Source organism: Sceloporus occidentalis, unplaced genomic scaffold (genome assembly GCF_023333645.1).
Source record: "Sceloporus occidentalis isolate IW3139 unplaced genomic scaffold, rSceOcc1.0.p SCAF_221, whole genome shotgun sequence".
NCBI lineage: Eukaryota > Metazoa > Chordata > Lepidosauria > Squamata > Phrynosomatidae > Sceloporus > Sceloporus occidentalis.
Window position 1 is genome coordinate 622,214 of NW_028317201.1, and position 72,089 is coordinate 694,302.

General features: G+C 43.1%; 1 protein-coding gene across 2 annotated transcripts; it reads right to left on the reverse strand.

Moving 5' to 3' along the window:
• Nucleotides 1-2,732: 2,732 nt before the first annotated feature.
• On the reverse strand, nucleotides 2,733-55,677 carry LOC149277030 (RNA binding protein fox-1 homolog 3-like). 2 transcript variants are annotated; one of them, XM_089503175.1, is made up of 13 exons: nucleotides 55,576-55,677; nucleotides 22,966-23,214; nucleotides 16,915-16,917; nucleotides 16,710-16,847; nucleotides 13,725-13,778; nucleotides 12,868-12,960; nucleotides 9,205-9,265; nucleotides 8,408-8,461; nucleotides 8,014-8,146; nucleotides 7,267-7,306; nucleotides 6,114-6,172; nucleotides 5,630-5,708; nucleotides 2,733-2,777 (listed from the first exon to the last, which is right to left on the reverse strand). In XM_089503175.1, the coding sequence occupies exons 1-13, from the start codon at nucleotides 55,675-55,677 to the stop codon at nucleotides 2,733-2,735; spliced, it is 1,110 nt and encodes a 369-aa protein (XP_089359301.1). The 2 variants fall into 2 exon arrangements, with proteins under 2 accessions (XP_089359301.1, XP_089359302.1); XM_089503176.1 differs by lacking the exons at nucleotides 16,915-16,917; nucleotides 55,576-55,677 and having other exon boundaries at nucleotides 22,966-23,181.
• Between the last annotated feature and the right edge of the window lie 16,412 nt (nucleotides 55,678-72,089).

The following is a 72,089-nucleotide window of genomic DNA, read 5'->3' on the forward strand; positions in this document are numbered from 1 at the left end:
AAACACACAAGAAGCAAAAAATACACAGAGTGCCACCATTAGCTATATATATATAAACATATAAATTGCACATATAGAAATATGTTTTATATACACATATAGGATAAGTAGCGAAAGAGAGAAAACTCATGTTAATGCCTTAGGCTCACTTCAAAGAAATAGTACAAGGCCAGAATTACAGCGTAGGGACACTTCCACAGGACCATGGATATAAACAACGTTTTGGCCTCATCACGGGGCCTTCATCAGGAGGGAGCAATGTATTTTAACCAGTCTCATTTAGAACAATATGTATATTACATATATAACTCTATATATATATACACACGCTTTTACAAATATATATATACATACATTTAAAGTCATTTTTTGTTTTTTACTATGTTAACTCCAATGCTTTTCTATCACTACAGATGAAAAACCGATACAGTACAATATACTATGTATCTCATAGCGTATGCTGCCTTTGTGGAACCGTATGATGATATGTATTTAAAGGGGTAATAGTGCCTATAGGTGCTCTAATGCAAATTAATATATCTATCTATATATATGCAAAAAAAAAGCAAAAGAAAATATATAGTAGGTGTAGATTCCTACACGATGCGCTGTTCCTTTAAAATGATGTTTAATTTAAAGTGTGCTTCTTTGCTACAGTTTAATTTATATAATAAAATATAAGTAGATCTACAAAGGAAGGGGTGCTGTAAAATGAATGATATGTTTCATTTATTTCATTTTTATACAACACTAGGCACTAAACTATATATTATTACTACAGACACATATAGTAAGATACTGAATATATTTTTGTTTTCTAAGGGGGGGGGGTTTCTTTAGAAGCACTTCCTGTTATATATATATGAACAGGAAGTGACAGGTATAAAGCAAATTAGATTCCCCCAATCTACAGAAACAAAACCCACCCAAGCATTTTAAAACCAAGTGATTTTTTTTTTTTACATATAGATTTAGGAATAGCAAGAAACGGCATGAGATGTGCAAATAAAAAATATTCCACTGAAAAAAATACGGGGTCGCTAAAATGCTGACATTTTCTCTTTTAATCAATAATATTGGATGTATATATTATTTATTGTTTTTACATTTCCCTAGAAACAGCTCCTCGTGCAAATGGAAGGTTAAAGATGATTTTTATGAAAAATGCATGCTGCATAGCTTCATGTAAAATCAAATAAGCTTACGTTTCTTTTTAAAAAAAATCAATGCCATTATTGTAATTTCTTTCCTTATGATGCCTTTTTAAATGATTATTTTTGGTGAAAATAAGGAATTTTGTAACTCTGAAGGAATGAAAGAAATGTATTCCTGAAATGTAGAATTTAGAGAGTAACAACTAGAGTGACTATTTGTATCAAAACAGCGAGGACTATTTCTCGCATAAAACAAAAAAGTTTCATAAATTAACTAAACAACAAAAAATGAAAAAACTTTATTATCTGTGGTGTATGGCGCCGTAATCTGGAACTTGGCTTTCATGAATGATGCATGTGAACTTGACATATTCTGCATTTATCAAGTTTAGATACTAAAATGTGTGTATTATCGGTAGGATTGTGTCCTTGTGTTTATCAAACATCTAGTTCTATAAATTAGTCTCAATATTGTTGTTTCTGTTGTTTTTTCATCATAACAAATATACATATACCATATAACAAAATTAAATGACTCATCTAGAAAGCAAATATGTATATATATATATATATATATATATATATATATATACACATACATACACACACTAGATATAGTTACATAGTTACATGAACATTACATAGCTGCATATATTAATACATCGGTACACAAAGTTCTAGGTCTAGCCAACATAGAAAAAAAAAACTATTTTCAATGGACCATATATATCCAGACAAAATCAACACAGTTTTGTTTTCACACTTATGACCCATCTGGGAATATGTATAAAGAACATGTATATGTTTAGAATATGTATAGAAGAATACTTTAGGCATGCAAGAGCACAAGCTGTGCAATAAGTCTACAATGATTCTGTTTGTTTTTGGGCTGGGTAGTGTTTTTTTGGACATGGCACTTGACTCACTGATAATTCTTGACTGATCCGGATAGCAGTATGGTTACCACACTCAATAGAATAAATGGAAACTGATCACACGCAGGAGGTGAGGCGTTCAAGGGCTTGCTCGTGTTCATCAAACAAGGGTTGCCAAAAACAAGCCCTTCAACACTTCAACTCCTGTGTATCATTTAAGATTAAATTGGTCCCAATGAGTATGTAAACTGTACTGCTATAGTTGTTGGATTTCATCAATAGATACTTGTCCAAAATCAGCTAAAAAGTAACAGGATGACCACCCTGACGGCAACATTTTGACTATATTTATGCTAGAACGCTGGAAACAAAGAGGCTTCTAAACTGATCCCTTTAGGAGTTGACCAAGCTCGCTGCAAGATCAGGAGTCATTAAAAACAGTTACAAAGATTCATTATTTTACAAGTTACAAATTAGTATATCCTGCACAGGTACACACATAGACACGGAGGTTAAAGGGGTCAACGGGGGATGAGGTAAAAGTTTGTCCTTCCACGGAGGAGTGATGGGGTAGGTGGCACAGGCGGTTTCCTTTCATGGCCTGTGGACTCATCACCCCAGATGTTTTTTTTGTTTGGTTTTTTTGGATTGATTTACTGGTTTTTTTTTTTATGATGTCATGTTTAGGGAGACTGATCACTTGCTAGTAGGGGGTGAATCGACTGTAAGTCCCTCTGTACAGACTAGCCTGCAACATCAAAGATGAAAAACAGCCAATCAGTAGTGGACAAAAGACACTCCTCACCTACTACTCTTCTCTTGCTCAGAGATCTGAGGTTTAAATGGCTCTGTGGGGTGAGTTGGTGGAGGATTGGAACAAAAGTGGAAAATGGTGGTTACCATGCAACATTTCTTCACTTATTTGGGGGTTTTTCCACCTCAATATCTTTGCCGGTCTTGACTTTAACCAAGCCGCTTGGACTTACGCCTCCTATTAACTTCCCTGACACTATGGGGTGAGCTAAACATAAGGTGCATCTCCCCAGCCAGTTAAACACTTGTTTGTCGTGCAAGAGAAAAGAAATGGTGGGGAAGGCAAAAAATATATATATAAAATAATATCTAAAAAGAAATTAATCCAAAGCAGAATCTTCAAGACTTTTAAAGAGCAAACCAGAGAGCATGTGATAATGTAAAGAGAAAGAAAGGAGGGGATGGAGACGAGAGACGAGAGTGATATGGAAGAGGAAGGGTTGACATCAAACCCATTATAGAAAAAGGAGGGTAAGTAATGTATTGTTAATGATGGCTTTTAGCTAGCAGCTGCTCTGGAGATGTCAGTGAGAAGACTATTCAATAGGGATCTCCCTTCTGCAGTTGCGTTTCTACCCGATTGGAATTTTGGGGAGTAAACACAGAGGTAGACAAGCAGGTAAAAAGAAGGTTTGACTTTGATGGAACTCTTCATGCCCCGTAAAATGGGACTATAATGTCCGTAGATTTTTGTCTAATTTTGTTTTCATCTTTGATGCTGTTACCAGGCTAGCTAAAAACAAACATTAAAGAAGATGTCTAAATCCCAGCCAGGATCTTGGAATGCCTCAGAAGTTCCCGTAGGATCCTGGTACCCCCGTCTGCCAACGTAACTTATGACTCTTTAGTGCGGGAGGTACAATGTACTGTACGTCTATGGGTGGTAAAAGATCCCCCCCCCTGCACAGTGATCAAACTTCTCAGTGTTAGAATGGAACGCCACCAGTATGGCTCACCCTTCTTGTTCTGAAAGGGTTAAATGTCAAAAGAATATATGTTTTGTGCATTACATTAAGAGAATTCAGAGAAGTTGTGATCGAATGACATCACAGAAAAATTAAAAATATCACTAAGAACCAGGCAGGACAAACACCCTCTTTTGACACAATATGGACATGACTGGTTTTCACTGGGAATAGGACACCTTGGTCAACAATTGTGTTGTTTTTCTCTATTGCCTAGAAAATGAACCTTTTAAATAAATAAGTAAAAAAAAAATAAGATTTTGTCATCTAAAACAACTTTACTCTGACATACAGAGTGTAAGAGAAGACATTTTTATTATTAACGGGGGATGCCTCATCTTTCTCGATATCTCCTGTTTCCGGTGGCTGAAGAAACATTTGTGTTTTAGGGGTGCATTTGCAGATATGGAACCGGGCTGTGTGAAAATATATGTCACCACGTAAGCCTTCTATAAGAAAGGATCCTGTACTTTACTTACACAATTGTACACACATTTCAAAATATTTATTGGCATATTATTATGACTTTTAGGGCAGTAGAACCCTGCGATACCCTCATACCCAGCAAACACTCCAAGCTCCTAGAAAAGAGGGACAGAGGGGAGGAAAGAGGGACAGAGGGGAGGAAAGAGGGACAGAGGGGAGGAAAGAGGGACAGAGGGGAGGAAAGAGGGACAGAGGGATTTGGGTCCTTCCTAAACAGAGACACTTGGGAGGTATGGAGTTCTTATACTTGGCTATCTTATAATCCTGGCTTTCTCTTCCTCATTAGTAGCACCAATTTTGCATCCGTACGTAAGTGTTATGTTTTATTTTAATTGGAGAGGGGCTACCAAGTGATTAGGTCTTTTCATAGAAGATGGAAGGCAAAACAGGCACTGGCGCTATGAGAACTTTACATCTCTACCGCACAAAAACTCTCTGTAATCAAACCTTCGGAATCATTGTAACTGATCTGCAGTTCCTATGGACACAAAATAGCTAGATGATAAAGGAAGCCCGTAGAATTCTTTGTAACATGTTCTAAACACACAAGACTCAATGTTAGTGCCAGGTAATTTTAGCAGCTGGAACACCAGACAGTCTTTATACATTAATGTAGTGTTCTCACGGGGACTATATTTTTTGTGGATGGGGCCATATATGTCCCGTCTGTTTGGGGATTCTGGCAGAAGAGGATGTAATTTATCATTTATTATTCATATAGTGACAACATTGAGCCAAGATGCCTGGCTGGAGGTGATATTGGGTAGGGCCATGGGTTGGAGTGGACAGGACTGGAGGTGCATCCAACGAGCCACCTTGCGAAGCTTAGCTGCAGAGCATCGCGAGGTGGCCGTGTGGCAGCTGCAACAGCACAGAACCTCCTTCAGTTTTGCAGCTCCCTGAGCTGGTCAGGGGAAATCAGAGTACCTGTCCAACTGGCTCGTGATGTCCACAAACCGTTACTGTCCCATGAAAACCAGGACACTTGGTCGGTATCTAATAAGACAAATGTAAACGTACCAGAATTCGTGGCGGGCACCTTACTATTAAGAATATGTCCTAAAATAAGGACACTGAAAGTTGTTTTAGATAGCAGGTCATCTTTAATGCTCTGTTTTTCTAAGCCTTTATCTCATAAGTTGTTGTTATTGTTTTACGGTCATTTTGTTAATAACAGCTCAGTATATTTTCGTTATTTTTGGGTTTGGTCCTGTGTGGTTCTTGGTGATCTTGAATATGTATTGCTGTGTTGTTCCAATTGGTTCACATTAATTGGCACCTAGCAGACGCACCGTGAGGTTTACACGTATTGGAGAGCTCGCTAAATCTTACTTACCATTGTTCCTATGCTGTACGTAGCCGCCGGTCCGATGGTGTGGTGGTAAGGATCTGCCGCTGCATACACTCTGCCATAACTGCAAGAGACCCACAAACGTTCATTACCCACCATCATCGATACAGCACTGCGTGCAAGGGGTCAATGGGGGGTAGAAGAAAGAGACAGCGATGGAGAGCCGCGTTGAAGAAATTAAATTACGCTTAACTACGCTCCTGGCTGAGCAGGAAGTTGATCTGCCCAAACAGGAAGTGAACATTGCTATTTCAAAATGGCACCTTCCTGGGGTAAAACTGTATATTCTTTTATAAGCATTTAAGTGAAATAATTTACTAAACGTGAAGGTGAACAAGATAACCATTGTATAACATGCAGTGCCTCCTGCCACAAAGCTGTTTTTATGAATGCTATTGGAATTCGAGTCAGTGAAGTGAGAAGGGGTAGCAAAGCACGTATAATCCCGAGGTACGTCGATGACACTCACCTGTCGCTATAAGCCGCGGCCGCTGCCGGCTGTGCGTATCTGTATGCTGCGTATCCACCCTGTACACAGTATAAACAAGGTGGTCAGTGTCCTTCAAATTTACATCACTGTCTGTTTTTCACGTTTATGTGTTTAAAAATGCATTATTGGGGTCTTTATGAGTCTGAGAGAGGGCTTCACGGGCAGAAACGGAGCAAACATTAACAAAATTACTCTTACCATAGGCGTGCATCCGTGTACACCGTACACACACACATATGCTTAAAATCAAAGTAACCTTACATCTATCTAACACATAACACACTGCGTTTGGGGAACCCTCTAATTTCTGAGCTCATGGAGTCAGGTATCCATTCTAACCACCCTCCATAAAAACACTTTCGCAGCATCATAACCCTACCCTTCCATAGTAAAGCAGACGTATAGATACATTATAGTTTTGTATATTTTTTTTTAATGTATTTTACATACACAAAATATAAAGCTATTCTACTTAATATATACAAAGATTCTAATTCAAAATAATGACCTCCATTCCCCTTTGGACGAGTCCTTGATGGCACAGAATCAATTCCTACATTGTCTTTTTTAATGTATTCATCTGAACAGCAGGGGATGTAAGAGATTTTCTTAGCATTTCAAAGCGAATGTGTCTGCTGCCCCTAGGCCCTGGTGCTTTAGTTTCTCTGCCCTCTAGGCTCCTTGACCTTCCGTAGACATAACCTTTCCTCCTCTTTTATCTTCTCCCCATATGGCCTCTTCTCCTCTTTCCCTTTTGACCCTTCTGACAGCACGGACTTATTAGCATGCCTCGCCAACTACTACAACATTACCCTTAAAAATGTAAGTGTTAAGGGGGTGAGTTTCGGATATAATTAATGGTCTGGCAGGCTACATTTTTTGTATCTTGGTGACAATCAGGTCTTCCTTGGAGAAGCATAAAAAAGTGGCATCTTATAGAACACGTTATTATTATCAATTATTATTGACTTCGAATCTCTTGCCTAGAAGAAAGTCTTCTGGGTCTCTGGTAAGCCACAAATTGCCTTAATATTTGTTTGTTAGCGGCCCTAGAACCAAATAGGTCTTTCTAGATAGCTCCAGCAGTATGAATAAAAAGAGAGGAATGTTAAAAAAAAATAAAACAACTTACGTATATTTCTGCTCCATAGAAGCCATCCTGGTAAACAACCCTGTAAGAGAACATTACACATTGTGATTTTGGAGCCAGTAACGGGCTAACAAATTAGAGACATTATGCAAGGAGAAGGAATAAGAATGTTCAATGGAAAGGGCAAAGGTCAGCTGGGTAAACCGCCTATTACCCTACAAACCCCAGCTGCTGCCTCTTCCATCTACTGAATGTTCCAGAGAAGCGGAGGAAGAACTTTGCCGGCTCAATAAAGATTGCAAAGACTCTGTTTTAGATCATCCTATTATACTGGTTTGCTCTAAGCTTCAATAGGATGACTATATGGAGGGTAACGATATGTACGAAAGAAGGAAGAAGTCTGGAGGGACAGGGTCATGTAAAAAGAAGATGGAAAGAAGTAGACATTTGTTAGCTCCACCAACTTCCCAACCATGTGGGCAGAATTTTCCACTGAAAGAATTCTGCTGAATATACAATTCCAGAGAATTTCAATTCTGCCCCTTTTTTTTCTTTATTTCCTGGGGATTTTCCCAGCGCAATATGCTGTTTATTCACCGTGTGACAGATTCCCTCCAAGTGCATGGTATGGCCAGATGACAGACCAATGATGATGACAGATGCATTCCACAAACAGACCAAGTTTTTTCCACCTGGCTTACAAGCAAAGTGTATATGTGATTGGAATTCACGGTTCACGTGGCATGAACCTTCTTCCCATTATTACTTTGGCCTGATTTTAATACTCACGCTCCATAGGTAGGGATGGGTGGGGGAGGAGGAGCGGCACGGAATGTGTTATACACGGCACGGCCTCTTCCTCGTAAGTGAGCCCCTCGGTATGCAATTGTGGTGCCTGCAGGAGGGTACGGGAAACCGGTAACTGCCACAAAAAAGAGAAATGACGTCAGCGCCATCTTTACAGGGCATTAACACCTTTACAGTGAGCTTTACCTACATACAACATTCAGCGGATCTCGCAAAAAACCCAATTATTATTCCTATTATTTAATTAGCATTTTTACTCTACTATAGTAAACTTCCCTGAAATATTCTACAAAAAACATTTTAACTGGAGGACAGTGTGCTCTGTGCCGTAGAACACAAGCTAACAGATTGCGGAGAACCAAGTGACATATTGTACCTGCGTAGAATTCCGGGCCATACACCGCTCCCACCACAGGGTTTAACTTCCAGCCTGTAAGAGTCAAAGAAATTCAAATAATCCGTGTCACATTTCCAGCCCCGGGGTATGATGCCACCCTCCACATTTAAGAAATAAAATAGTGAAAAAATGTCCTAAATAAAGAATTCCATTAATGACTATGAACGGACATGCTGATGGGAACTTCAGTCCTACAGAACAGGTTGGTTACGGCATATTACTAACGTAAAAATGTTTAATGTTTTCATATTACGGATATTTATACAAAATATTTGACGGCAAATGAATAACAAACAACATCAGAACTCTAAAGAATGTATGGGGTACATATATCTATATATATTTATATAGAAGCCAAAAAAAAAAAAAAAGGGACCAGATCTGTGCAAAGAATTATGGGAGTTCTAATTATATAACAGCTTTCTATTGGCTTTCTTCCATACACCTCTATGAAGAAAAAAAAATATATATTATATATATATTTCCTTAGCAGATTGAACAGACATGCTACACAATTAACTAGCAAATGAAGGAAAATATATATTCTGAAAAAAGAACCAAAATGTACGTTTTTTTTTTTTTTTTTTTTTTTTAAACGATCTCATTTCCATACTACAGAAAACTTAAAAAGCACCAATATTTTTCTTTATGATGTTACCTTGAAAAAAATAAATTTGATGGAATTCGTGGCATTTTATTAACGTTTGTAAAATAAACAAGATCTAAATATGAAATGCAGAAATCTCATTATCCGCAGGAGATAGCGGGGCACTTACCATTTGTGTACGGATTAACAGGTTTCTTGTTTGTCATTACCCGAGCGGTGGCATTATTTACCTAGCGAGGGGAAGAGAGAGAAGGGAAATTAACCACAGAGATATAAACTTACAGCGGCTCAGAGCGTAGAGCGGAGTAAGAACACGATACATTAATGTTATGGGGATTTATTACTATAATATTAACCTTGGTTCCGTGTCTCCGTAATACACGAACACAAGTGACATTTACTCACGAGTAAAATTGTTACATATATTACAGAATATGCCAAGACAAAGGGATGAAGTGGAACCTTCAGGATTTAAGGATTATTTGGAAGTGTGGGCACACCGGAGTGATTAGCGAGCTTGTCCCAAGGCCCTGCGTTGAGATACATCAACTGTTCTAGAACCATATAACGTCACATACAAGAACACCAAAATCTCAAGGGATGTGTTGGCCCATTATTGGTGTAGTCAACGGTCTGAAGGCAGCTTGAGTCTATGAGACATTTTCGTTGAGAAAAATCGGATTTGCTTAAGACGTTCATTATAGACAACGTCATTTGGGGTCCTGGAGGCTCCTGCTGAGATTTCACAGATTGATGACTGTTTCTCTATATTGTATACAATGATAAAGGAGAAGGGCTGTCAAAAATTGGAGTTGAGTTTCTTTTGAACAGGGTGTTCATCGGGTGGAAAATGACAGCTTTACCATGGACTGGGGTTTATTCACTAAATGGCGAATAGTCAGGAGAATTTGTCACGATAGTTTTATTTTAGCTTAGCATTCGTTATGAAGGTCCAAAGCTCAGTGATCTTCTGATTTATACATTATACAGGGCCACGTTAGCCCTTCTTACTGGTTGGCTCAACTCTTTAGTGAATAAACCCCAAGTGTTAAAATAAATAAGTTTAAATACTTGTTTCTGTACAAAAATGTATCTTCAGAAACACTGGTAGAAAATGTCTATTTTAAATAAAATGTTAGTAGTTTTTTTTTAATGTTTTGTTTAAATAAGATTACAGGGCAGGGTCCTCAACATCTGTTGCATCTTTTTTGTTATATACTTGTTGTTACCCACCCCATATTTGAATTGTACAGCTCTACAGAATAGGTTAGCGATAAAAAAAATAAATGAATAATAATTATAATAATGTTTAAAACAATCTTGAATGGCATCTTGGCCCGTCCAGCAGGATAAGTGGTTATGGGCATGGGTTGATGCCCGGCAGGTGTGGACCTACCACCATGGGATTAAAAATTGGAGGGGGGTGAACGTGCACCCGCCGCGTCTGAATAGCTACCATGAATAAATTGTGTCGATTTTATACTAACATCCCTTCGTCAACGACTGTCCAGCGGTATTTACAATTTATTGGTGTTCTTTTTATTTAAATGCCCATTTATTTAAATGATGCGGTAACTCGGACCATAAACGGATGTGTCGCCAGGCGCGGGTATTTGTAAAGGTTTTGTGTGATATATACCATCCATAGTGGCTGCTATGAATTTTACTAGCTCTGTATACGCTATCTGCGGACCACGGCTGTAATTGTAATTATGCAGCGGCTGTAAAACTTTATTTTTAAGACGTGGTAGCTCCCATCCCAAAAAAAAAAAAGGTTTCGTTCTTCCCTCAAAGTTGACCAGTTGATGAAAGCCATTTTTTTTGTGATGTTGTGTTTTATTGCGCAGTTAATTTTTCGGTGCCCCTGATTGGCTGAGCTTGTCGGAAATTCATGTCAGCAAAAATTGGCATCGTATATTTTGTTACGATACACAGTGGGGCAGGCGGGATGCGGGCTGGGGAGGGAGCAGACCGCAGTGCGGTGATGTGCCAACACTCCATTTTACCAGGCGGGCCCAACGCTGAATTGTTGGAGAGAGCCTTGGCTGAAACGGAATGCTTCATGTAACCATAAAGATCTAATGTACGCTATAAAACAGCATATAATTGGCAGCGCTGCAGAAAGAGAGGAGTGGGTGAGAGGTGTCAGGAGGGAGGCCTGGCTTCCTAAGGAGGAGAGGAGAGCTGTGGTTATACAGCCACCCCAAGGCTAAGAAGCTGAAGTATCAAGGCTGGCAAACTTCTAGCTCTCGAGGATGGGAGAGTATGTACTAAAGCCTTTGCTGAAACACGCTTCCCATGGTCCTCAACCAACACCATGCAAACCAAACCTCTTATGTGAAAGTGCCCACAATATACAACATGTGATCAAATAACATGAAACATGAATTTACTTAACCCCAAAAATGAGTCCTAAAATTGATTTCAAGAATATAATCAGAACCTTCCTGTGAATCCGATTTTGGTTTCTAAATGTCTATGCGGATGAAGCCTATCGAGACATTGCAGTGGGTTCTCGCAGAGAAAGAGGAAAATAAAACATTTAAAGTAAAAGCTTTTCTGATGCGACTTGGCCAGCACACTGTATAGATCAAGAACTGAGCCCTTTGAAGTGCACCCAACTGTTTGCCTGACAGGCGCAATAGCTGGGGAAAGAATGAGAGCAGATTGACTGAACGCTGGGATCCCATCAGGACATTAACCGCGTCAAGTATACGTATCTGCATATTTCTGAATTATTCTGTCTGAAAACTCTGCGGAAAACAATGATCTGAAAGAATCAGCAATAAAAAGCAATTAACACCAGCTGCTGACCCCAATATCCCAGATGCTGCCCCCCTCCAACCATCGGCGCTGGACTCTGGGAAAAGTTCTCCAGGGGGATATTAATGTACGTTCGTGTCAGACGCACAACGCAGCAGAAAAAAAAAAAGAGACACCCTTTGTTCTGCAGATTACGGCAGCGAGGGGATTGGGCAGAAATGCGAGGTATTTACACTTAACACACCTTCCATTTTCATATTAAACCATCAACTTAAAGAGCAATGAACCCACTGGAATGGCTAAGCATGCAGTCTTTGACGGCACCATTCTTTGCTCGTGTGACACGTTGCTTGCACGTTTGCTGCTTGCACAGATGTGTTCAGGACTGTATCCTGCAAGCAAGCAAAGATGGCCGCCCCCAGTGATGGACTTTGCCTTTTCGGTTTTTCGAGGTTGGTGGAAAGGCTGCCGTAAGCAGACACAGACCCTATTGCCCATCCAAGAGGATGATGTGCGGCCTGTCTGTTGGAAGGAAAGGCAACCGCTCATAGACATCTTAATATCTTATTAATTAAACACATGCAGGGTGCTGCAGATTTATTGTCTGTGTTAATGCCTCTAAAAAAATGAAAGGGCATATTTAGCAATGTGGCGCTGGCATCTTAATGGTGACAAAATGAAACTGAAGAACAATTATCTTTATTTACCCTTTTGCATATCATTTATCGCCCCGGAAGGATGAGCGCTCTTTCCCCGCTGGTTTGCGTCACTTGTGGGAGGAGAAATGACTCGCGCTGTTTGAAATTTAATATAAAATTAATCACCCCACCTCTGCTTTAGTGTCAAAATTCCACCAGCCTAATGTGGCGTAAATGGTTACTTCGTCTCAGTCTCGTATCTCTGAGCTTTTCCAGAAAGCTGAAAAAGTGAGTAGTCGCGGCGGAGAAATGGGGGAGACGGGGGTGTATTTTGCCGACGACATTTTTGCCGACATTAGAATGCAATACCTTTGAAGAACGCAAGACAATATGGGGTAGGAACAAAGGACACAAACTTATCTGATATGTACCTCAATTTTTCTTCCCTCAACGATTGTCCCGTTGAGTTTCTCCCTCGCGCGGTCGGCGTCCATGCTAGTTTCAAAAGTTACAAACCCAAAACCCTAAGGGAGAGGGGAGCGGACAGGGGAGAGAGAAGACAGAGAGAAATAGCCAAGTAAGAGAGTTAAAGACATACAAAAGCAGAAAAAGATGGACACACGGCAGAAGTTTTAATACGGAGAGGGGTTATAAACGTGCACAAAAATACGAGGAATTAGAGAGAAAATGACAGCACAGGGAAAGTGTTCCCTCTAAGGTGACCTATATAGGAACGGGAAGAGTTCCCGCAGCATTACCCCATCCATCGGTTATAATGTGTCCTCTTACGAGGAGCCGAGCTGATCACCTAAGAGGGAACGCCGCGATGGAGTTATTACGTGTTAAGAAGGGCAAAGATAATGCGCGTAGAGTATGAACATACGGGTCATTAAGTAATACGCGATGGCTGCTTCTGGAGTATTAACCCTTAGCACAATGTCACTAAAGGCCTCACTAAATTATTTTCAGCGGGAGAGGTACCAGTGACCGATTTTTTGTTCTCTTCTGCGCCCCCTTAGCCTTCCGCCTTAAGGTCCGAAACATGGCGGCGATGGCAGGCAGGTGCGCAAAATAACGAGTGCTTGGGCCATACTGCGCACCGAGGGTTTCACGCACACACGCTACATCCAGAACGCAAGCAGCCGGTCCATGTGACAGGTCACAGCGCTGCTCTCCTGCCCCCGCTAATGCAGGCGAGATGTGCGCAAAGTCCCACTCTGACAGGTAACCATTTGCAAATCCTTTATATCTTCAGGACAAGCCGCACTAATGAGATATCTGCACTCACCTTGGAACCTCGCTCGTTAAAAATGATCTCCACGTCTAAAATCTTTCCGAATTGCTGCAAAAGACAAGAAAAAAAAAAGCGAAGGTTGAAGGAAAAGTATTTGAGGAGCATCTGCGGAGAGAGAGGAGCCTTTGGTACAGGGGGTCTGGGGACGGCTTGCGCAGGTGCTGTGAGATCTGGCTATGCAGTAACACTAACGAGCGCCGCAAAAGAGATTTAGATGCGGCTGGAGATGACTGCATTATTTAATTAATACTAATTACTTGTCTCAAACCAAGGAATTTTGGCTCATTTAGAAACTAACAGCGATGAATTAATCTTCAGTAATGTAGCAGTAATGAAAGACAAAGAAATCAAAGATTACTGCACATGCTTTTATGCTTACTCTGCAAGGGGCGCGTTGGCCACCCGCTGCTGTCCCTTACTGAGACCGAGACGCGTTTTAGTACAAGAGATGCCACCGTGGATAACTCCAAAAACCCCGAAGCACCTGGGTTATACAAACAAAGAATCTGACAGCACACAAGAACCATTCGACCCGTCTAGTCTGCTTCTGGCTCCTGCTGTAAAGACTCAAACCTTAATCAGTCGTTGGTCTCGTCTTAGATTCAGGAGCCGTACGCCTATTCCCTCTATTAATCTCTACCACTTCTGCTGGGAGGTTGTTTCACTACCACGGATGGCCATAATTGCCTTGTTTGCCTGAGATCAGCTCATCAGGACAGAGTTGCAAAACTATCCGTTTTTTGTAATTTAAGTTTTATTATCTTTTCCCTTCATTTTTACTATTTTTCTTACCTATCTTCTGACCTCCCCTCCATACCTCCCACCACAGCCATGCTAACTTCCCAAGCTACTATCTTTAACTGAACAAAAGTAATAAACTCCCCCAAATTGCCCAGCTGCCCCTTATTACTGGGGCATTTTTGGTATTGCCATAATGCCAACTTCTTTGAACATCCACATAAAGAGGCATTACATCAACCTCAAGTATAACAGGGTCCTTACTGTTCTCGCAGAAGACCGACATTTACGTCCCCCACATCTTAAACTTAATAAAAGAACTAGGAGTTCCTCGATATGTCAAGCTAAGGTATATTAGGATGAAATCACCGACAACAGAAAGGAAGCGGCGCGCTACCTGTGCCGCTTTACAGCATACTTTCGCCTGATCGTGCGTACGCGACAGCTGTCAGAGGGGCAAACGTCCGCGGCTGTCCATTCTTAAACAAGATGAATACATTTTATTATGGTATCAACCTTCTCCGTATCCCGAGCAGAGTGTCTGCCATCACTCGGAAATGTTAATACTTTAATAAAATGTATAAGACTGCCGTGCTGTGAGGGTTTCCCTGCTTGACAATAAAATCGCGCAGCTGCTGTGGTCGGGGACTTACACGAGTCGGTTGCGTTTCTACTTTACCCAAATCCAATAGGAAAAAAAAAAAAAAGAAAAGCAGAAGGGGAGCTAACATTTCTCAAAGGTCACATTTTAATACCGCCTTTTAATTATTTTAATTGCACCTGTCGCCGTTCAAGCCTTAAAGAAAATAGATGACGGTTTCAGGTGGTCCGCTGCATTTTGGTATTCGCTTGGCCAAGTCCGATGATCTACGGATGGTTTGACGTACTGATGGAAATACCTTGTTACAGCATAATTCAGAGGCGCATTAAAGAATGAATTACAGATACAGCGTATCAAGCCTGTACAAGACTCCAGCTCCAACTGCTCAAGTTCTCCACGAGGTCTTCTAATCTAACTTTGATGTTCTACAGGTGGTCCACCAAAACCTGAAGCTCTCTAGCTTCCACAGTCAGAGTCCTTAATAGATGCAACTTCTTTTCCTACACGGTAAGATCTTAATTTAGCAGCTATATTGTCTTCTCCGCTGCCTCTAAAGACCATACAGGCAGTTGGAGGCATTGTTCGACCTAGTTGGATCTACTACTTCCATAGAGATCTACTGTATCCACTCTGTGGTTGTGTCTGTTAGCAGAAAGTGGAATCATAGAAGAGGGTATAGGTGCTGGACCACAGCATCAAGAACGACCAGAAAACACTATATACGCATCAATCAGCATTGGCTATAGGGGAATATCTCAACTATTGTGTTGCAACCTAGTGAATTATTATTAATGCTTGCATCACTTCATGTATCAATGATTGAAGACTTGTAAATGTGGGTAGGCGGTGGGATTTATGTTATGTTTATCAAAGCGAGGACCATCAGAATATAGGATAATTAGACTTAATTCTACAGATAATGCCAGCGCTGTCCAACTGTTTCTCTCTGAGGTTTTATGCCATCCACAAGCATAAAAGTTAGTTGGCCATGATTCCCTGTAATACATATCCTAATAAAGCAACCGATAGATAGGACAGTACTGTCTAGTGCCATGGCATTTAAAAAATACTTAAAATCCCTTTAAAAGGTTAAATAACAGAAAAATGCAATAATGAAAGAAAAATGCACAGCAAGAGAAGTCCAGGAATAAAAGTGACGGAGAGAAAGGGAAAGCGGCAGAGTGGGGAGGGAGAGCGAAGCACCGCGCTGAAGATTATTAGCTCTGTAAATCTTAACAGCCCCTTGGAGAATAAACTGAAACCGTTCACTGATCAGTCTCTCCGGACAGCCATTCATAATTACAATAAACTCCCCATTTGATTCGAGCTAAACAATTAATTTTTCTTTGGCTCTGTGGGTGGGAGGGGGAGCGGGGTTTGGGACCTGGGCGAAATCCTCCCGTGGGAAAAGATCCTTTCTGTACCAGTTCTAGACTCATATATATATATATATATATATATATATATATATATATATATATATATATATATATATATATATATATATATATAGATAGATAATTTTTAGGGTTAGAAAGGGTCAATTTTGAAGGATTCCCCCATCTTATCAGGCATCCAGCGGTGGGGGTTTAAGGAAAGTGTTGACCATGCCGACTTTATTAATGCCGGTTCATACTTACTCCAAACATCTGCCGCAGGTCAGGGTCTCGAAAGCGGAAAGGGATGTTGGACACGTGTAATCTCTTGGGCTGTTGCTTCTCTGTGCTCTCTGGACTCTGTAGCTGCTGGCTGCTGTCTGTCTGCGATACCTCGTCTGTCTGTGAACGAGAAGACCAACCGAAGGGGGCATTAACAAAGTATCACCCGCCACAACACTTCTGTAACCTGCTGTTACCCGGAACGCACCCGGAGTCCGACAGGTTCTCTGCACCGAGAAGCATTAAGCTCCTTAGAAATAACATTACCTCCCCCCTCATAATTAATCACCCCCAGGTCCTATTAAACAAACGGCTAGCTTGCTCCGTAGGCCGAACTGGAGTCTCATCCTTGGAAAACGGTATTTCTAATAAAGAAAAAGTATATTCGCAAGGCTTCAGGGTTTCTCTACAAATACCGCGGCACAATGGTAATTGATTAAAAAAATGCAATTTGAACAAATTACGTACGTGTACTTATAAAGTATTTATAATATTGTTCAGTAAATCTAGTGGAATGAAACTGAGTTGACCCTTGGCTTGCCAGATGGCTGCAACCTTGCCGGAAATCCATAGCGTACGGTTATTTGGTTAGCCGGCTAAATAACGCAATGATGGTTGGTTGGTGGTTTTAGTAAATCGATACTAGTTGGTTGTATAGTTTAAAGAGGCGGCATCGGTATTTGTTCCGACAGCAGGGCTAGCAGCTCACAGACGCATGTTAGGGTTACGGAGCAAATTGTAACCTTAGACGTAACGGGTCTAGTTATATCTACATATGCAATATCTAGCATCCACGGTTATTATCGGTCAATTACATCCTTATAGTAGAGTCACAATACTATAAGTCTTGGGCTCTACGAGAATGTTGATTCTTCTGGCCGATTAAGGGTTAATGCGGAGTCCAGTGCCTAAGGGAGCTTGAGAATGAAATCCACTATCGGTTGTGATAAGTGCCTTCGGTCAAACGGAACTGTGGATGCCGGAACATACGAGTTTTACAATGTAAACCCACTTCAGAGTATTAAATGCCACATATTCCAAATTAAACATAAGCAATGTATAGGAATTCTTATATAGGGGAAAGAGCCAGTGTCACTTGGTCACTTTGGAGATCCAAGATGTATATATAATATATCCAACATATAAATACAAGTATAATTCTTTTGGCAGCCACTTTGTGACTCCTCCATCTCTCTTGATGTCAGTCCAAGCACCGTTCTGTCCCCCTTCTCTGGTTCTTCATAATGTATCAATGCCCTCACGGTGATACTTTCTCCAGAACTGACACCGCGTTCCACGTCAGATGCTGAAAGTGATCGATACACAAAAGAACCACCAATGACTTTTGTTGTCTATTAAGCCTGAAGATGGTAACTCTACCCCCTACCCACACAAAGATCACAGACCTGTGGCGCCATTTATCACCACGTCCCACTCACGCCTCCTCTTGCGTCGTTAGAATATTGTAAACAGCAAAAACCTAAGAATGCTATTAATTTAAAAAGCAAGCGTCATCATTTATCAGAGCAGCAACCAGCTACAACCCCTTTAAAATGACGCAAAATGTGTCAATGTATCCACGCCGCTGGCAATCTATAACCCTTTCCTAGCCAGCATGGGGCATTTCTTACAATACTCTGCATCTCATTCAGGATCTTAACTGGTTGACCCACAGAATGCATGCTATCAGATCACATATCTAATCAATATCATATCTCTATGTTATGGTCAATAGTATTGATTCTCACAATGGGTGTGCTAGTCGTAAAATTTGTACTGTTTTTAGCATCACTAAACTCACTTAACTCACTTACAGCAGACTGAACAGCAGAGCTAGAGGAGTCACTTAGTGGGGAGGAATAATCATACAGATCCTCAGAACAGGAAGTTCAGGTAGCTGCTAACATGCTATTCACATAGGATTTAAAAAAAACCCCCACATTATTTTAATCAGCTTTAATCAATTTTAATTACACCAGTGCATTAACAATACCAAACCGCCAAATGCAGTATTAAAGAAACCAGTCGGGGACGAGGACAGTCAAAGCCATCAGGAAGAATCTTATAGAAAAGAATAGAAAGGCAGGGGTCGGGAGAGGAGAGTCAATATATGGTAACGTGACCTCAGTCAAAAACAACAGAAGAGAGTTGCCAATAATATAATTATAATATAATCATAGGAGTCGGTGGCTGGGAATAACAATTTTATTCTGTGAGGTCCACCTGATACCCAAACACCGCAACCCCAAAATAGATGGCCAATAAGTGAAACATTTAAAGAGTGTGAGAGAGAGTGAATGAGAGTGTGATAGCGTATGTGAATGTGGACCCACACATTTCAGATGAAAATTCTGAGCTTTTTTGCTTTGTTTTTGTCGTGGGGGGGGGGGTCTGGCTTCGTTTTCAGAGCTTCATATGAATGGTTGAATTTACAAAAATTCAATAATTTTGCAATTTGTACAAATCCGAATGCACCAGTCTAATAAAAATATAGTAAAAATAATAATTTATAATAAAAAAAATAAAAAATGTCCGGAGCTTGATACAGTGTTTCTGTTACACCAACTCACACTTGTTGTATTTTCCTGTTTTACATTCTTACAAGCTGCTGGATTTAACTGCGGAGCCCAACGGTCGGAGGTAATGAATTTGCATGCATACGCGGCATCTTTTCCTGACTCGCTGGGTCCTTTCATTGAGTCCATGACATCAGAGGTAGCTGGCTTTGAATAATATAAAAGATTTTCTTTTATTGAACTGTCTAATAATGGAAAGTGAAACAAATCACTTTTCCATTAAAAAATTAGTTCCTCTCAATCACTCCGATATTGGATCACTGCATGTGTTCCTTTATGGCAATGAGCGTTATTATATCACTGTCAGATAGTATACCTCATAATGCGCTATTATATTACCATGAGTGGTAGATCTAGCTGCACATTAGTAAATCACTGTGATATCACTTCACTGCATGCGCCGGGGGTCCTACTATACAAAGCAGATTACCTACACACCTGGGAACTTCCCAGGCATACTGCCCCCTAGAGGTCTCCGCTGCTTACCCCACACGAGATCTGGGAGGGAGTGGAACTGTTTCAAGAAGCTGGGCTAGTAGACAGAAAAATAGGATGGCCGGCCTGGACTGGCCATCTGGCCCAGATGTCGGAGCGGTGGCCGGTACAGCCGCATACTTAGTGTGGCTTTAGAGGTAGATCAGGTAGTACATTGCGTACTTACGCCACTTGTCGGCTACTGGCCTTAAAGTGCCTGGGCCAGCTAGGCATTTCCAATCCGACCCTGAACATGGGAAATGACTGGGCAGAGTTGGGCGAGTTTAACCATATGGCGGAGCTCAAGAAACCAATTTAACTATGCATTATTCGGGGCCAGTTTCGGCCCTTCTTCCAGGAGAAACCCTGCACTGTCAGCCCTTCATAATGCATAATAGTAAAATCGATGGCTTGAAAGCCAATTCCTATTCTCCCTCTGAATTATGAGTGAAATGGGAACTGAAACGCAGATGTAAATAAAGAGCCGAAGACTATGTGTAGCTGGGGTTCATATTCTGAAGCGAATGATCCATCTGCCGTATCCCGCACTCCTTATGTCTGAGCAAACCAGGGCTCGCTGATCGATGTGTCTGTATATGTATCTCAGGCCATGTGTGATTCCCCCCCTCGTTCCACCCTTGTTACTGCAGTGCCTGGGGTGGCTGGCCAGGCGGTGGGGCATGTGCAGGAGGCGGTGGGGCATGTGCAGGAGGCGGTGGGGCATGTGCAGGAGTCGGGGGCGTCCGCTGCCGCTCCGCGCACTTGGCACATCGCTCTGACACTCTCTGCCTTTATTACTGTGAAATGACTATGCAGTGCTGGTCTCAGCACTTTTCCCCTCTGAGCTGCAGTACAAACACATAATTGAAGCTATCTGTTTGGAGAGCAGCCAAGCAGGTCGATTACAAGCGATTAGAAAAGATAGGCTTGCCTGCAAGCGGAGACAGATAAGGAAACCTCCCAGTATTGAGCTGACTGCGATCATCTCTCTGTCTGCAGGATTAAAGCACTGCCGGTACTGGTCTTGGGGTAACTCCTGCACTTGAGATCCCCCCCGGGAGCAGACGTTGGAAGTCACGGCGCTGCATCCATACCCGTATGAGCCTGCTTAGTGGCGGAACCCAAATCCCTTCCTTATCTCTTTAAATACGACTATTTTACACCCAGAAAGCTATGGTGCCTAATGCTCTGAAACACACTGCAGAACAAAAACAGCATACACCATTTTTCTTACCCCACCTGTTCAGAAAAGAAGAGGTTAATTCCGCATCCAATATGACTAATCTATTGTTATAGCGTATATGTCGCATTTGCATATTTAAAAACGGAGGGTTTTATGCTGCAAAAGTATAGAAAAATAACTCAAACATCAGCAAAATACCCCCGACGAAGGTACGCGAAACCCTCCAAATACAGTATGGCGGTCGATCGATACAAAAGTCCCTTATTCTGTTCAAGTTGTTGTTTTTTTTTTCCCATCCACATTGCGGACTGCGTAGCCGAGTGCAACAGAGAGAAAGATTATTCTCTCGCACCTCGGGCTCAGAAAGACGTACGGTGGTGAAGAAATATTAAACTCCACAGTTGAGCTTCACTAAGAATCACTATTAGGATTGTTATACCAGACTCAGGCCAACAAGTCAATAAGCAGGGAACGGGCAGCCGGAATGCAGCACCGATACAATCTGTTAACTGCTGAGCACGGCGCATGCTATGCGCCCTCAACCCAAACACTCTGAGCTTTCATGCACACGCATTAACGGGGGCTTTATTTCATTAAGACTCCTTCTTGAATCAGGTTATCAACACATAGTCTACTGAAATTGGCTAAGGGGTTAATAAATGCAATGTCGCCCACAATAAGCTTATCGCCGTATCGTGGTGAATAGAAAGCGGAGAGGTCACTTAAACTGAGGTTCCATTTATCCCCTATATTTCTGGCTTAAAGAACATGTTACCAGGTCGTTTGAGTTAAGTCCCTCAGAGGATATTTGTACGAGTGCTTCTTCTGAAGAGGTCATCAAGATGAATTTGGTCTGTGTCAGACTTGGGTTGGTAATTAGAGCGTCTACAGCTGGGTAGCGCTATAAATATTGGTAAAACAGAATTCCTATAATTTCCACTAGAGGTTTGGTTACCTGTCCTACAACACAAGACTGGGTTATAATGGACAATCTTTACCCCCCAGTTCTTATAGACCACATCATAACTTCATGGCTGAGAAGCAGGGGGCAACAACTGCTCGAATCCAACAAAGCCTCAAGGTCTACCTGACCCGAGCACCAACATCACACAGAACTAAAGATATTAAAGAAGAACTTCACCCCAATCCTAATTCTAACACCGAAATATTTCTGATTTATCATGTTTCATTCTTTTTACTTAACTATAAAATAATACAATTAACATATCAGTCTGAATAGCTTTAAAATAGAAGATGTTAAACAATAAAATAAATAAAAATTGACATTTTATGTAATGTCTAAAAGTTTGTTTTTGAAAAATGTTTATATCTTTACTACATACCACCAAAAATAATATGTATTATTTTATAAACATGCCTATCTCAATCGGTCTAGAAGGTCTGTGTCTAGGGGTCTTCAGGGGTGGGCTGGCCCTCTGTGAACAATTTTGGACCGGCACAAGGAGGCAGGAACGCAGTTGGGTCACATAACGCTAGGTTACGTGACCTGGTGGTAAAAGTGAGGCTGCTTGCTCAGTGAGTGAATAGTCAGAGAAGAAGCTGCCGGTGAGTGGTGAGAGAGGGAGCAAGTGAGTCACTGAGAGGGTAAGGAATTAGGTATGACTGTATGTCTGTTATAAGGAGAATGTATGTAAAAGTGTGTGTTAGCATGGACGTGCAAGTGTTTGTGTGTTAGCATGGATGTGTATGTGTAAGTGTTTGTGTGTTAGCATGAACGTATATGTGTGTGTGCATGAATGTGTTTTTCCATGAGTGTGTATGAGTAATTGTATGTTAGTGTAAATAATAAGTATGTGTAAGCATGTGTATGTGTGTTAGGTTGAGTACATACGTTTGTGTAAGTGTGTATTCATACGTGTGCCATTCTGCATATGGGATACTTGGATTTACTTTGCCCCCCCCCAGGCCAGAAGGTGTGAGCCCTCACCTGAGGTCTCTACCAACTTTGCTGGAAGCTTTGTCCATGCACTGGGTTCTTTCTTACCGTGAGCGTCTGTGTCCCAGTAACGGACTGTGTGCTGACTTCAGTACCCTGCTGTTCGTGACTGCGTCCCGCCGTGTACAGGGTCAGTGCGTGCTCTGCTACCGTGGTCTGGCATGGATAGTCCGCTGTGGGGAGTGGGTGAGGGGTGCCATATTCTGCTGGAAGTCCATTTTGTGGTGGTGGAGGGTACTGTGTGGCAGGGTAGGGTTGTGCCATAGCTTCTGGAGGGGCGGAAGTTTCTTGGTTTCCCTGAAAAAGAAAAAAAAAAATCATAATAATAAATTGCAGAAAATGTGACAAATTGATGTGGCCTGGCTTGGCCCCAGGCAACTGGCTACACAGTATCAAGCCGATCGCCGAGTAAAATGGCCAGTTGCCGTCGCTGGACCGTGCTGATTGCTGTATACTGATGCATGGCCGTTACATAGAAACGTCCTGCTTGCATTTTGCAACCTCGCTCATTAATTGGGTTTCTTTCAATTGATTCAGTTCGTTAACCATGGAAGTTATTATCAGAGGGGGAAAAAAAAATCAAAGAGAAAATAAGGGATGTCAAATTCCACACACAGAATTTAATACATTAAGAAAAGACAGATGCGCCATTTTCCCCAAACTGCTCAAATTTAATCTGGCAACTGCATTTTTTTTCTTATGATACGACGGTAAAATTGCCGTTAATGTTGGCCCTTCTGGATAAAATCAGATGATTCTAGAGCTGCTCTATATTATAATCAAGAAGCCCGAGATGTGTCTATTAACAGTCAGCTGTTAATATCGGTGTAACATGCTGTACCTTGTATATTAAATTTGTTGAGATATCTACTGATAAATTAGATTTGTCACACACACACACACAAAAAAAAATCAATTGCGCATATAAAAAAACCTGTGGGTATAAATTAAATAAAGTTTAACCCCTTGAGTACTAGGGGGGTTTGCAAACCATTACTTTAAGGTGAAGCTTTACACTTAGAACACAAAACTCCCTATACATTGCCTTATTTATCATTATAAATTATTATTTCTAATTATTATTTTTTTTTTAGAGTTTAAAAAAAAATATATATTTTTTTTTTTACATCATATAGCATCGTTACGGAGACTTAAAAGCTACATACTGGACAAACAAACAAAATAATATACACAGTGGGGAAACAATATGTTTTAATCACAGATGATGTACTAGGGGGGGGGTTGTATCAAATAAGATACAAAAAATAAGCAAAAATATGTTTTTCTAATCCACTACTACTGTTTTTTTTATCTGCTTTCAAAGCAAAATGGCTTAACTATTAAAACAATTTATATTGCAACACTACGATGCACTCTTTTCTTTTTAGTTATTTAAACTATACAATAGTTATCTTGGCATCAAAAATACATTAAAAAAAGTATATATATATATATAAACATTTATTATCATTATTATCCACTGATTAATGCGTTTTCAGGGGGCCTTTCTACTAAGATGTTGCTACATAGAAAAAAGTTCATGGCTAAGTTACCTGTCTCCACTTCTTTTTATTAAAACCTGAACCACAAAAAAAAGAGCACTTGTGTAACACATCTAGATCGGAGCCGCAGAGCCGAGATTGCCGCATTATTTTTTTTTATTTCAGTGGGTCCCTTAAAGACTCTGCGCAGGTGTCAGACAAACATCTGCAGAGCAAAACGGGAAGCGGATCAGGTGATTTCATTCTTGCCGCCCTCCTGGGGGATGATAAATGGCTCACATGAATCAAAGAGATACCTTTAAAAGGCTTAATACAATTAGCTCTGGAGTAATGAAGCACTATACCTTTAATAAGCAGAGCTGGCAAAGCCGTAATGAAGACCTGCTTTTTTCATTAGCATTAGAGAGTCGCCAAGTAAACGGTTAATTAGGGTATCGGCAAAAAAAACGCTCGCTCTGCTTTTGGCAGCAGAATTTTTTTATTTTTTTTTTAAATAGGTGAGGGTATTTTTTTTTTCTCTTTATTGGCCAAATTCATCAAATCGCATGGGGCACATTTCTGTCGAATCCAGAGCCTGATGGAGTCAGTGGATACCTCAGTGGAGGTAGATCTGGTCTTTTGGATCAGCTGGTGTAGACATTATATTGAAGGTGGGTCCTTCTTCAGGACCACCAGCTGCTGGCACCAAACAAACAGCATCACCAACTCTCTCTGGTTACTGTGCCATGAGATTTTGGTTTTGAAGCCTGACAATGGACCGTGAAGTAGAGTCATTTAAGTACTAAAAATGAGGGATAAAAGGCAAAATATGCATTTTTTTAAATCACGATAACGTTGAGAGGTATCAACATATGTAAGAAACTCAAGAACTGGATACTTTGTCTCCAGGGGTTGACTATTCTCTGTGATGCATGTCTAGATTTTCAGAATCCTATGTTCTTGAGCTGGTTCTTTTGGCCAGATCTAGAGAAATACGGCCTTTCAGCTGTTCTAATGCTACAGTACTCAATCAGTCAAGCCTTAGAATGACCTATTGATATGCCATAACTGAGAACCCTGCCTAAAAACAGATCAGCGACGGATAAGAGTTAGGTTCCTGCAAGCCGGGTAGAATGGCCAGTGGTGGAACTTATGGAATTGTATATTCCATGCTTGAATTTAAAGCCTGGTTTAAAGACCATCTAGACTTTAGCCACCTGGTAAGCGACAACGAGTGAACAGCTGCATATAAGTGCGATGTGGGTTATTTAAGGGTTTATATCTTAAAGGGTCTCAGGGCCGGTCCTAAGGCACACAGAGAAGCGGTCCTCAAAACATCATGTACCTGTGTGTGTTTACCAGTCTACATTAATTTAAAACTGGTTTTGGTTGCTTTCACACATCAGATCCTTAGTGCACTCAATTGAATGTATATTGCTATATGCTCATCAAGGGAATTTACGGCAAGCGCGGAATTTGATACATGAAAAAAAATTTCCCCTTGGGTCATCAGTATCTTTGACATTTCCAATATACATACAATCAGTGCTGAGGTGGGAAAAAGCCAGTCCATTTAGCTAAAAGAACTTGCAGGACCAAAATACTGCCTGCTGCCAGACCCTTTGGGATTCAGAGCTGTCAATCCACCTTGAGAAAGTAAAATGATTAATGGAAAACCCGCACGGTAAGATACCATGTAATAAATAAATGATTCAGGTCTACGCTGGTAGCCCCGGTGATTAGTTTCATGCAAGCCTAGCAACTAAATGCCTGCAAGTTGCAGACATTTAAATAGCGAAGCAACGTAAAGAGGATTCAAATTGGATGTAAAATTAAAACAACTTTGTTTTAAGTGGAGTTATAGGAACAGATCAGACCTGAAAATGGAAACCACATTGTTCTACGATTCCTGGAATTGATTTGGTCTTTTCTATGATCCATATATTTATAAGTAACATCTATAAATCTCCCATTTCAGACAAAAATCATACCTCCGCCACTATCTCATCCTGCAGAATTTTGTTTCTATATAACCCCAAAGACATATTGGCAGAGCAGACGGAGGATATTAGGCTCCAAACCTGCACTATCGGCCATGTCCAATGCATCATTTGTTTAAAGGGTTAAATTATTTATCGGTGGGGGGGGGGGTTAAAATGCATGAGGATTCCAAATATGTGCCATCTGCAAGTCCAATTTTATGGAATATTTAATAATGGTGATGTGAAAGAAATTTATGTTGGCCAAAATGACAGTGATTTTGATCTAATCTGGCAATCGGATGAATTCTATGACCCGTGAGTGGTTATTGGGTTCAATATTTTTCACTGGAGAATTTAGAGATGGAGCTGTTTATATATTTACCACAATATACATGGCAATGCATCAGCATATATAAATAAAATACCAAAATAATAATAATAGTAAAAAAATAAATAAATATATATGCACAAATATAAAAAAAAAATAATATATATATATAGGAAAAAGGAAACACTATAGGAAATGGTAAAAAAGAGTTAAACGGTCGTGAAACCTGTAAATTACATATAATTCTCTTTAACCATCTGATGCAATATTTATTTGTAATTCTAAAAGACGCCCGTCTCAAAAGCAATCTTAATATATTTAATTTCATAATTTCATAATTTTAATTTAATCATTTTTTTTAGGAACATTAAAATTATTTGTTATAGATGTTTGTTAACAGAATTTGAATGATTCAAGTAACCAGAGTATGGAGAATTGGTACCCCTTGAATGCAAGTAGAAGGTACGATGCTTTGCCTTTTCTTAAAAAAAACCAAAACCTGATAAAATATTTAGAAATGCCTACACTTTTTTTTTTGATGGTTTAGCAGTTTTTAGAATTATTTAAATAAATTATTATTTAACGTCTGGAACTATTACAAAAAGGAAACTAGGATTAAAAAAAACCCCAACCAAATAAGCAGCCAATTAGAATTAAATAGCAAGATGCATTCTGGGATTTATTACAGGATCGGGTTTTAAAAAAAACATCAATAGTGTTTTTAAAACTATAGTATGTTTTTGGTTTTTTTTTTTACCATATAGCCAAAAATTGACACAAATTGATAAAAGTTTATCAAGAATCCAAATTCAGGCAGAAGAAATATTCACAAATTATTCAGACTTCTTAACAAGAATCTCAAGTCAGATTTCTTAGGTGATCGATACATTTTAAATGCGGAAAGTGTATTTAAGATTTAGTTTTTTGCATTTTTAAAAAAAATATATTCTACATTTTCTGGCACTTTAAATCCAATTAGTTTTTTTGTATTTAGAGGGGGAATTGTTTTCTACTAATTATTTCTTGCTTTGGTGCGTCAGCTTGGATGAAGAAAAAAAAAAAAGAACAATTAGCAGAAACAGCTAAAACGGTGTTATTTGACAGATAAGGGATTTACCGTAGTACGGCCAATACCTCGGATTGAGTCATAAAGCAGTACCGGTAATGTAATTAGTTAATGGCAGTGCTGGATTGCATGCTAGAATGTCTCTTTGTCTCTCTGTCAGTTCACGTCTGTTATCTGTATGGCACCCGTCAGGTATCTTGTCTTAGACCCTTGTGATGTCGGCATGAGATGCCGCTGTCCCCCTGCATTCCGTGGGTTCTCGTTAAACACCCGGCCGTGCGCGGCCCTCTGCAGGGTCCCCCGAGGTCTCTGCGGTTTCGATTCCGTCCCTTTGGAATTTTAAACCCTCCGTTCTGGCCACGAAAACCACATAATGGAATTGAGCAAACGAGGATACTCAAGTTCTGGAAGAATGATGTCATTTGCAGACGTCAGCTGTTCCTGGCCGAACAACGAAATGAAAATAGCTACATGGAATGTGTTTTACTTATTAACCCCTTAAGTGCATTGCATAGGAAGAAACACCCCCGTGTTCCGGTCTAAAATGTCTAGGCCGCCCCCCCCCATTGGTAAATACATTGTTAGTGGTATGTGCCCCTCTTTCGCCTCAAATTAAAACTCCCCAGTTGCCCCCAAAAAGATACTCATACAAATAAATGGGGGCCCTAATAAAATCATTTTCCCCGACGCCATCAAATTTCTTGCTTGGCGAACAAATTAATCCAGAATGAGATTACGAGCTAGTGGGAGATTAATATTAATTTCGCAAGAGCACAAAATAACAGAAAACTGAGAATGAATTCTACTGATGTAAAATTAGCATATTTAGTTTCATTCATTAACCCCTCTTCTTGTCTTAAAGGAACAGTAATGACATTTTTTTTACATATCAGTTTCTTTAATTGAAATAGAATAAAGTTGCTCAATCCACCTCCCAATGATCAACACAATGTTTGTTCTTTATGTGAAACACTCTGCAGTGTTGTTTGGCTCCATCCATTTGGCGTTGACAGCGTGCCATCCAGCTGACGTATGACTGGCACAGACAGGCGCTGGCAGGGCTCAAACTTTGTTCAGGATAGCTTCATGCCCACCCCTCGCATGTTTACATTCCTGCACTGTATTAGCCTTTAACACTTCTGATGGGAAGCTGTTCCGTTTATCTACCACGTTTCCCGTAAAAATAACGGCATCTCTAAAGAAAGCTTTACTGTCTCCTTCATTTGTACCCGGATTTCTTTCTGATTGACATTTTTGATCTATGCTTTCAAGCACTAATGTTACACGATTTCTTCCCCCAAGTCAGATTGATAAAAAACCTTCTACTTCATAAGTAATTTAAAAAAAAAAAGCAAGTGCCTCCATGCACCAGGGTGATACTTAGGACTCTCTCCTCCTGCATCTACACTCTGGTCTTTGTGTCAAAACCATCTTGTGGACAGATACACGAGACAATGAAATAGTCACTCATCCCTTAAATAATAACGGATGAGTAAAGAGAACCAAAATGTGAACCGGTGGAAAACAAAACCCCGAATCCAAGGTCTGAGACCCCCGTTGTCCGCAGCGGTACATATGCTGCAGAACACTGCCCCTAATGCCACCAATGCAGTGGTTTTTTTTGTCACCGCAGAATATTGCCTATCGGTGACAGTCAGCTGTATGACCGCTCATCACACGGGAACGGGGTTACTTATCATACATTAGTCCTGTACTGACACGGCCCGAGATGCATTGCCGATTGAGCTTGGATTCAATTAACAAAAACGAAAGAACCCCCGGTCAGAGCGGCCTCTAGGAACAAACTGCTTCAAAAAACTCTAGCTGCTGCAGATTAATAATCTCAGAAAGCTGGCTGAGCCTTATAGGGGTCATAGTTTGCAGTGGCAGAAGTTGCCGACTTCTGGTTGCTGGCCTAGCAAGGGAATGAAAGCGGTCAGTAAGCTCTGGGTTCCTTAAGGAGCCAAGGCAATGATGTCATGGTAATGGTTGCTTGACCAACCTTAGTAAAAAGTTATTGCTATCATGAATGTTACTTAATGCTCAGCTGAATCTGCGGTATGACTTCCAGAGCCGAATGCATTCGGTCGCTGTTCATGCCGTGTGGGCTTGTTGCAGGATATTCTGAATCTGAAGAACGAGGGTGAATTAGATGGTCTCTGGGTGTAGAAAACGCTCACATCTATTTATCTGTAGGATTAGGGCAATCACCATGGCGCCTACTATTGTCAATTTGTCTGCAACCATTCCAACTACCGAGTGAATACCCTCAGCGCACGCACAGCATCCGAATCAGACTTTTATATTTATACCACATTATTGTAATTAGAAAAATGGCGGATAAATATTTGATCCTAGTTCCTAGGCTTGTGTTGAGCCACAACGCAATATCCCATCAATTTTATCAATTTGTTTGCTACCATAGATGGCAACAAAGAAATCAATTGTAATAAAAACAGACACATGGTTATTACAAGATAGTATTTAACTTTTTTTTTTAAACAAAATATATTATATAAAATATACGCAGTTTAACTGTACTTTTTTTTTTTTTTTTTGTAGAATTTTTAAAAAGGAGAAAAGGTTTGTAAGAGGGGTGCAGTGCAATACAGTGGTATTTCTGATCAGTACCACGGACAGGGACCGAGCCATACGGTGTAAACAGCGCCAATTAAAGGGACCCTCCAGCCACCCGGCCCCTAGGGACTGGCCAGCATGCACTGAAATGGTTGCGATGCCTGTGATCCAAATACTTTTTTCGGCCGCTATATCTCTAACACATTAGATATTTGAAGTGGAACAATGTCAATGACTTCTCAGCATTTTAAGTGTTAAACTCTAAATAAATACATAACCTGTATTTTAATAAAAGATCCCATTCAAATAATGGCCAAAGGCTTGTTGACAGAACTTGGCTTTTTAACCCTTGCAGATGGTTTTCATTGTACCGCTGGCCTCGCTTATGTTATTCATGCCGGGAAAATTGCAATTCGCAGATTTATTTACTTAATTTAACCAACTGAAGTTAAAGGAACCATATGAAGCAGGTCAGCGTGGCTTTAAAATAAATTCAGGAGGCCGTCCGGCATTTCCCCCCCCCCAGCCTTCAAAAAGATATTTGCTAGTTAGTAGGACTTTACAATGTTTATTAAAAATATAAATTAAGAGACAAAATGATTACAGAAAAATCCCAGAAAGTGACTTTTCTTAAAATCATAAGTAGATAGATTGTACGTTCCTAGCAGTACCGGTATATCTTAATACAGTATGTTTAAATATTATTGTCAATATTAATATTGACTGCCCCTTATTGTAATAGAGCTACGAAATGTACTTGCTCTTTATAAGTTAGGAGGAGATGTTGTCTCAAAATTAGAGTATTACTCCGGACTTTAGGGCGGTATATATGAAGATTATAAGTGGCCGGATAGAATGCTTTGAATTAGAAATGTATCTTAATGTGTAGGGAGTACTATGGCGCAGCCTGGAAAAGTTATGCTGGAAGTTGGAGTGGTCGCCGGAGGTGGACTGAGGAGCCATGATGATGTTGAGAGAAGCCTGAAGTGGAGAGGAGAATGAGCAGCTGATTAGGAAAGTGAATGGAGATGTGGTGTGAAGAGGTGCACTAAGGTTAGAGTAGCGATGCGGGGGAGACCTTAGATAATATGTTGAGTGGATGCGTTGAGGCGTTAGGTGGGTGGCTGTGGGGGGTGGTCATTGGGAGGTGTTTGGAGAAGCAATGTGGAGAGGTCGAGGTGCAGTAGAACATGGGAGGGCATTTGATGCAAGCAGCAATAATTAAAGGATAGCATCCAAAGAATTTTAGGTTATTTTGATCAATTATTATTATTTATTGTTTTATATAGCGCCATCAAATTCCGTAGCGCTGTACAATGGGTGGACACGACAAGTAGTATGTAATGTATCAATTGCAAATCTTCAATTATCAGAACCAAAATAACATGACATGGTACCGTCTTTCCATTCCAACAGGTAGAAGAGTATCCCTTATGCTCTCTGGCATTGGAAGGGTTACACATAAAAGAGTTTTGTGGGTTCAGGGGGACATGAGACAGGAATAAGATGATGTAAACTGGAAGTAGTGATTTAGAAAAAGGTTTTGGAGATGTTTTCTCTTCATAAACAGGTGGAGTGGTGATTCGGGGAGCAGTTTCCAAACAGAGATGAAGAGTTTCGACGCTGCGGATGGTGGTGGTGGTGGTGTGGGGGGGTGGATAATAGTTTGAGGAATGGGTTCTGAGGAGAGCATTGGGGAATTGTTTCGGAGGAGAGATTGGAAGATTGTTGATGTCTTAATGAGGTGAGTGGTCTCGGTGTAATGATTTTGGAGAGATGATTTGGAGAGAGGTTTCAGAATGGGAATATGAGTTTCTTTTTCCATTCTGCGGTGAAAGAACAGATAATAAACTTTATACATATTGAGAAAAATACAGTAACTCGGACGAATATATCTTCTCAGTGGAAATACAGCAAATGGTGCGAACGCAGGGTGAATATTAAAGACACTGCATATGGATACACAATGCAGCAGGACAAATTCTTCTAACACAACCTGCAAACCTCTGGCTTTGTTAAACTGGGGGGGGGGGGGGATCTTCACCCTCAGCCACCATCTGATCAGCCGAGGGTTATGGGAATTGTATAAGGAAGTAATGTTTAACACATTTAAGCTCGATCACGACATGCAGACAGTATACTCGCACCATTTGTATAGCAAGCATCGGAAAAACAGTTACCTTTGCGTAAAGCCATGGAAAGATTCTCCTATGGGAAGGGTCATGTTTGGACTGTCAATGCTACAAAGTCTCAAAAGCCTCTTTTATAAATTATATCCATGATTTTTAACATTCTAAACGCTTTCAAAATGAAAGACCTTCGACATCCAGCTTGTCCCACCCTGTTCCGAACAGTAGGAATGATTGGGACGTAGAAGGCCCTGTTGTGGCTAGGCCACTAGTGGTAGGGTCACAACAGGACCTTCTAAATCACAATAACTACCACTATTCGGAACGGGGTGGGACAAGATGAATGTCTAAGGTCTTTCATTTTGAAAGCTTTTTAAAAGAGGTCGGTAGAGGGACCAGCAATGGCTCTGATGCGGATTCCAAACATGTTGAGTCAAAGCGAAAAAAGAAAAAAAGTGGAGGCTTGAACAGCCGTCCAACACACACCAGAAAAATGATGTTATTCGCATAAGAGTGGTAGTCGGCTAATTTGGAGGACCATCGGGTATTGTAGAAGCCTCGGGTTCTAATACAGATTAAAGTATGATTGAAATAATTTGTGTTTGTGAGAGGGAGGTGTTGCAGCTTCAGCGATAAGTCAACCTCTGCAGCACGGAGAAGACTTGTAATTTATTGCACTGCAGCAAATCTATACATGTTACCAACTTGCCTATCACTGCGAGAAACAGTGGAACGTATACACTCCCTTATACACGCTCTGCAGCTATAAGTAGTATACGGACTGATAAAGCCTAATCCCTTGCAGTATTAACTTTAGATGGCATTCCTTGATGACTGCATCTCATTACGGTTTCTATACATTCTCTTTCTGTAAATGTGTTCTGGGCACGGGTGGATGGTGCGCACATTGCATCTTCTCTGATGGATGTCTTTTAGGTGGCTTTATTAGTTGGCCACTTTGTTTGATTTGCCCCTCATTCTGAATGTTGCCATCCCTTCGCTGTTGGGTCTACCTGCACATCATGTGTCCTTTCACCCTGATAATGTTTCCAGTGAAACGCATTGATGGCTCTTATGACATTGCCTGCATTCTGTGTGACTGGTATGAAGTCCTACCACAACTCCATTATCTGCTACATCCGGTGTTTCATGTTGCTCAACGTGGTATAAAAAACATGTATACCTGCATAACAGCTCCAGTCATTTCATGCACCAACTCACACGCTTTCGTGGACATGCAAATTAATCTATTTGCTTTCTCCATTCTCTCCTTTACCTTTTTTAAATTCAGGTCTATCCCTGGAATATTTTAAGGATCAATTACTCTGTTTTGGCGGTAGAAGGAAGTCACATCGTTCTTCCTTCCGTGTCTAATTCACGCAAACATTCTACATTGTTAGCAGCACATGTGCAGTTGTAGGAAATCCTTAAGGGTGTATTCACTAACCCTGGGGTTTGTGGAAGAATTTATAGTTTATGATATCACCGTGGGTTATGACCGGCCAACTCTGCCATTGTTTGCCGGTGGAGCTTACTATTGATTGACCTTTATAATATATAGCAATATCAGAGCTCTCCCTCAAACTCCAACATTAGTAAATCCAGGCTTGAGTATGAACACCCAAAACAGGAGCGGCCAACAGCAACATTAAAAATGGCCAAACAGGGCCAGTGTTGGTTTAGGGGTAGAGGTTTTTTAGAGGTAATGGGACTTTACCAAGACTTGCATGACCTATAAATATATATTTACACGTAAAAGGTATTTAGAATAATGTGTTTTATTTGCATAAGTGATTTATAAACCCATCTCCTGCTGTCTCTATACTCATTATCGGGGCTTTTATGGCCGTAGAACCCTGTGATACCCTCATACCCAGCAAACATTCCGAGCTCATAGGGACTTCAGGCGAGCAAAGTGGGGACTGGTCCTCCTCAATAGGGACACTTGGGAGGTATGCAACAGGAAAACCTGAGGTTGTCATGGAGATAGAAATCCCCATGATCCTTTGCAAGCATCCTAAAAGTAAGGGTATTTGTCCGTGGATTATTACAGCATCATGGGAGTTGTAGTTCTACAAAAGCTGGAGGTCTTAATCCAGAGTTCCAGTGGTATTTGGTAAATAATATAGCAGTTTATATACATAAGGCTTCACATTTCACTTAATGGAAAGACGCACAGAAAAGATCGATGGGAGATGTTTTACCGCAATCATACAGAAGAAGAAGGGGAAAAAAAAAACCTACAACGACTTCACAGCATGAACAGAAATAACTCCAGAGAGCGATGCAGTAATTTATGATGGCCACATCTTGATACAAACTACAATCATCTTCCTCACCTTGACGATTATAACATAAGTCGAATTTAAGGGGCCAATCTTTCCGATGAATCTGGCTCTTGTCCTGCTACCTTCCTCGGTCTTTCTAGATACAGTATTTACCCTTTCCGGCAGTTGTTGTGGTCCCTATTTAGTCAAATTCCTGCTTGATTGGTTTATCTACCCAATGTTAAATCAATAGTGTAAATCGGAACATAATGTATTGCCGGGTAAAGAAGAACGTTCCCCTTTGCATTTTTTACCATGTGCTAATAATCAGAATAATTGTTTTGTTGACCCTGGGTTTAAAAGGAAGTTAAGTTTTGCCTGATCCATATCGTTGACTCTCGGTAAGATCATGGAAGATCGGGGAGGATTTAAATCATGCTTAAGGGAACTCTGCCACCAAAATGGTGTCGGCACCCAGAACAGGGAAAATAATCTATTACACTGCTGTAGCAGAACTACAAAATAATGTACAGAGTCTCATAAATCAGGAGAAAAAAAAAAGAATGTCAGTTTTTCTGACATCACAACATGGTACCATATACCAAATTAATTATTCCTCCTTGTACTAGTTCATTCGCTTAGGGTGCTTCACCATGATGTCATCAATTGGGAACAGTGCAAACAAATTCATCATCTATGCTCTCTTGATCATGCTCAATGTATAGATCATCCTATACGAGTTATATACACAGAATCCCTTAAACATATACAATGTTTCTGCTGCAGCCATCATCCATACACAATAAAGCTTCTACCTTTGCCAGCCACCGAAAAGGCAACAATTGTTACACCGAGCAGAGATGTAAACATCTCAATCGCTAATTCTGACGCGATACAATTTCTTTAATAAGATCACATATCTTCCTGGAGTAGCGCCGTGGGCGAGAAGAGGTTAATTTGTTTACCTACGGGGAATTGCAATTTGTCCAAGGGGACGCCGGGTCTTTTCCTACTTTCAGGGGGTCTCATAAATCAAGTAGAACCTTCCCTAAATACTTCCAATAGTTAAATGCTCAAGACTTATTACAATTCTCCCCAACAACACTCGATTCTGGTTTTTTTATTAACAGAAATTTATGGGTTTAAAATTAAAACGTTAAACTCCAATAAATTAAGAGAATTATAGCAGGCGCGAAATACCGTGCTTCATTAAAAATACCACCTTAAAAAAAACAAAACAGAAACACAAGAATAAACTCTTAAAGACTTATCTTTTTTTCGGTTTAAATAAAGGCCCCTTCAAAAAGGACAAACTAATCATGGAATATTCCAGCGCAACCAAGCATAGCATTTCTTATTAAACCAAAAAATCAGTTTATCGTAAAAAATGGGAAATTATATGTTTTCCCCTTAAAAATTGGAGTGAGGCTGGGATTACTCAGTATCTAAGGTTGCGGATTTAATTTAATTTGATTCTGGATCGGACGCTAATGGAGAAAGTGGTTGTTGTTTTTTTTTTTTTCTTTGTTACACCTTAACACAATCAAGAGTAAATATGCCTTTGCAATAACTTTTCCTTTCAGAATGCAATCGACCCGCTGACAACTCATTCACTTACATTATGAGCTGGTGAACAGAGCCAGCAAAGCACATTCAGCCTATCCACCTTAACTGCTTACTCAGCGAGAACAAAGCCCGAGACAATGTGGACCTTGGCAGGACGTACACAATGAACGCGTCTCCCCACTTTCAATGGACACCCATTAACATCAGCTGAACAAAAACATATATCTCGAAATATAGCTCTTGTTCAGTAAACAAGTTTTGGACCCCATTCAATTTAATCTGAAGGGATGTTATGATGTCATTTAAAAAGAAAAGTCAATTTTATTATTATTATTTATTTTTTTTAATGAATTTAAGGGGCCATTTTTTCAGTTTTACAATAAAATATAAATCTTGTTTGCTTTGATGATTTGACATAACTGGCATAGTAAAAAATTGTCTGAAAATAAAAGAAAACGTGAAGAAGACGTCTATCATGCGGATAAATTGCTTCACGAATATTACCTTTTCAGCAATATCTTAAGTGATTTAAGGACACCATTAATAAATACCAGACACGTCAAAATTGGAATGGATATTAAATCATTATTTAAATGTTCTGATTAGTTGGTGGAAGCACCACCAAAATGTATTTTTTTTCTTAAATATTATCGAATAAGTTCCCTGTGACTCTACATCGTCGTCTAGAAGGAACTCAAATACATCGACGGCTATGAACGAGATATCTCATAATCCGCTTCACTGAGCTGCAAAAAAAATCTGCAACTTAAATGATGTTTTGTGTAAATCATCAGGAGTAACACCCTTTGTGTGTGTATGAGAGAGAGAAAGAGCGTATCTACACGTCAACGTCCCAAACTGGACACCGCCACAGCAGGAGAGAGGGGTCAGGCTCTAAGTACTACTTTATATATGAAATTAGAATTGGGGTTGGCCATATTGCACCAATCAAAGGCTTGTACGGCACTGGTTATACGTTCCATTGGTTGGAAACAATTCTAACGCTTCTCAAGAACTTTAAAGTCATCTACATCTTCTGTTATGTTTCTTCTGTCACATGAAAACATGACAGTATATGAAAGTCCAATATAAACTCCTGAAAAGGGTTGTTTTCCTTTCATAGCGTTTTGGAAAATAATGAAACCCCAACACAATGGGAGAAAACCTGCGATCAAGACCGCCAAGGACTACACGACAGGGACTTTAGGTTCCTTTTTGAATCAGAAGAGCAATATTAAGAGATGAGGGTCAACAGGAAGCATCGGAATGAAGGGATTTATATGAAAAAGTAAGAGATTTTGAATGGCAGAATAGCAGGACTGAAAATGAGCCATGATAATTAAGGTGGAAGAGCTTGGTATCTAGCTATGTTTGGTTTGGAGAGGGGATCTAGGTGTTATTGGGAGCGGGTGGCAGTAGCTGAGGAGGGAATGCGAGTGAGGGGATTAGAATTTGATTGTGAAACATGTTCTAGAGATGTTTCATCTGTGACGCTGTGAAGACATTGTGAGAGATTGCATGTGAAGACTAAGAAGTAAGATGATCTTCTATTAATATGTATTTATGGCTGAGAGGCTACATTGGCGAGGTGCATTGTACAGATGTAGCCAGTACTTGATGGGCTCTCTGGATGGCAATGGAAATCCCCAATTGGAATCTTACATGATCATGGCCAGTCAACCACTCAATGGCCAAGATGAGCTGGTATTAGTGTTAATCCATCGTGGTCTCTGGTGCACCAGTGTCCCAAAGGCAGTGTTTTTAGTAAAGCGCTCCCGCCACCCTTATCTCACATATAGGTGAATAAATATCAAGGAGGGGAACATGAAGACGAACATGCGTACGGTGTGGCACACAGTCCGTTCTCATTAGACGCTGTAGTTTTGTCAAGGAATCTCTAATTCCTTTGGAAGTCATACTTATCCCAAGTATTAGTACATATGGATCTATGTGATATATGAGCTTAGTGTCATAGAGGTTTGCTACTATGTGAGAAAAAGGCATGGGATATTACAGTAATACCTCTGAGCTGACCCCCTAATGATGTCAATGAAATGGTTCTAATACTGGTCTTCATGAAAAACGGGACTTTTCAGGTGGGAAAGAACAAAGTCATCTGTCTTCAAGCAGGGATTTCAGCTGCGATTGATGCACCAACTGGGATGATCAGGTATTAATAAATACGAGCAGAATATGAACGCGTCAGCTCTAGACTATGTGACCCTGAGACTCTGCCCCATTCATCCCGAGACCCTAAGTTTGGTTTAAAACACCTGAGAGTTGTCAGGTATGTTTTACCCTTTAACACTAAAATTTCAGTATGAAATTACTGTGGTTCAGATATTCATACAGTTCGGCATTAAAGAGCATATTGACAAATAACGAAAAAGCTGAATGTATATGGCGATGTAATAAATGGAAATATAATAACTGACAACATACAACAGTAACTGCCGAAGATTAAAGAACCCATCTACTAAGCCTGCTGTCTCTCTCTCTCTCTATATATATATTTATATAACTCATGTGTGTTTCTGTTTATTAACAGTTTGATTGCCAGTGTTGATGGAAATAATCCATTGCCCCCCAGGCTGATTTTAAGACGTGAAATGTTGACTTGAGCATTTGCAGCAAAACGCATACAATGTGATTTATAGATATTTCAGGTAATAATTGACCCATAACATGTGCCACAAACACTTCCATACATCACGGGCAACTTCCTAAGTCCCCTCGGCGCTCCGGCACGGGAGGGGGAATTGTACCATGTGTTGTGGTTTCGGGTTTGGGAATTGCCAGTAGGAAATATCTCATTTATGCAACTTACACAAATATTAGTATTTTACCCAGAATGTTCGGGGCGCTGTGCAAACCCCCTCGGGTTAATAAAATTAGGTTATCGGAAATCTTTCCAGAGGGGGAATATTACTAAGTACCCGCTAGACCAGTATGTATTTTTGGATTCCGCCTGAGTTCTGCCTCTTCTGGATAAACCATGAGCCATTTCTAGACCAAATTCACAGATTCAGCAGGAACCAGTAAATTCAGCTACTGCAGTCTTCTGACAGCATTCATATATCATAAACTGTGCTTAGACATCGTCAACGTAATTATTGTTATGCTGCATGATAGCTTCCACGACAAGGTTTAATTAAAATATTAAGAGGAACGTGCAGATCTTTTCTTGTAGGATCTTGCAGAATCGAGAGGTTAATTCTGCCCTGCCCCCACGCAGTCTCTGCGTTCTCTCCCCATTGTCAGTATCTCTTTCTCTGTTATTTCTCCTGCTTCTACGGCTGTCTGTTTAACTGCACAGGTGTCAGAGGGGTTTGTAAGGCACTGAAGAACACTGAAAGGGTTAATGACCCTTTCCTCTATTCCTTTTTTTTCTTCTTGTCCCTGTATAAACCCTTTTTGGACTCTGCTTTACCCCATTAACCCATGCTTCCTTTGTCTCTCTTCATTCACAATATCTCTCCTCCTGGTAACCACTCCATGCCCTGTCTCTCCTCCTCTGTCCCCAAAGTCGCCCCCCCCCCCCATCGTGTCCCTGCTGCCCATTTTGCCTGTATCTTGAAAGTGCTTTTTCCGCACACTCTAATGAGCCTGAGCATGAAGGGAAATCAGTGATGTGGAAAGAATGACTGTAAAGGAAGAGTCTGATCTCCATCATTCCTCTGGTGGTCAGTGACCTGTGAATATTTCATTACTCATACGGGCATAGGCCCCCCTTTCACAGGAGCCGAGGCTTGCCCGGGTTCTCCTTAGTTCAGCCCAAATTATAGGCTTTCCTGAGCTCCTGAAAAATGCTTCCCAAACAGAGACGCGGAGCGTCTAGGGAAGCTGTAATGCGACAATGTGTTCAACTCTGTGGTCTGCTACTAGATGTGATTGTAAGCTCTATGGTCCAGTCTGCAGAAATTGGTCTTTGGCTAATATCCTGCCAACAAGGATCCTGTAACTATAACACTGCAAACACCAAGTAAGTAGACAAATGATGCCGACTTCCCTATTAAGGAGGGACAGACTCTCGTTGGAACCCAAATCCCTGTAGCCCCCTTTCCTAGGAGCTCAGAATGTTTGCCAGGTATGAGTGGATCACACGGTTCCACGCTGGTTTCTCCTGAATTTAAGAAATTATTATGGTTACCCTGTTTTATGGCCAAAATCTGTAAATTAAATGAGTAATATCGAACAGGGGGCATATGTACCTGTGATTTATATAGTCATGTCATTTATATATTATTGGGAGCGTGATATGTGCTAATGGATAAGGCAAAGCAGAGTATCAAAGAGGTTCGAGCTCCGTAGGGACGGCGGCTGACAGGTACGCGTGCATTCCGTGGTAACTGTTAATTTTCATGGTCAATCAGAACATGGGGGAATCATCTCATCCCCAGAGAGTTCATTAAAGCTTTGGCATTTCAGGATAGCAACCAAGTGAAGGAAAGCATCAAATCTTTAAGTCTCATTATAAGCATCGCCTCGATAGACCAATGAATACTAGACTTGGCAAAGTCCTAGTAATGGGTTTGACCCATCAGTTCTGTGCTTGGATCCCATCCTAAGTCCATAATGGCTGCAGAGATTTTACAGCATTGGCATTCACACTAGGATTTCTGGCATTTCATTGCACTCAGCGGCATACACTGCTAGTTACAATGTTCCTCAAACTGTCATCGCTCTATACCAGTGACTTATTAGTAGAAGGACATATTCCCCACCCTCAGTACAGGCAACGCAGACCTTCTGCGCTCTATTCCGGAGCTGCCCATTCATACCTGTGACAATTGGTGCACGCCGGGTACTTGTGCTGTGTCAGAGGCATGCCCTCCTACCCCTCAGCACCGCATCCCCACTCCTGACCCTGCTTGACACGCTCTCTCTGCTCCGAGCTTCCTTTTAATAAACCTCCCCAGGTGGACACGCAGCAATTAATTCCTGCCTGCTTGAGGCTACACGATATCCATCCACAACTACTCCTCACAGGCACAGCAAAGCAGAGAGTGGCTAATAAGGGGCAGAGGCCATGAGAGTTCTACAACGGGGAAATGTCGCGGGGTTTTGAGACCGAATGTGGCTTATACTGTCCAGGAGACTCAACAGGGACCATTTGCCGGAGCTTCTCACATTTTATTGCCATGGTTTCCACGGCTTATTAAATTACTTTAATAACAGTTGAGTGTCACTCAGGGGGAGATAACTCACAGGAAGCCGAAAAGGCCGTCCTGCTGCAGATACCGGGTGCCGGCTTTATATGATCTCTAAATCTCCTAGAACAGTGATGGATTATTCATTTGAGGTTCTGAGTGGCAATGGAAAAACCAGTGTGGTGGATGGACAGTGCGATCGGGGGTCTGAAACTACAAAGGCCATTTAAAGAGAATAGTAACACAATATCATATAACACAATATCATATCATGTAACACAATATCATATCATGTAACACAATATCAGAAAAGAGGCCTTAATGTTGGATCAAATGTAAAACCAAAACACCTGTGTTACTATCACTTTAATAATAATGTCCTATGCCTTCTGTGATGCAAAGTATTAATTTCCAAGACAGTAACCTTAAAAACTTGGTCTTCACGCTGATTTAGTCTGGTGCAGAAAAATAGCGGACTGCCACCAAGGTTGCGTTAATGCTTCAGAAGGCATTGGGCAAACTTTACAATAATGGGCTTTCTTTGACTAATCCCTCCTTGTTTTCCTTTTTATAGACCTGGGGTAATTTTCAAAAAGAAAAGGTACCTGGTCCCTGATTCGAGGCCTATCCTCAATGAATTTTGTTGCATGCCTAGGAAAACATGTGAATAGGTATCGTTGGCCTTCAACTGAAGCCCCTTCTAGGCCATCTTTAAAATGAAGTGGTGGGTCTACCAGACACAACCCTACTGAAAATCCGCTACTGTCCTCATAAAATATAGACATTCTCTGTACGGGTGTGAAAAACGAACGGGAGGTAGCCTGACGCGTGGCGCTATTCTGTGGTGGGGTGGGAGGAGGGGTGACATTTTATTAGGGGGCTCATGTTAAATGCTCACTTTGCCCAATGGGAAAAGTCGCCCCTAGCTGTGACACTGGACCCTCTTTACAAAGATGTGGAGCAATCGATACAGAAATCAGCGGAACGTTCTTGTTAATCACTCCGAATTTAGAACCCTCGACCGGCAACTGTGCGTAATAAATATGGCCCAAGGTTTTCCCATTATAAAAAAGCCACTAGATGATATATGAGCGATTTACAAGTAATTGATAGTAACAGAAAATTGAAAAGCATCTCCATAAAATAAGATATGCAGAGAATCCCCTTAAATGGGGCCAAACCTCTGGAAGTTATTAACGTGTCATTCCGTGTAGTATTTATATGGTTTTATTGGTGCTTACAGGAAACGGCTATGTTGGAGGGGTTTCCTGCACAGCTGATTTATAGATAATCATTAAAAGCAGTGGGTGTAATATTGACATTAATACCAGGATGAATAAGGGACATCATGCTGTTTAGGACCAGAGGTAATTTATTGCTATATTCAATATCTATTTGGGTCCGGAGTAACAGATCAACATTAATAAAGATAATTAAAAAAAATCAAATGTGATCTCCGCTTCATAAATCCCAAAAGAGGCCTGACATTTAAAATTATAGTGCACAGTATCGGAGATTTTAATATTTATTCAGCCAATAGTTTTTCCTTTGGGGCAAAATTAGAAACAATTTTTTTTTTTATGTCCAGCTTTAGGTCTCAAAAAAAAAAAAAAAAAAAAAAAGTTTCACAATTACATTTTTTATCTGTGTTTTTCTGCCGAATCTTTTGTGTGATTTTGTGTAACGCCATACGGAATCTTGTACTGGGAGATGGTCTGAATGTGTGTGAAAGAGTTGTTTTTTTGTTGTGCCATAAGCACCGGGTAAGAATGATGTGCGTATTATGTTCATGAGACACAAGAGGTGTCTCGGAGGTTCAATTTGTATGTTTAAAAAATGGGGAGCCTGCAGTAAATTATTAGATTCTGTTCTCCTTAGCACAGATCTTTTAGGAAGGCTCGGAGGTCAGCAGGAATAGGAGGAAACATCGAGATCTGCATGGGAAAGGAGGTAGCAGACAATTTTGTTTTCGGGGTGCAGTGGAGGCTCAGCAGGATTAGCCCGGGTGAACCAGTATGATATTTAGCACGGAACAAGCCAAATGCCTGCCTGAACTGGCTAGACAGCTGGACAGGAGAGAAGGGCAATGATTGGATACCAAGATGGCTAAACTACCTCCTCTCCAATGGATTTGGGCCCATGGCGGCTCATGTAGAGCTCATTATGCTGGGTCTGGACTGGCTCCGTGCCCCTAGCCACGTTGCCCAGCTCTATGCAGAAGTAAGAACCATAATCAAGGTTCGGCAGAGGCAAGGAGGCAGCTCGATGCTCTCGGCAGCGGAAGCAGGGCTGGCTCCAGGTGGCCCTCTTGCATGAGCTTGCTGCCCAACACAGAAGCCAGTGGTGGAGCCCCCTATCAGCTCTCTATGTAGCTGCCTTGTTTGCCTGCATACCAGGGCCGGCCCTGATCGGAAGTGGCATTAAACCGTGTGGGGAGATTATGTGAATCTCATAGATGGCTAGGTGGTCACAGATGCAAACAGTCTAGGAGAAAATACAATGTAGCAAAGTCAATACCACGTCAAGAAAGAGGTTTCCTATTTTTTTGGATGCAAGCAGCATCTTTTTTTTTCTTGCCTATGTCAACAGAACAAATCGTTAGTCGTACCGGACCTATAAGATTGCAAGACTGATCTCATCTTTTCTTGGAATCCTCATTGTTACGCAAGAAAAAAAAAACCAAAACAATTAAACATAACTTCATGGGGATCAGACACCGGGAAATGACCCCGTCACACAGCCATTAAATCACCAATTGCACCGTGCATTGTCACCCTGCCATAAAAAAGCAGAAGCCGCAGAAATTCTCAGTGACCCATAACTGGCAACCGAAGGCAGTAACTGCTTAATCCCCAGATAAATGGCTCCTGAATGTAGACCCCGAAGTAGGCATTATTATCTAATTAACGGAAGTGGAGCCCTGTGCAGCAGTGCCCCTGGGGTGCCGTAGGTTTGAGCAATGTATTGAGCTCAAAGCAGGATGACCGCGTGCCCCCTTAGAGCACGAGTATTCCACTTCTACCCCTTTGCATCAGAATTACCCCACTTTCCCCATTTCTTCTCTATATCGAACCACAACAACCAATTAAAAACAGCAATAATTCATCCGGTATGGCAGATCTGATAAGAGGTTTTGATGGATTGTCCCCTTTCTTCTAATAAATAAATAAAGAAAAGACTATTCTGCCTCTTATAAGGAGCCAAAGAATAATCAAGGACAATGAATAGCTTTTAAAATGACATAAAGGAACTACGGCTGCGAAGTGACACTAAATAAAAAAAACTCTACGTATCCAACATTAAGGGCATTTGACGTTAATCCTAGACGTCTCCACCTAGACCCCACTTATTTGTTCTGCGTTTTCCTCCTTGTGAGACATGCAAGTTCAGGGCCGAGCAGAAATATTCATATGAAATATTCATAGTGTAAATGGTGCATTTTCTGCATTCGGCAAAGTTCATGTATATTTCAGAAGATTACAAAACTGTAATGTACTGAAGGGCGGTGCGTGCGCATAACGGGGGGTGAAAAAAGATGCATCAAAGTCCAGCGGGACCCTCTCGCTCGCTGCGGGTCCATCCCAGGACACGCAGGGTTAATAGAATGCAGCCTTTATGACCAGGCGGTGAAATAAGTTAATAGTATATACATAACATATATTCATATAACATCTTGTGCAATTACAATATATATAAATATATTGCAGCGATGTTAAGTCTGGTTCATTTAAATGTTAGGTTCCCTGGCAAGGAAAGGGTCAAACTTAAAAAATCTGACCGATTAAATTACCAGTTTTTTCGCCAACAGGACCGGTTCTTATCTGTTCTCAGCAAGCCTTGAATTAATAGCTCCTAGTTCCTGTAGGGGACTCTATCTGTGGGGAAACCGGATTGGAAATAAATCTTTGGCGGCGGCTGGAAATGCCCCGGCTTTGGGTTTTAACCGGCTGGCGTCCCGGATGTTACCTGCGCGCAGGAACGTACTGATACACAGCGACTAAAATGAATAGATTTATTGGATACAAGCAGAGTGCGTTCTATACATAAAGCGCGGTGAGAATAGAGATGACGTTGAGGGGCCCAAAGCATCGATATTTATTATGGGCACTAGATATTTTTGTATTGCCCCATCTCCATGGGGTATATGGGGGGGGGGATTTCCTGGTGAGCCAGTCCAAGAATGACGACTTCTCTTATTTATGAGCATCGGACAGCTCCGTAGGGTCAAATTTGCTTTTACCCATTGTTATTCCTATTGTGTTTCCCTGTCATTATTATTGCTGTCGTTGTTGATGTCGTAACACAGTTGCTACTTTTTTTTCTATTGTTAATTTGGAATATTGTATTGTAACGTTATTGTAATTAGATGGGAGAATGTAACATGCTGGCACCACACAAAAAACAGTGGGGTGCACAAATGACACGTTTCAAGTGTAATAAAACGTTCTTTCTAATTAACGCGCGGCTTCGTGTATTATGAATGGAGATCAGTTATCTGTCGCTTCTATGCAGGTTTCATGTATAAATCATCATATGCATCTTTATGCAATACTATGTGCACGGGGGAAGTAATGGGGGTACGTTTTATCTGTGTTCATTCCGTGTGTATAGGGGCAGACGGTACATTGATACGTGTATCCGTGTTCATTCCGTGTGTGTATAGGGGAGACGGTACATTGATACGTGTATCCGTGTTCATTCCGTGTGTGTATAGGGGAGACGGTACATTGATACGTGTATCCGGGTTCATTCCGTGTGTATAGGGGAGACGGTACATTGATACGTGTATCCGGGTTCATTCCGTGTGTGTATAGGGGCAGATGGTACATTGATACGTGTATCCGGGTTCATTCCGTGTGTGTATAGGGGCAGACGGTACATTGATACGTGTATCCGGGTTCATTCCGTGTGTATAGGGGAGACGGTACATTGATACGTGTATCCGGGTTCATTCCGTGTGTATAGGGGAGACGGTACATTGATACGTGTATCCGGGTTGCAGACACAATACATTTGCGTGTTTATAGCGTGGTTCCGTCTATACAGGAGGCTGAGTAATTGGTGCAGCAAAGCCCTGGTTCTCGGAGACATTAAAGCCCCTCTGAAGGGCACATCTGGTAAAGTTCCGTACCTACAAATGTTATCGTCTCGCTGCACCGGAGCTCCTCGCTGTGTAGGCTTCCTACGTGTGAATGCGAGTGATTTTTGCGCGTATGTCTGCATGCGGGGTGAGCTCTCTGTGTACACAGCAGACCCCGTGCCTGTGAATGTGGGTTAGCGCTGCATGTACGGGGAGCGGGGTCCGCGTGAATCGGGGGCCGGTTCTGTGCACACGGCTTCGCGTGAATCTGGGTTAGTCGGATGACTGTACAGCCGTGTGTTTTGCTGGGAGTTTGGCCTCTGATAGCTCTTCCCCCGAAGCTGCACCAGGGCTGCAGAAACACTTAAGTGATAAGTGAACATGTCTGTCTGTGTCCCCTGGGGTCCTCTCGCTATCAGCGAACAAGCAGATAACGCTGTGTATTAGTGAAGGTCTGATACTCTGCAGGCTGCAGAATCCCGGGGAGGATGGCGAGGAGCCGCATTCCTTCACATATACTGCAAACTCCAGAGCCATTCCTCCACAGCCTGCCACATGCCCTCTGCACGCCCGGATCATGTAGGCTATTAGCCCAGGCACGCCGATTACGCCTCAGCTTTACTGGGTTTTCCTGCCCACCTGTTTTTCTGCAGTGTCTGGAACTGGTCTCCCACTAATATACCTCCCCTGTATCCAGTAAGCACTGATCTGCCCTCCACCTATCCACCAAATGCCCTAATAAGGCAATGTTATCCTTCATTACATCATCGACTATTGTAACAACAGTTGGGGTTATGTATAAATTATGATGCAAAGTAAAAAAGTGGTGCAGTCACTACGGCAACCGACAGCATACTCCTGCTGACTGAATCCTTTTTACCACTTCTTTAGAGTGTCAGCAGCAGTATTTAAAGGGGATTTCACTGGAATCTTAACCCTCTAAAGTGTCTTTTTTTTAGTAATTAGTAAAATTGTTATCACTGGCCGTATAGAGTTCTTATCTGGAATATTTTCAGATTACCGATATTGGTAAAACAGATTATGAGTGTAAGCTCCTAAAACCATATTCCCCAAGCTGATCATATATATATATATATATATATATATATATATATATACACACACACACACACATTAAAAATCAAACCTGAGAGAGTGGAAGATACATGGAACAGCCTCTCAGTAGATATAGTAGAGGATAATATAGTAAAGGAATTTAAACATCAGGAATAACAGGCACACTAGATGGTCTGAATGGGTCTGATCCGCCATCATATCGAATCGTTTCTATGACATCAGGCACGTGAGGTCACACGGTTCCCTTAGACCAGGGGTGTCCAACGTGCGGCCCTCCAGCTGCTGCAGGACTACATCTCCCATACTCCTCATCCAGCCCCTTAGCTGAAAGAGCATTATGGGAGATGTAGTCCTGCAGCAGCTGGAGGGCCGCACGTTGGATGCCCCTGCCTTAGACTCTTTACAGCCGCATGAATGGGTCATTTAGGGACTTAGAACAAATCTGTGTGTGCATGTGCAGCTTCGTAGTTTTGTTACACAGCCGTTTCGCGGATGACCACTGTATAATTAAAACCGTTAATTTTATTCCGAATATATTCTGCCGAGCTCCAGACCCACAGGGCAAATTTACATCATACAGCGACCCAAACATTCTCTCCGAGTTCCGGAACTTGCAATATTAATATATAAACTTTGCTGGCTATATTAGAATAACATCTCTAATGGAAATGAGGTGTTTGGTTATTTGGTTATTATGTAATGGAAGTACTGGGATATATTTTTAATGATTTCATTAATCTGTCTCGCTGCATGGCCCCCCCAACCCCTGATCCCAGCATCGCCCTTCCTCCAGCCCCACGGACAGCTCCTCTCTGATAGAATCTCGCTCGCGACTTACCGTTCTTTTACCCGAGACAAACGTATCTCCTGAGATTGAATACCATGGGCTGTAATGAAAATATTTAAGATAAAAAACTGCTATATATTTTACCCCGGCTATCGGAATCTAACCCTGTGGTGTTGGCGGAAAACAACTGGCCTAGTTTTTATTATTTATATTCCCAAATCCCAAATTTATATACAGGGATGCCCCCAACATTTCTGGATTTTCACAAATGCTTCTTCTGAAGCACAGTTTCTGGTATCTACTACTTAAAATGTCTCTTCTGGAAGGCTAGTCCATATATCTACTACCTTTACTGTAAAGCTAACGTGTTACCCATCAGCCTTTCCCTTTTTAAATCCTCTCTCTGCCATTGTATTAATGGGCTCTTTAAGATCACACCATTGCTTTTTCCCCCCAAATTAGCTGCAAAGGGGTCGATTCACTAAAGTGTGAAATTTCCAGTCTCAGCAATTAGACGGTATTTACTAAAACCAGTTTTTATTCCAGGAGCCGGACCAGTAATCTAATTACCATTCAGTAGTAGATTATATTTAACTGTGAGATTGATTAAATTTGGCAATGACACACTTTGAAATGGTTTGTATGCGAACGAGCGGAATGGGAGCTAATTTCCACCCGCGGACGGGAATCCATGTGAACTCGAAACACGCCGATCGTAGCTTCAAGAACGCAATCATCAGAAAACTATACCAAAACAAGAATGACTCGCGTCAAACGATTTACACCACTGCGGTTATATGGAAAGGTAGAAGCCGATGAACTAGAAGAAGAGGTTATAGGAAACCCTTTTACAGTAAGGGCAGTAAAGATGCGGAATTCTGGATAACGTTTAGGTTGCGGGTTTATAATAACTTAAACTGGGAAATACCTGAAGGCTTTCAAACCCACAAGGATATAGATATATACATATATATATATATACATACACATATATATATATATATATATATATATATATAATCAAATATATGGGCTATAGGGGTTATTTTTATTTTTCAAGATAAATAAACACAGTAGCTTGAACAGATGAGATGTAATGTAATGACGGACTCGTATGCTCTATTGTCCTCATCAAATTTTAACGTCAAAGCCCATGAAGCAGGTGAAAGATGGACAAACCGATCAAATGAGATTTGCATTTAAATTTGCTGTTCTCGCTAAGAATTGAGAAATCTATCAACCCGTAGAATAACCTAAATTCTGCGATTTCAAAAAAAAAAAAAAATGTAAAAAAAAATTTAAAAAAATTCCGCAGAACTCATTGGGTGCTTTTGAACTGTAAGAATCCCATCACAATTGTTAACCCTTCCCCTTCAACAAAAGCACAGGCAAGCACTTAACCTTCTGAGTGCCAGATGGCTGAGTAGGCTTTTGTGCTGATGGTTAAACTCTAGAGGATTATATACAAACAAGAAAACATTATAAAATTGCTTGAAACAGCAAAATATCCCAATTTTCCAAATGGTAACATTAGACTAAAATCCCTCTGTCCCGTTTCACTATTCTGGGGTCCCGGGGGCTTAGAATATTTAGTATGTGTTCCATGGCAATAAAACAAACAACACTGTGTTTATAAACAGCAGGGAACGTGTTTATAAATTACCTTTTTAAATAATACACCGAGTTCTGATAAACACATAAATACATTGGAGCTTGTGAGCAGGACCCTCTTTACCTAATCTATCGCTTCGTCTTAGTCTGTCGGTTCTAGTTTTGTCGGACCCTTTGAATGTAGGGACTGTAAGAAGCTCCGCGGATGTTGGTTGCGCTATATAAATAAAAGAGAATAATAGCAGCTCTCTAGCAGTTGTGAAGCCATGTAAAAAATATTTAAAAAAAAAAGTCTTGCATGCCCTCACCCGTAACACATAAAGGTGGCTAGAAATGCAGAAGGTGCACCTTTAGCCACCAACGATGGATGGGAGTTGGAATCCAGAAGAAACGGAGGCAGGTTTGGGTTAATCTGTCGTGCGGCCAAAATGTTTATTTTTTTGCCCTGTTCATTCACTAGAATAGTAAATAAGGACTATTGGGTAAGCGTGATAACGGCATCAGGGGTTATATGTATGAGACTCTTAGTTTTTACTGCATTGGTCACCCCACCTGATAAAGGGCAGGACAAAGGGCAGGGTGCTGCGTGGCTACGGCTACTAAAATGTTTCTGCTGCCTTCCATTTATTAGCTATTTTATTTGGATCCCTATGGATGACTCCACTCCTGGCTGTAAAAACAACCCCTTAATCATACAGAAATTTGTAAATGACTAAATCACTAAAATATAACTCATTTTTCTATCTTTTGGGACTCCGCGCTCTCGAGTGTTGTCTTTACGAGCTCCTTGCCTCGTGTTGTGTTTACAGTGGCTTCATTAGTATAACAGCACTTGGGAAGATCTCGAATACTCTCGAAATCTAGATCATTTTCAGCAATTTGCATACATTAAACCCCCCCCTTTGTAAACAGAAATGGAGTCACGGGGCATAATCCACAGGCGCTGCTTGCGTTTGTTGCACAGTACTGTCCAACCGTGTAATGGAGGGCCGTATATATTTACAAGACTTGCAGCCTGTTGGGGGAGGCAAAGTCTATTAAATTGGTAATGATATATTATAGAAGTGTGTGGCCTTTCCTGCAGGTTGGGGTCCACGCCTCCAGGGGCCACATGCCACTTCAGCAAACATGGTGTCTACGCTAGAATGTTAAATCTATTTCCATGTATTATGGCCCCTTGATATTAGTGAGAACGATTGCCTGATATTGATCAGAATTGCATTACTTGCGGCCCCTCAGCCATTCTGCGACAGCAATTACCATCACTCTCATCCAGCTTTCACATTCTTCTCAGGGCAGTTTTATGTCTATTGAAGGCATTCTTGAAGCCCCCGTATTAGCCCCCCACTAATTTGGCTGGCATACCACCCAGTAGGCCCATCCTTACTTTTTTGGGGCACTGTGGGTCCTATGACGCACAGCCAGACTCAGACTCTGCTTTTCCATCCATGAAACACAGTTAGATTGTAAGCTCTTATGGTTCCTAGTATATTTAAATGTGATCTCACTTATTATCAGTATTGTTGTTTCTGTCCCAAAGCGTTGCTGAATATGTTTGTGTTCTCTAAATCGATTTTAATATTTCGCTGTATGCGGCTTCCGTAATGTGCGGCAGACACGGCATTTCACACCAAATTTGCTCTTCTCTATGAAGACAAGCTTATCTAACTGAAGAAGTCAATAGAATGATTAAGAACAATTGGAAGTACAATTTCACACTAATGATGTTCTGTGCCTTTGGCAACCTGTCTGAACAGCGCTACCCCCCCCCCCCCAGCAATGAGGTTCATTGTAAACATGTATACCTAGGGTAATGAACCCTTTGGCTGCCAGGGGGTACAGCAAAGCAACGCATTACATATAACATTTCGCCCAAATAGTCAAATAGACCTGGGTGACGCAAAAGGTGGGGGTTCTAGACTATAAGAAGAATATCGAGACCTACTAGCTCTTGCAGTGAGAGCCAAGAGCTAGCAATCTAGCTACTCTGGGCGGAGCCGATGGTGTAGAGCTGCCCAAGGTGGGATTGGGGCTATCGCGTGTCTCCATTGCCAAATTAGTAAATACTGAAAATATTGGTGCAGATTATAGGGTTTTTAACACTTAGGCTATGCGTTCAGCATTATAAGGTGCTTCGGGGTAACCAGACACTGAAAAAGTGATTCGGAGATATTAAGTTATATATCTGGAGCGGCTTGGGGCTCAGAGCACATACCTTCTGGGTTCCAGCAACAGATGCCTGATGGATGGTCTCAGAGTGAGAAGGAACTCACAAGGACCTTACTGCAGTAAGGAGCAGGAGTACGCCGATCACCTGATACACCCCACACGGCCAAAATATCATAACCCCTTCAGCTCTGGATTTAAAATACGCCGACACGTAAAAAGAATCAGCCTTTCGGGAAGCCAATGGGCAGGGGAGAGCAGATGCGTATTGATTTAATGGTGTAATGTGGAACAATTTTCCACTTAATTCGTAGCCTCAGCACTCCCTCTCGACGCTTGGGAAGATACGGGGTCTGCTTCTGTTGCTTTATCTATTTTAATGGGAAAATCACTGAAAACAGCTTTTATCTCTTTGTCGGTGAAAAGAAGAATAAGGACTCGGGTCTAAAGGGTACAGGAGAATAAAACCACTAAGTGTCCTCAGATTCACTGCGACAATGTCTATTAAAGAGTACACTGGCACTAATCCTATTCTTCTGTTAGGTCTGCGTTGTAACAGGCAGATCAGCGAGCAGTTACGCTAAGTGGTCTTCTCCTTACTCTTTTCTGTCGTTCCTGGGGGAGCCGAGGGGAAATGCAACAGTTGTACAGTTGTTGGAATAATTGAAGAGATTACCAGACTTTTCCTGGAAATCCCTTTAATGGCTCTGCAGAAGAGGTTATAGCCACTAAATGCTGGATGTTTCCACTCTAGAGGTGCTGATGGCTAATTGCGGGTTGTAAGATAAAACCAAGTAATCACCTCTGGATTAACCCTTTGGAGGCAGCCACGGTGATTTACTGAACGCCTGTCCATAGAGGCGTGCTCCGGCGCTGCTCACGGGTTAAGTGGAGAACACTTGCTGCTGTTTGGTTTACATAAAGCGATTAAATATATAAAAGAGGAGGAACGTAGCTAGCAACACTCAGTAAAAAAAAAGGTTCTTTCGTTCGTGGTTTGGGATTCTCCTAATCAACCACATTTTTACTTAGGCATGTAAATCTGTGTCTGATCTTCCCATGCCGTTACATATAAAAGCACCAGCACATTCCTTGATGCAGCACGATGGAACATGTTTTATCCAAGCCTTTCCCTTTTATGTATAGATGTGGTTATTTGGTCAAATGGCAAAGATAATAAATTGGGGAAACTTCCCACCTCTTCTATGGGCTGTGAAATCTTTGGTTAATGCTTCCTAATATTAGTCTCAATATTGTTCTTCAGAAACATAACCCTATGTGCTAAACAGAATAAAATGCTTATAACTTTAGCACACCGGAGTATATAATGGCAGATTATTTTCATGAATTTATAGGACTAAACCTAAAGACCTGTACAGAATATCTCTCATGGTACTTGAGACAAGATACAAACCTTTCATAGTGACAAAAAACTAACCCTATTATGTCAAAAAACCTATTGCAGTAATGATTCATCCCCTCCTATGAGGTTCCAGCTCCTCCCATGAGGAATAAAAGTCCAACCCTTGCTCTTGTTACGAATGAGACATTGACACTTCCACGAGGAACAAAAGTCCCAACACTTTCTTCGTCAGAGAGAAGAGACCAACATCTTCCCCCAGGATACAAATTCAAACTAGTGGTGCACTAAATCGAAGACTGATCATTGAAAACATAATTGTAGGCCCACGTTCCAGAATATTACCCTAGCTTTATTTTGGACAGACAAGACTCCAAAACAGGAATCTGTCAAATATGAATGACTGATAAATATCTTTCTTCCAAGACCACGTCCGGTAAGGTACAGGTGTTGGAATACCAAAAGCCAGGACGAATAGGCCTTTTTGACTCCCAGCCGGTGGGTGGAAATCAGAGAAGATTGAGTAGCCCGACTTGTGGCATTCAGGACACCAGCTGTACTTTAGTCCTGGATCCAATTTAATTTAACATTTCTGTTTACACAGCAAGGCTTGATGGGACTCGGAGACTTGGTCCAAATGAGGCACACATACACACCCTATACCCCATCACGGTAATTATACCACTGTCTGTACTGCAGTACTTATTACACTATAACGTAAGAGTGCTCTACAAAATATTACGTATCCCTTAATATCAAAACATAGCATCGTGTATAAAAAACAAAGTGTTTCTGTTTATTTAAGCGTACAACATTAATAATAACCACAGTCAATAAGTAGAAATCACAATACAGCCTCGCGTTTAAATAAATGACATGCCACAGCATTGCAGTATATCATAATGTGATTCAGTGTGTGCTCCAATATTTATAACTATACAATTGTATGTGTACATGGACGGGTGCGTTTATATGTGTGTGCGTATGGGTGTGTGCGCGTGAATGTATAGAAATCAACAGGGTCTCAAAATACTGTATCTGTAAAAGATAAATATATATATGTGTATATTCAATAGTTTTAAAATACCATCGTCTTCTAGTATGTACAGAAAACTTCTGCAGTATTCTCTATTAGCACTGCAGTACATTATGAAATATGTGTGTGTATATATATATATACTGTATATATGTTTATATATCCCAGACAGATAACTATTGGAGTGCCAGGGAGGGGTGAACTCAAGTGTGCTACACCCATCTGACACTGGATGGGTTAAAAACACCCCACCGACCCCTTTCTATTGGTTTAATATTTTGCCAGAGAGATCTATGGGGTGCTTTTCGACCCCCTCCACACACACACACACCACAACCTATCTCTGGCTCTGAAAGTGTTAACCCAGGCGTTGTGCTTTCTATAACTGTTCACTGTGCTGCAATGTGTTGCGATATTGTTACACACATCATGACATAGAGGATTCTAGCGCAGAAATCCACGTCCAAAATATCATTTAGGGAGAGAACGCATACGATTTTTTCCCCCCCAAAATAAAAAAAAATCTTAACCCCCCCCCCCCCCCCCAAAAAAGAAAACTTATCCGGCTGTGTTTTCGGACATGCAAACATGCAGCTCCAGAAGTTTTTTGCCGCACAGCACTTGGCAGGCGGGAGAGGGACCTGTGCTGCCGGTCGGGGTGCGCTGTGATGGAATGTCTGCACTCGCTGTGATAACGGCAGAGCGGAGGACAATCGGTTCGAGTCCCACAATCCGCAGCAGCATCCATCCTTCCTAAAGTTATCACACGAGACCGGATCGCGGTGCCAGCGGCTGGCCATTTCTTATGCAGACCCTAGGAGGGGAAACCCCCCTATGCCGCTCACGGTATACGCTGCCGAGCGCTACCCCCCAAACATCGCCATACATACAGACATACACAGAGTATCGGAGCCAAGCAGGTGCCGAGAGCAGGCAAACCGGTTCGGACGGTCTGGGTGCCGTTCGGAAAGCAGAAACATAAGGAGACGTCTTACCTGCTGAAGGTAGAGGAACGCCGGGGGACCAGAGATGGAATGGGGGATCATGGCAGAGCTGGTAAGTAAGAGGCAACCAGAATTAGCCATAGAGCACAGCATGTAATGCGAGGTCAGGCAGCTGCTCTGTATAAGTCAAATTTTCCTCCTCTTGCAGACACTGCTTTCTCCCTCGTGTCTCCCAGTCTGCCTTCCGCCTCTCCTCCTCCCTCCGCCCGTCTCTCTCTCTCTCTCGCTCGCTATTCCCCCCGTCTTCACTACGTTTATTAAGGTCTATTCCTCGCTCTCGCTATCGCCCGCCCTGTGCCAGCCGAAGCGCACCACACATGAGCGGCACTAGGCTGTGTTTCTGCTGCTGGCTTCCGCGTGCTCGGAAAGATTGGATGGGAAGGAGAGAGTGTTAGTGAGTAGAATAAAAGGGGAGGGCAGTGTAAGGGGGAAGAGAGAGAGTGAGCAGTCGATACAGGAGGAAAGGTGGGGGGAGGGAGGTGTCCCCAGAGTATCTAAACATCAAACACACAACTGTATAAAATTAGAGGAAAAAAAAGGGAAGGACAGCTGATCTGACACTTTCTCCCCGCTCCCCATCCCGGGACACGGCGTCCCATACACCATTAACCAGTCCCTGACCGGTCCCAACACTGCCCGGTGCGACCGCTCCGGGAGCAGCGGGGGGGGCCGATTCCTAAGAGATTCCTAAGAGATCGAAAGAAAAAAGGGAACAATGGGAAGTAAAGACACAGAACCAAAAAAAGAGCTCTTAGGAACCAAGGAGAGGAAAAGACTTTGGAATCTAAACGAGTGAAAGGATGCGAAAAATATCCCAAGATAAAAGGCAGTGAATTATAGAACCGAGATCTCTGCAGTCTAGAACTATCGTAACATCAACAAGCTGAGCTGAATCTAGAATGATCCAAAGATTCACTCTTTGGAGTCCAGATTAACCGTATCATTTACTCTTTGGACCAAATCTACTCGCTAGACTCCATAATAATCTCAAAATCCAATTCCAGTTTAAGATTTTAAATCCACTCTCAAATCCAGAACAGTCCTAACGTCCGAACTGAATACAGAACAATCCAAAGATCCACTATGTGTCTTCAGTCCAGAATAATACCAACATCTAGTTTTTGGATTGGGTATGGATCAATTTCTAGTCATTTAATGAAGCCCAGAACAGCCTCTTCTCTCTAGGAAATATCTTACTTTTTTTCTGTTAGATATTTATTGGCAAATCTTGAAAACAAGGTTTTCAGGATGTTTTTTTAATGGCGCAGTGTGGTGGTTACTTAAAATATACAACGTGTGGCTGCAGAAATCACCGCGCAAACCCCAAAATGCCTCAAAAGCCTATATTACCCCCCAAAATTAGGGAAATATTATTTATAACAGAGGGAGCTGCAATTTTGGTCAAAATACATTCAGAAAGGATATGCCCTTTGTACGGGCGATAGGAGCCTGCCTGCCCTCACACTGTCACTGACGCACATGAGGTTAAACTGGCCCATAATAAAAGGCAGCTTTGGGGCGAAGCGATAACTGGTGGAGCAATTGCTATGGAAACAAATAGAATGCTTTTTGCACCAAATTTAGAATATGCTACAAAACTGCTCCTTATAAATACGAGCCGGGTTGAAAATGTATAGGTTCACGGAAACATTTAACAGCACTCCTTAGATTTAGGAGCCATATGCCTATCCCATGCATGTTTAAATGCCCTCACTGTATTAACCTCTACCACTTCTGCTGGGAGGCTGTTCCACTTATCAACAACCCTCTCAGTAAAATATTGGATAAGATTACACCTTGGGTCCTAAGAGAAATGATTGTCCCCTATACCTACACCTTTACACTTCCTTCACACCGATAACTTGGAGTAAATGTGGCCCTACGTGGTATTAGTTGGTTCATGGCTGGTCACCAAATGTATAGAGCAAGGGAACGGGTTGGAGCTAGCAATTAATTCCCTACTTAATGTGATTGCCATGTGACTTCAGATGCACGCCGCGTGTTTTCTGTTGCAGTAATTAATTCAGATAAGATGTCACAAAAGTAGCAGAGCCGACAATTTTCTATTGATCTATACATTTGCTCCGTATCTACCCTGTCTATGTTATCATATTTGGGAAAGGTAGGGCTGTAATGGAACTAATTAATTGGTTGAAGTGGATCTGGCGCATCTATTCTTTCTTCTCTAAGTGTGCCCCGTAATCTGGAAGCTCCCCAATTGGAATGTAAACGCTACGGGAGATGATATGCAATCCTTAGCTGTCAACCACTGGCTGGGGATGATGGGAGTTGCTGCACCTCAATAGCCGCCAGTGACTCAGACTCAGACCTGCTTAGGAGGGTTCTGCGCCAGGTACGGCACAGAGAACAGAGAAACCCCTGCCCCGGTGAGATTGCGCTCCATCTGCCTTAGAACGCGAAGCGTACAGAAGAAGTCTACTTCTCGGCTGCTACTTCAGAAGTAGAATTCTAATTACCAAGCTGAGAGGCAGAGTGTTATGTACTTAGCACCAGTATCAACAGAACTTCTCCCGGGGGAAGCCAGCATCTCCTGCCTTTACATCTGTGTGAAGGAATCCCCCCTTCTGCTGGGGATCCTAAAGCTCATCCCGAGAAGAAGCGGGGCTTGGATGAGCTCCCTGGGCATTCACCGCGAGCGCACTTCACAAATACAGAATCATAAATCCAGCACAGAGACGGCAAGTCACAGGCACAGCAACGGCTGCGGTCCTCTACAGTCTATACAGCGGCATTTACACCAATACAGCCGCAGCAGAACGAAAGCAGATCAGACCCTTTGGCCCCATCGCCCGCTTCTCCTGCTGTAAAGACTCCTTAATCAGTCGTTGGTCTCGTCTGGGAGGATGTTCCACTTAGCTACCACCTTCTTAGTAAAGTAACATTTTCTTACATCACAACCCTTGAGTAGGACACCTGTAATTCTGCACACATCTCCGCTGTCCGAGCAAACAGATCCACACACATCTATTATACCAGTACACACACACACCTACAGTGTTTAACAATACACGCACACACCTACAGTGTTTAGCAATACACACACACACCTACAGTGTTTAACAATACACACACACACACACCTGCCTTCTGTCTACTTTTTTTCCTTTACTGAGAGTAGATAAATGGAACAGCCCTCCAACAGAAGTGGTAGAGGGTAATACAGTGAGGGTATTAAACATGCATGGGATAGGGCATACGGCTCCTGAATCTAAGACGAGACCAACGACTGATTAAGGTTTGAGTCTTTACAGCAAAATCATATCGGCCGATTCAATGTCCCAGCACACAGGACACTGACACAGCTCCCATACAATGTGTGCTAACACACCGCACATACACAAAGCGTGAACGCACAATATCAAAATGCCTTAACCCCCCCCCAAACGTATCAGCGTACACACACTAGCACACTTCCAACAGCTCCACACATTCATGGCTGGATGTGTACAGTGCGGCGCGTAATTACATCCACACAATCTGCGTCCAATCAAACACACAGCCTCTCTCCCGGCAGATACACAGTAACACACGGCTTGTTATCTGTCGCTGCACAAACACACTGCCTGCAATGTGCCAGCCGACACACAGTAACACAAAGCACTGCCTGCAACGTATTTGCATATAGAGTAATACACACAGTCCCTGCAGTCTGCCACAATATGGCACTGGAGCATACGCCGCAAGAAGGAGAAAACCTGCACACACACAGGATACTGCCCCCCGAACCGCATATACACCGGGATACTGCCCCCCGAACCGCATATACACCGGGATACTGCCCCCGAACCGCATATACACCGGGATACTGCCCCCGAACCGCATATACACCGGGATACTGCCCCCCGAACCGCATATACACCGGGATACTGCCCCCGAACCGCATATACACCGGGATACTGCCCCCCGAACCGCATATACACCGGGATACTGCCCCCCGAACCGCATATACACCGGGATACTGCCCCCCGAACCGCATATACACCGGGATACTGCCCCCCGAACCGCACATACACCGGGATACTGCCCCCGAACCGCACATACACCGGGATACTGCCCCCGAACCGCATATACACCGGGATACTGCCCCCCGAACCGCATATACACCGGGATACTGCCCCCCGAACCGCATATACACCGGGATACTGCCCCCGAACCGCATATACACCGGGATACTGCCCCCCGAACCGCATATACACCGGGATACTGCCCCCCGAACCGCACATACACCGGGATACTGCCCCCGAATCGCACATACACCGGGATACTGCCCCCGAACCGCACATACACCGGGATACTGCCCCCGAACCGCATATACACCGGGATACTGCCCCCCGAACCGCATATACACCGGGATACTGCCCCCCGAACCGCATATACACCGGGATACTGCCCCCCGAACCGCATATACACCGGGATACTGCCCCCCGAACCGCATATACACCGGGATACTGCCCCCGAACCGCATATACACCGGGATACTGCCCCCCGAACCGCATATACACCGGGATACTGCCCCCCGAACCGCATATACACCGGGATACTGCCCCCCGAACCGCATATACACCGGGATACTGCCCCCGAATCGCATATACACCGGCATACTGCCCCCGAACCGCATATACACCGGCATACTGCCCCCGAACCGCATATACACCGGGATACTGCCCCCCGAACCGCATATACACCGGGATACTGCCCCCGAATCGCATATACACCGGCATACTGCCCCCGAACCGCATATACACCGGCATACTGCCCCCGAACCGCATATACACCGGGATACTGCCCCCCGAACCGCATATACACCGGGAGACTGCCCCCGAACCGCATATACACCGGCATACTGCCCCCGAACCGCATATACACCGGGATACTGCCCCCCGAACCGCATATACACCGGGATACTGCCCCCGAACCGCATATACACCGGGATACTGCCCCCGAACCGCATATACACCGGGATACTGCCCCCGAACCGCATATACACCGGGATACTGCCCCCGAACCGCATATACACCGGGATACTGCCCCCCGAACCGCATATACACCGGGATACTGCCCCCCGAACCGCATATACACCGGGATACTGCCCCCCGAACCGCATATACACCGGCATACTGCCCCCCGAACCGCACATACACCGGGATACTGCCCCCGAACCGCATATACACCGGGATACTGCCCCCCGAACCGCATATACACCGGGATACTGCCCCCCGAACCGCATATACACCGGCATACTGCCCCCCGAACCGCACATACACCGGGATACTGCCCCCGAACCGCATATACACCGGGATACTGCCCCCGAACCGCATATACACCGGGATACTGCCCCCCGAACCGCATATACACCGGGATACTGCCCCCCGAACCGCATACACACCGGGATACTGCCCCCGAACCGCATATACACCGGGATACTGCCCCCCGAACCGCATATACACCGGGATACTGCCCCCCAAACCGCATATACACCGGGATACTGCCCCCGAACCGCATATACACCGGGATACTGCCCCCCGAACCGCATATACACCGGGATACTGCCCCCCAAACCGCAGATACACCAGGATACTGCCCCCCGAACCGCACATACACCGGGATACTGCCCCCCGAACCGCACATACACCGGGATACTGCCCCCGAACCGCACATACACCGGGATACTGCCCCCCGAACCGCATATACACCGGCATACTGCCCCCGAACCGCATATACACCGGGATACTGCCCCCGAACCGCATATACACCGGGATACTGCCCCCCGAACCGCATATACACCGGGATACTGCCCCCCGAACCGCACATACACCGGGATACTGCCCCCGAACCGCACATACACCGGGATACTGCCCCCCGAACCGCACATACACCGGGATACTGCCCCCGAATCGCATATACACCGGGATACTGCCCCCGAACCGCATATACACCGGGATACTGCCCCCGAACCGCACATACACCGGAATACAGCCCCCGAACCGCATATACACCGGGATACTGCCCCCGAATCGCATATACACCGGGATACTGCCCCCGAACCGCATATACACCGGGATACTGCCCCCGAACCGCACATACACCGGAATACAGCCCCCGAACCGCATATACACCGGGATACTGCCCCCCGAACCGCATATACACCGGGATACTGCCCCCGAACCGCATATACACCGGGATACTGCCCCCCGAACCGCATATACACCGGGATACTGCCCCCAGAACCGTATATAAACCGGGATACTGCCCCCGAACCGCATATACACCGGGATACTGCCCCCCGAACCGCATATACACCGGGATACAGCCCCCCGAACCGCATATACACCGGGATACTGCCCCTGAACCGCATATACACCGGGATACTGCCCCCCGAACCGCATATACACCGGGATACTGCCCCCGAACCGCACATGCAACTGCATACTGCCCCCCGAACCGCATATACACCGGTATACTGCCCCCCGAACCGCACATACACCGGAATACTGCCCCCGAACCGCATATACACCGGGATACTGCCCCCGAACCGCATATACACCGGGATACTGCCCCCTGAACCGCACATACACCGGGATCCTGCCCCCCCGAACCGCACATACACCTGCATACTGCCCCCGAACCGCATATACACCTGCATACTGCCCCCGAACCGCATATACACCGGCATACTGCCCCCGAACCGCATATACACCAGCATACTGCCCCCGAACCGCATATACACCGGGATACTGCCCCCCGAACCGCATATACACCGGCATACTGCCCCCGAATCGCATATACACCGGGATACTGCCCCCCAAACCGCATATACACCGGGATACTGCCCCTGAACCGCATATACACCGGGATACTGCCCCCCGAACCGCATATACACCGGGATACTGCCCCCGAACCGCATATACACCGGGATACTGCCCCCCGAACCGCATATACACCGGGATACTGCCCCCGAACCGCATATACACCTGCATACTGCCCCCGAACCGCATATACACCGGGATACTGCCCCTGAACCGCATATACACCGGGATACTGCCCCCCGAACCGCATATACACCGGGATACTGCCCCCGAACCGCATATACACCGGGATACTGCCCCCCCGAACCGCATATACACCGGGATACTGCCCCCGAACCGCATATACACCAGCATACTGCCCCCGAACCGCATATACACCGGGATACTGCCCCCCGAACCGCATATACACCGGGAGACTGCCCCCAAACCGCATATACACCAGCATACTGCCCCCGAACCGCATATACACCGGGATACTGCCCCCCGAACCGCATATACACCGGGAGACTGCCCCCGAACCGCATATACACCGGGATACTGCCCCCGAACCGCACATGCAACTGCATACTGCCCCACAAACTGCATATACACCGGTATACTGCCCCCCGAACCGCATATACACCGGCATACTGCCCCCCGAACCGCACATACACCAGGATACTGCCCCCCGAACCGCACATACACCAGGATACTGCCCCCGAACCGCATATACACCGGGATACTGCCCCCAAACTGCATATACACCGGCATACTGCCCCCGAACTGAATATAAACTGGGATACTGCCCCCAAACTGCATATACACCGGGATACTGCCCCCGAACCGCACATACACCGGGATTCTGCCCCAGCAGTATATATACACCACCATACTACAGCCAGCAGCATATACACTGATACTCCCCCAATACTATATACACTGTATATACAACAGTATATACAAGATAATACCCCCAGACTATACATACACCCAGGCAATATCCCCAAACAGCACAAGCACGTAGAAACTGTCGCACCCCTATATTTACACCTACACACCACGCCAAACTAAACATATACACTGAATTACTACTATCCCCTACCAAAAACATACCAGCCCGGCATACACCCAGGCCTTGCCCTGACCTAAGCAAGACCCTGCCCCAGTCCGACAAACACATTCTACTACATGCTCACACCAGACCATTCAATTTACGTGATAAGATTGATGGCATATTCTGATCATAATATAGATTTAGTAGCGGTGGGATGTTGACAGTATTGTGACGTACGTCATGGTGGCAGGGGGTGGCTACACTTAGCATGGGGTGGATAATATACACTGCATGATGTATGGATCAACTACTAAATCTGCTATAGAACTAGGGATTAATAAAGGTTAAAAAATGTCTATTTCTTGAAGTTATTTTTTTTGAAGAATGGATACCCATCAATCATACCATGGTTACCCCACACCCTGGGGTAGAATGGCATTATATATCCCAGTTGTAACAGTGTACTTTGAGAGGTCCGCATGAAAGGTCTGGTGAACCTCAATGCCCTGGGCGTTGCTGTACGGAGAATATTACAGAGCACAAGGATCCTGTTGAATAAAGTATGGAGAACGTACCCACAGAATGCGGGTAGCCTTAGGTACAGTGCATGAAATACTTAATATATGCCAGCAACAGTCATGTTCCCTGTTCTCCCACAAAAGACACAAAGATGACAACAAAAAAATCTAAAGAGCCAGGGATTTATAGCTCACCCAGGGGCTCTTGGAAGAACTGGCTTCTAGCCACCTGTCTATAATTGGAAATGAAGCTGAAGAGGATTGAATCTTTACCTTATTGGCAAGTAAATGCCAAGAGACGCCTTAAAGGACCCAGAATCTAGACCTATTGAACAGCTACTGCAGCCAAATTAGTAGCTGGAACCAGTTAACGAGTCTCAAAGAAGTCCCCGCAGGTCTTTCTACCTGAACTGCTAACATCTCCGGTACATGAAGAATATAACAATTCGATGTGACCTTAACAGATCCGTTACTAGGCGGTACGCACAAAGAACAGAGCAAAAGAGAGGCCAAAGAGAATAGGGAATACACAACACAAGCAGGAGAGAAGACAGAGATCTATTGATGTAGAGGAAGACATCAAGAAAGTGTAACAGGGAGAGTGATGGAGTGGACCTAATACTCAATGACTGGAGGGGGTGGCAGAATGGGACGAGGAGTAGGAGGCAGATAAAGGGAATGGTGAAAAGCTAAAAGCTGATAATTGCCATTTTGGGGTAGTCCACAGGGACACTCAGCCTACCCCTTAGAGCCCCTGGAAATGTAACTAGCCTTGCCATGGGCTACAACAAGCTGTTTAGGGTCATCTATACGTTATGGGTCCTCCAATGCCATCAATGAACTGTAGGGGTACTTAAATTGGATAGCTTTCATTTAGTGCCCTGTGTAGAGTCCTAGCAGAAGTGAGAAGTTGGAGAGAAGTCTCACCACATACTTGAAACCTTGTGCCCCCTTTTCATCCCCTAATGCCCCTTTTTCTAGGAGCTCGGAATCTTTGCTGATATTAGTGAATCACAGGGTTCTACTGGCCAAAAAGCCACAGCAGTGTTCACACAAAATAGTGCAAATTAAATTGTGTAAACCCCAAATAATTATGTAAACCCAGAATAACCCAACCCAGAATGATCAATGTAAAGATTAATGTGATGCAGAAATAAATTGGTTGGGGTGCCCCAGCTCATATTTTTTGGAGGTGATGGAATAATAAAGATACACCGAAGCCATATATACTGGGGCAGTTAACTGGTAAATGTTCCTGGTAGGGGTAATTAAATGTCAGAGCTTGCGTTGCAAGAATCAATGAAATGCTAATGATTTTGGCAGAGGAGGATATATATTGCTGGGGCAATTGAATGATAATGACTATCTCCGGGCAATAAACACCTTTTGCCAAGTGATGCATTGTTTAGGGTGAAAGTGGATCCCTTCTGCTTCAGACTTAACCCTTTCTGTGACAGTACAGATCACTGTACTTCTGCATATAGGAACAATGCGGTGCTACACCCCATCTAACCAGTGACACGTCTGCAGACAACAAGCTGTTTTGGTAAAGATATTTAATTGTCAGTCTTAGGGGAACCTCATGTATCTGTTCACTGTACCTCCTCCTTGCAACTCATTTTCAGCCCGGCTTGCAGTTGGCTGCAGGCAAGCGTCAGAAAGCTGCCGGAGAGACAGCGTTCGGCGTTGTGATGTATTTTAACTGCAGTAGAAAAACTATAAACATTGCAGTGTAAACCATTGGCTCCAAACTCACGCCTCTCTCCAGCAAGGTCCAGCTGGCAACATATGAACATCATCCAACTCGGAGGCCTGGAGGCAGTGTCTGGGACACTCCCTCGCTGTCTCTCCATTACAGCTGCTCTTATAGTTATGTCTGTCTGCAGTCAGGGTTCCCACGACCCTGTATGCAGCCGTCGGAGCCATTTCTGACCCAAGCCTACCGATAACACCTTGGTAGAAGCACCCATAGGTTTCTTCAAGCGATAACAGCCAGCAGAGGCAGAGAAACATCAATGCAGAACTCGACGGCAAACAAAAGCCATTTGGCTCGTCTACTCTATCCATGTTTGTATCTCTTTTAGAGCCTTTGCCTCGTCTTACATTCCGGATAGTTTTATGTCTACGCCATACATGTTTAAAGAGCCCTGACCCAGGGCTTGGGCCCAGTGGACATGCAGGGCAGATTCCTCCCTGGGAGGACATCATAAGGTCCTGCTGTCAGAAGAAAAGAGTTGAAGGCACTTTTTGGCCAGCTGGGCTGGACCAAGCCAAGTATCTGGCTTTAGACTGGCTCGAGAACAGGGGGCGTTGAGTTTGAGTTTAGTAAGAAAAGTAGCTTCATGTGGGGCAGAAGTGAATAGCTCCATTTGTGACTTGTATGGCAGTGTCATCAACCTAAACAGAAGATCTAAATTCAGGGGCCACGGTCCTCTTTTGGAGACCCATCCCCCCTTTAATGCTACATCTAAATGACATTGTAAGAACTATACATATGGACATATATTTAAGATTACGTAATGCGCTGGCTACATGATAAATTTCCCTTTTTCCAAGCGGGACAGTTGTTCTGAAAATAAGGCACTGAAGGACTGTGAGGAGGGACAGAGGACGAGCGCCAGCTGAGGGTAAGCCTTTGAGGAACATTTTTGGCTAGTAGGCGCCTTCTTCCTGTAAATAGCTTTACGTCTGACAATGAAATGATTAGTGACGAGGCAGCGTCACTGCCAGGATTTCACTCCGGAGGTGGCAGGGAAAGAACCACAGCTATCACGTGAACATCATTTGCAATTCAATTCCAACAAATTAATTTTAGCATGATTAGTTTTGTAAACAAATAAACAGCGATCGCAATCATCCAGAGGGGAAGGAAATATCCCAGCAACACTTTTCAGGGCTTAGCAAGCAATGTTTTACGAGAGCAAAGGGCTGCTTTAGGAAACGTCACTCCGAACGCAAAAGTGCTGCAGACAGAGTAGAGAATCCTTTATGCGACGTCTCAAATGGTCTTGAAAGAAGGAAACGAAAAAAAATAATGAAGGATGCCTGTGAGGCTCAAACTTGTTCGGGTTTCATTTCCCGCACACATTTTATAGAAGTAATGGCCTTTTTTAGGACTCCAGAACTGCCACGCGGTATTGACAGCAGACTATTAAAGGGGCATTACAGTGAAGCTGAAACTCGCCAATCACGGTGTTTTTACTTACAAACAGCCCTAAATGATGGCGATGGCAGCTGCAGGAATAAATTCAGCCATGGCCCATCTGTGCCACTGGCACATCACCTAGTGGGCAGGCTAGCATGTCATTGCTACCAAAGGATCGGGGCTTTAGGTGTCCGTTGGGCTGCTTTACATGAATTCGAGTCGACTGTCCCTTTAAGAAAAGTAAAAAAAGTAGTATTTTGGATTTGAAAATGGTGTTTATTTTTACGGCGCAGCACATTGCGTGGTAAGCAGATTGTTACGCTGTAACTTCACACACAAACTGACGGCTACGTTCATCTGTAAATTTCAAAGTCAACACGTCCTCATTCAACATTTTCACCATTTTTTTTTTGATCCATCATGGCAGGGCTACGTTCCCCTCTTGCAGCGGCTAGTGCCTGTGAGAAGGTGTCACTCAGCATTAATGTCAGTCTCTGCTTTCCTCTTGCCGGGCTGAAGGAATGATACCTGATGAAGGGGCCGCCGCTACACTCCTGACATGCCACTTTCCTCATTCGGATTTACACCCGCGTGCGTACAAAACCTCAGTTCCCACAGACGCGTCGACTGCTTAACTCTTTAAGTGGGTGTTTTATGAGCAACAATAATAGCACAGAGCCCGTCAGGGTCCCCTATGTCAATGATTTCAGTTTTTGCACCTATATATATATAACACACACATTATGTTTTCTTTACCTTTCATTGGCTAATATCCCTGACTCCCCATACTATAGAAGAATGCACACTAAAATACTTTGCCCAGGGACAGACTAAGGACATCGAGGAGGCCCTGGCACTTTAAGTCTGGCGACCACCAATGGCATGAGCATGGCCGACGTCTGGATACGAGAGCCTGCGTGCAGCGTGCCGCCGGGCATATATATACTATAGTATCTGCCAACGGAGCGATGTCGGCCAGCGGCCCTCCGGGCCATGGGACTTGCATTAAACAGCACCGTGGGGCCACAGGCTCACACTACAGCTTAGAATCCAGGGATTTGGCCAATTTTATTATTTTCTGCTATTCTCTGTGCCTTGAGGTCTCCGTACCGTTGCGTTCTCATACAGATTGTAGGTGATGCTCCGAGGCTCGGATGTCGGCATTTGAAATGCTTTCTTTTATATGACTTCATTTACTTTTAGACAAATCCACAGCAGACACCGGCCGCGGCTTTCAGATAAACCGGGACGGGAATCAATCGGCTTCCAATGATCTTGCAGATGACATTTAGTTTCAGCTGCCGTAAAACAGCAAAGTCAGTTAGATTTTTTACATGTTAGATGGGCTGGAAAAAAAGACAATAAAAAAAAAGTGGAGAATGTGCCATATTCCTATAATCAGCACTAGATTCACATCTCGTTGCAGAACGCCGTCGGATCGTCCCCCGGAACGTACGGAGAGGTATAAATCCCGCCTGGGAGCTGTCCGTGGTACTGGAGGAGGCTCAAACACCAAGGGATTTAATCACTTAACGGGGAGTCTGTAGGTGACTGATATCATTTCATCTCACCGATTTCATGCATTATGAAGGGTTGGCCCCTGTGAGCTTTGCCTCTACAAATGGCAGTAAAACTGCCCCTGCATAATGTATAATTCAATCTGAGAGAAATCTCAATGCATTGATGCATAATGCAGGGCTAACGCGACCCGTACGCCTCTTCAGAATGCACAGCGCCACGTTTCTACCGTAGAGAATTTGCCAGCAGATCCCATGCATGTTTAAATTCCCTTACTGTATTATCCTCTACCACTTCTACTGGGAGGTTGTTCTGCTTATCTACCACCCTCCCACCGTTCGCCAAAAAAACCTCCTCATTTAATGAATAAATAAATAAACTGAAATTTCAGTTTATAATAAAAAATGATCTACTGGTTAAGGTCTGGCTACGAATTGTGGATACATGGCTCTGCTTGTATGTGATGAAGAATGGAGCCAGGCTGCAAATAAGGCGCAGCGAGGCCGGCTGTGAGTGATGGGAATTAGCACCTCGCCGCGTGCAATAAAAAGGAACATGTGATTGCGGGATGAGAAGTTGGGATGGATGTTCGGAGAAGTAAAGCGGGGTTGTCGGTAGTTAGAGCGGGGCTGGCTGTTCTGTGTCTGTGGCCAGCGGGGAGAAGGCTCTGGCTGTGAGTGATAAGCGGGAGAGTCAGACTACATGCGATGAACAGGTCGTACAGTATATAAAGAACGGTGTTACTGCCCACAAGCACACAGGATTCGGCTGTGTGTGATGAGATGTATGGAGGGGCTGTGAATTCTCAACCTATAATGGTATTCAATGCTCAGCTGTTCAGTGGCAATAAAAGAAAACAACACTTTCAATAATTCAGTAAAGGGAAAGAAGGCCATAAACAAGAGGAAAAGCCCAACGCAGACAGAAGGGGAGGAGGGGAAGCGAGCGAGAACGGGAGGACAGACTTACCAGATGGAGAAATGTGATAAAAGGCTATGCAGACAGAAAAATAAGGAACTCGCTATACAGGGCAGGAGGGGAGCGAGCGGCCCGATACCGGGAGCGCCGCGCTGATTATCGCTAATATACTTATCTGCTTTATTGATGAAACCATCTACGGTGATTTTAGCCTCTCTGTCCCTCATAACAATATCTAGCACCAGAATCAAAAACGCTTGCTGTCCGCGATCGGCGCCTCTTAAGTGTTTATCCTGCGCTTTGCAAACGGTAAACAAAGGATCGCGACTGTTCGGAAAGACGACTGAAGCCGAGAAAGAATGGAAAAAAAAAAGGAATTTTTGGAGGATGCATAGAGGTTAAAAGGAGGGATAGAGAAGGAATGGGGTGATAGGCGATGATTTGTCGGGAGGGTTTGTTAAAGCCGATTCGCCGCTTTTCCCAGATATTATATTCCGTAGTTCCGTCCGCTGCATAGAACCCGTGAAACGCATTTACAGATTAACACAATCAATATACATGATTAGAAACCCACCTTATACCAGGACTGGCTAACAGACTCGGCAGGAGAAGACAGCGTCTCCCACTCGCCTTCATCTCTGCTCATACATGGCTGACCACACACAGATTGGCCATTTGGCGCACTGGGCAAATGCCTGATGGGCTGGTGGCCGATAGGGCCACATACTCGCTGATACTGCTGCTCCAGTGGCAGACTGGAACCTTCAGTGTGTAGCCGGCGGTTTGATAGCAGCTTCCCATATCCAGCTGGTGGCCGCATCTATTGGCCACTGTTGGCTTTATAGTGCCAGGGCCCCCTAGTCATTCCCACTGTTGGCGTTATAGTGCCAGGGCCCCCTAGTCATTCCCACTGTTGGCGTTATAGTGCCAGGGCCCCCTAGTCATTCCCACTGTTGGCGTTATAGTGCCAGGGCCCCCTAGTCATTCCCAGTGTGGCTGACCCAGTGCCTTAGAATGTGGCCACTAGGTGAATACACGTGTTGCAGTGTACTGTGTGGCCATGCATACCCAGCAGGCGGACACATGTATGGCCTTATATCCCCATTCCTGCAACCATCTTAACTTCCGGTGCTCAGGATCTGCATAATTATTCCTCCCCATAATGCATAGGAGAAAGGGGAGATAATGTCAGGATAGATTAATTAATCATTAACATGATGATTCTGCCACCTCTTGCCACAGATCCCAGCTTCTATAAGATAAAACAGTGCCTTTTAAACTAAATACGCTGAAAACAATTACCGTGATTTATTAAAAGAAAAAGCATGAGTTAGCAGAAGTTTTAATGAATAATTTTAGTAATACCTCAAATCTCTATGTTTTGGGAGGTGCATTGCTGAGGTTTGTAGTGAAGAAGTATTTTAGGGACGAGTCGACCGCGTGAAAATGTAGAGAAAGAGAAATTAGGCATGGGTTCAATTAGAGCATGTCCTTCGGTTGGCTGAGTGTCATGAGAGCCGGAGGGTGGCACGTTGCCCATCCCTGCGGCAGCACGATTAAAGTCCTGCGGGATTTCATGGGTTGGGGAGGAGGGCTGATGGAATACTTGCTTAACAGCTCCGGATCGTCATGTGAACAGCATTCCCGTGCTATGCACCACTTACTGCAAGAACAGTGCTGATAAATGAACAGATCCAAACCTGGATGAGGGGAAAAGTGACATGGAACGACTCCATGGCGGCGGATCATTCATCAAGTGACATTTCCTCAGCCCGGCGCGAGAACGCCAAGGAACCGCTGTCACTTCTTCATAAGTGTCTTCATCAAACTAATCTCTTCTCCCTTTCCCTCTGTCCCTCGTTTATTTTAATTGCGGGTCCGATCTCCCTTCTAATAAAGCGCGAGCCGGTACCACGTCTGTGTCCGGTCTCACGTTTCTCTCCGGTAGATCCGGTCTCACCGTTTCACTTTGCTGCCAGTATGTATTGGGAATAATTATTCGTGGACCCTGCTGGATCTCCATTTTATTGCAACGCGGCCGAGCGGCAAACCAGACCCATCAATGCACACAAACAGCCCCAGCTCCCATTCTTCTTTGCCCCTCTTACATTCCGCGCCATTCATTTTGTTTAATGATTGAATTCCGCGAGATGTTGATAAATATTCCCTCTCTAACATTCCGTTGCTTGTTTCCCTAATCGGACCTTTCCCCACCCTTATCATTTACTTACAGTTCTTGTGTTCTGCTTATATTCCCAGTTTGCGCAAGCCCATGATAAATTACAACGTGCATTCTGAAGCTCTCCAAGCTACTTCTCCCTCGTTTTAATTAATACACAGGGGTGCACAGCGTCACGTTAACTGACACGCATGCTGACACTTAAGGGAGGCAAATAACGAGGGCATGTGCCCACATCCCCCCTAACAATAGGCCCTAAATGCCCTTCAAAACAAGCCTCTGCAGCCCCCCAAACCACCACCAAGCAGCTCCAAAGATCAAGACGTATCGCCGTTTCTAAAGTCAATAAGAGTATATAGACCTAGGA

Coding starts and splice junctions, on each gene's coding strand:
- LOC149277030 (XM_089503175.1), bottom strand. CDS start 55,677: ATGCTGTGCTCTATGGCTAATTCTGGTTGCCTCTTACTTACCAGCTCT. Junction 23,215..55,575: donor CGTTCCTCTACCTTCAGCAG/GTAAGACGTCTC, acceptor TTTCTTTTTCAG/GGAAACCAAGAAACTTCCGC. Junction 7,307..8,013: donor CCCATCCCTACCTATGGAGC/GTGAGTATTAAA, acceptor GTTCTCTTACAG/GGTTGTTTACCAGGATGGCT.